General features: G+C 53.6%; 2 protein-coding genes across 3 annotated transcripts; both read right to left on the reverse strand.

Annotated features, from left to right (window-relative positions):
• Nucleotides 1-445: 445 nt before the first annotated feature.
• LOC144676754 (sarcoplasmic/endoplasmic reticulum calcium ATPase 2-like) lies at nucleotides 446-31672 on the reverse strand (the record flags this gene model as incomplete). The annotated part of the gene is made up of 6 exons (XM_078537077.1): nucleotides 31388-31672; nucleotides 18176-18193; nucleotides 11907-11989; nucleotides 3138-3242; nucleotides 1649-1787; nucleotides 446-526 (listed from the first exon to the last, which is right to left on the reverse strand). Coding segments are annotated over exons 1-6 (544 nt in total), but the record flags the coding sequence as incomplete, so codon positions are not given.
• A 15057-nt stretch (nucleotides 31673-46729) lies between these two features.
• LOC144676755 (uncharacterized) lies at nucleotides 46730-64343 on the reverse strand. Of its 2 annotated transcripts, none has more exons than XM_078537079.1 (8): nucleotides 61681-64343; nucleotides 57798-57991; nucleotides 56754-56991; nucleotides 56169-56319; nucleotides 50836-50975; nucleotides 49361-49515; nucleotides 47306-47377; nucleotides 46730-47133 (listed from the first exon to the last, which is right to left on the reverse strand). In XM_078537079.1, the coding sequence occupies exons 1-7, from the start codon at nucleotides 64192-64194 to the stop codon at nucleotides 47320-47322; spliced, it is 3450 nt and encodes a 1149-aa protein (XP_078393205.1). In that variant the 5' UTR covers nucleotides 64195-64343; the 3' UTR covers nucleotides 46730-47133; nucleotides 47306-47319. The 2 variants fall into 2 exon arrangements, with proteins under 2 accessions (XP_078393205.1, XP_078393204.1); XM_078537078.1 differs by having other exon boundaries at nucleotides 47306-47380.
• Between the last annotated feature and the right edge of the window lie 630 nt (nucleotides 64344-64973).

The following is a 64973-nucleotide window of genomic DNA, read 5'->3' on the forward strand; positions in this document are numbered from 1 at the left end:
GTTGTAGGTGTCGGGGGTGGTGACAGAGATAGGGAGGGCTGTAGGAGGTTACAGAGATAGGGAGGGTTGTAGGGGCTGTAGGAGGTTACAGAGATAGGGAGGGGTGTAGGGGCTGGAGGAGGTTACGGAGATAGGGAGGGTTGTAGGTGTCGGAGGTGGTGACAGAGATAGGGAGGGCTGTAGGAGGTTACAGAGATAGGGAGGGTTGTAGGGGCTGTAGGAGGTTACAGAGATAGGGAGGGGTGTAGGGGCTGGAGGAGGTTACGGAGATAGGGAAGGTTGTAGGTGGTGGAGCAGGTTACAGAGATAGGGAGAGAAGGATCATTCCGGAGATTTCCTGACTGATTTTCCCACTCTCTCTCTCTAACGCAGGTAGTCACCGGGCAGAGACCAGAAGCAAGAACCCTGGCCCTGAGCCAATCCGTTTCGTGTTGCCATGTCGTACCTGTGAGAATCGACTGGTCCACGCGGAGTGTTGTCGATTTGATTGAGGTGAGCCGAATATCAGCAGGTACTTTGTCTCCCACTGAGAAAGCAAAAAGGACAAAGCCCAGTTAGTGGCAGACACTCAGGTGAGCTGACCGAAAACACACAGCACTAAGTGCAGGGATGGGAAACATCTAACAGGTGCCCGACGTACCTGCAGACAGAATTGGCAACTCAGGTTGGGTTACTAGTCCTCCAGTACTCCCTCAGCACTGACCCTCCGGCAGTGCGGCGCTCCCTCAGCACTGAATCTCCGACAGCGCGGCGCTCCCTCAGCACTGACCCTCTGACAGCGTGGCGCTCCCTCAGCACTGACCCTCCGACAGAACGGCGCTCCCTCAGCACTGACCCGCCGACAGCGTGGCGCTCCCTCAGCACTGACCCTCTGACAACGCGGCGCTCCCTCAGCACTGACCCTCCGACAACGCGGCGCTCCCTCAGCACTGAGCCTCCGACAGCGCGGCGCTCCCTCAGCACTGACCTGCCGACAGCGCGGCACTCCCTCAGCACTGACCCGCCGACAGCGCGGCACTCCCTCAGCACTGACCCGCCGACAGCGCGGCACTCCCTCAGCACTGACCCGCCGACAGCGCGGCACTCCCTCAGCACTGACCCGCCGACAGCGCGGCACTCCCTCAGCAGTGACCCGCCGACAGCGCGGCGCTCCCTCAGCACTGACCCGCCGATAGCGCGGCGGCACTCCTTCAGTTTACATTTTCCTGATAGTGTGGCACTCCCTCAGTACTGGTAGTAGGGGAGGAGTCACTTTGGGTTCTGCGACTTGAGTCTCTGGTGTTGGGACCAGAAATCGGGATTTTCTGCCTCAGGAGAGGGAGAGACAGACAGTAATTGCCGCTCATCAAGCCACATCGATCTAGCAGTCCAACAGCTCAAGCCTGACCATTTCATGCTTTGAGGCACCAGATTTCAGCCAACTGGTGAGCAAAGTGCCCTCTAACAAGTTCCTGCAGGTCCGTGGCTCATGTCTCAGCTGACATTCAGTGAGACACACCTACGGGAACAGCTGGATAACAGAGCGGAATACACCCTGTCAGCAAAACCTGTCCAGCGCCACAGTCCACCCTGAACGTGGGAACAGCGCTCCTGAGCCAACCCTCACAGCCCGATCACCAGCAACGCCGTATAAATCACACAGACACACCCGCCACCTCAACGACATCCCCAGGAACAATATCCCGGGCTTTGATCCGTTGGACGCTCTTCCTATCGTGCCGGTAAACCTTCCCCATCTCAGGTTCGTACTCTTTCAGTGCCTCGATTGCATTCTCCGCATTCCTCTCCTGAATGGAAGCAAAAGGCAGAGGATCAGTGGGGGCTCACTCAACAGTGATCAGGAACAGGAACCCTGGCTGATTTCCCCCCTCTCTCTCTATCCCAGGGATCACTGGACAGTGATCAGGAGCAGGAAACCTGGCTGATTTCCCCTCTCTCTCTCTCTAACACATGGATCATCGGACAGTGATCAGGAACAGGAACCCTGGCTGATTTCTTCCCTCTCTCTAACCCAGGGATCACTGGACAGTGATCAGGAGCAGGAACCCTGGCTGATTTCCCCTCTCTCTCTCTCTCTCTCTAACCCAGGGATCACAGGACAGTGATCAGGAAGAGGAACCCTGGCTGATTTCCTCTCTCTCTCTCTCTAACCTAGGGGTCATTGGACAGTGATCAGGAGCAAGAAAACTGGCTGATTTCCCCTCTCTCTAACCCAGGGATCACTGGACAGTGATCAGGAGCAGGAACCCTGGCTGATTTCCTCTCTCTCCAACCCAGGGATCGCTGGACAGTGATCAGGAGCAGGAACCCTGGCTGATTTCCTCTCTCTCTCTAACCCTAGGATCACTGGACAGTGATCAGGAGCAGGAACCCTGGCTGATTTCCCCTCTCTCTCTCTAACCCTAGGATCACTGGACAGTGATCAGGAGCAGGAACCCTGGCTGATTTCCCCTCTCTCTCTCTAACCCAGGGATCACTGGACAGTGATCAGGAGCAGGAACCCTGGCTGATTTCCCCTCTCTCTCTCTAACCCAGGGATCACTGGACAGTGATCAGGAGCAGGAACCCTGGCTGATTTCCCCTCTCTCTAACCCAGGGATCACAGGACAGTGATCGGGAGCAGGAACCCTGGCTGATTTCCCCTCTCTCTCTCTAACCCAGGGATCACTGGACAGTGATCAGGAGCAGGAACCCTGGCTGATTTCCCCTCTCTCTCTCTAACCCAGGGATAACTGGACAGTGATCAGGAGCAGGAACCCTGGCTGATTTTCCCTCTCTCTCTCTAACCCAGGGATCACTGGACAGTGATCAGGAGCAAGAAAACTGGCTGATTTCCCCTCTCTCTCTAACCCAGGGATCACTGGACAGTGATCAGGAGCAAGAAAACTGGCTGATTTCCCCTCTCTCTCTAACCCAGGGATCACTGGACAGTGATCAGGAGATTTCCCCTCTCTCTCTAACCCAGGGGTCATTGGACAGTGATCAGGAGCAAGAAAACTGGCTGATTTCCCCTCTCTCTAACCCAGGGATCACTGGACAGTGATCGGGAGCAGGAACCCTGGCTGATACCTCCTTGGAGCCTAGCCCACTACATTAAATTCTTTGTAAAATCTTGGCGCTTGGTGTCTCATCAGTACCTGCCAAACGCCCACAATAGCGTTTGCTACGAGGATCAACAGAATGACAAATGGTTCCACAAAAGCTGTGATAGTTTGTTCTCCTTCCTCAAACCAGGCCAGTACCTGAGGGAACAGAAAATAGACTCAAATCAGGCCAGCGCAGGAACAGGTGTACAACCACAAAGAGCCCCCCACAGCGAAACATCCAGAATAAAGGAACAATAACTGTACTGATGCTGACACCCAGTGTAAAATCAGGGAACACTGTTTGGAAAATGGTGAGGGAGCTTTACTCTGTATCTAACCCCGTGCTGTACCTGTCCTGGGAGTGTTTGATGGGGACAGTGTAGAGGGAGATTTACTCTGTATCTAACCCCGTGCTGTACCTGTCCTGGGAGTGTTTGATGGGGACAGTGTAGAGGGAGCTTTACTCAGTATCTAACCCCGTGCTGTACCTGCCCTGGGAGTGTTTGATGGGGACAGTGTAGAGGGAGCTTTACTCTGTATCTAACCCCGTGCTGTACCTGCCCTGGGAGTGTTTGATGGGGACGGTGTAGAGGGAGCTTTACTCTGTATCTAACCCCGTGCTGTACCTGCCCTGGGAGTGTTTGATGGGGACAGTGTAGAGGGATCTTTACTCTGTATCTAACCCCGTGCTGTACCTGCCCTGGGAGTGTTTGATGGGGACAGTGTAGAGGGAGCTTTACTCTGTATCTAACCCCGTGCTGTACCTGTCCTGGGAGTGTTTGATGGGGACAGTGTAGAGGGAGCTTTACTCTGTATCTAACCCCGTGACCTGGGAGTGTTTGATGGGGACAGTGTAGAGGGAGCTTTACTCTGTATCTAACCCCGTGACCTGGGAGTGTTTGATGGGGACAGTGTAGAGGGAGCTTTACTCTGTATCTAACCCCGTGCTGTACCTGTCCTGGGAGTGTTTGATGGGGACAGTGTAGAGGGAGCTTTACTCTGTATCTAACCCCGTGCTGTACCTGTCCTGGGAGTGTTTGATGGGGACAGTGTAGAGGGAGCTTTACTCTGTATCTAACCCCGTGCTGTACCTGTCCTGGGAATGTTTGATGGCGACAGTGTAGAGAGAGCTTTACTCTGTATCTAACCCCGTGACCTGGGAGTGTTTGATGGGGACGGTGTAGAGGGAGCTTTACTCTGTATCTAACCCCGTGACCTGGGAGTGTTTGATGGGGACAGTGTAGCGGGAGCTTTACTCTGTATCTAACCCCGTGCTGTACCTGTCCTGGGAGTGTTTGATGGGGACAGTGTAGAGGGAGCTTTACTCTGTATCTAACCCCGTGCTGTACCTGTCCTGGGAGTGTTTGATGGGGACAGTGTAGAGGGAGCTTTACTCTGTATCTAACCCCGTGCTGTACCTGTCCTGGGAATGTTTGATGGCGACAGTGTAGAGGGAGCTTTACTCTGTATCTAACCCCGTGACCTGGGAGTGTTTGATGGGGACGGTGTAGAGGGAGCTTTACTCTGTATCTAACCCCGTGACCTGGGAGTGTTTGATGGGGACAGTGTAGCGGGAGCTTAATTCAAACGAATCGCCGTACCTGCCCTGGGAAAGCTCGCTGCTGGCGCCGGGTATAAAGCGCGTGCACAGTGGAAGGTGAGCCAGGACACGGGACATCAACAGGGAAGCCAGTTCCTTGTGAATTCACCAATGCCCACAAGAGGGCCAAGAGCACATTCCTGTCCGTTTATGTTACTTGCGAGAAAAAAAAAGGCAACTCCTGATCCAAACATTCCTGACATAAGCTCAGCACCCCGGAGAGTTGGGAATGTTTATCTCGATTGGACAGGAAGCATTCAATTTGTTGCGCCCGTTCCCAGGGATGGTATGTGAAGTAACGGAGGAGGGGGGAGGGGTGAGGTCATGGAGGTCTGGGAATTAAGACTGATCTCGGAGCGCGGCATGAAATGGTCCCGCCCCCAGGGAGGCGGCCAGGAGGGTAGGTAGGCTACGAACGGCTAGTCGCGAGTTTTTAGAAAACCAAAAGCCAGAAATAAACCGATTGACCTGTTAACCCTTCAGGAGGATTGCAGGAATGTGCCAAACAAGGAAAAAAATCCTCAGCCAGACGCTGACAAGTGAAATTTCAATCAGAGTATGCATTCATTCATCTTGATCCTCCATTTTCCCCTCAACAAAGGAGCGCCGCGCTGCCGGGGTGTCGAGGCTGAGGGAGCGCCGCGCTGTCGGAGGGTCGGTGCTGAGGGAGCGCCGCACTGTCGGAGGGTCGGTGCTGAGGGAGCGCCGCACTGTCGGAGGGTCAGTGCTGAGGGAGCGCCGCACTGTCGGAGGGTCAGTACTGAGGGAGCGCCGCACTGTCGGAGGGTCGGTGCTGAGGGAGTGCCGCACTGTCGGAGGGTCAGTACTGAGGGAGTGCTGCACTGTCGGAGGGTCAGTACTGAGGGAGCGCCGCACTGTCGGAGGGTCGGTGCTGAGGGAGTGCCGCACTGTCGGAGGGTCGGTACTGAGGGAGAGCCGCACTGTCGGAGGGTCGGTACTGAGGGAGCGCCGCACTGTCGGAGGGTCGGTACTGAGGGAGCGCCGCACTGTCGGAGGGTCGGTACTGAGGGAGCGCCGCACTGTCGGAGGGTCGGTACTGAGGGAGCGCCGCACTGTCGGAGGGTCAGTACTGAGGGAGCGCTGCACTGTCGGAGGGTCAGTACTGAGGGAGCGCCGCGCGGTTGGAGGGTCAGAAATCAGAAAAAGTAGATTTGGCCCATTTTGCGCTTGGGTGGAGCTGGTCAACTAATCCCATGATCCTACTCTTTTCCCATTGGCATGGAATCTGTTAACCTTCAATTCACTTTTGGAGCATTGTCTATGCTAATCGATGTGAGGGATGTCAGGCTTTCACCATTTACCAACAGATCTTACAATCACTGAGGGTGCGCTGCATGGATAGAGAGCCAGGGCTGCTCCGCCAATTGGGATTGTGTCCAGTGGGAGTGAACGGGAAGGGGTTTGGCTCCATTGGGATTGTGTCCAGTGGGAGTGAACGGGAAGGGGTTTGGCTCCATTGGGATTGTGGACAGTGGGAGTGAATGGGAAGGGGTTTGGGTCCATTGGGATTGTGGAGAGTGGGAGTGAACGGGAAGGGGTTTGGGTCCATTGGGATTGTGGACAGTGGGAGTGAACGGGAAGGGGGTTTGGGTCCATTGGGATTGTGGACAGTGGGAGTGAACGGGGAGGGGTTTGGGTCCATTGGGATTGTGGACAGTGGGAGTGAACGGGAAGGGGTTTGGGTCCATTGGGATTGTGGACAGTGGGAATGAACGGGAAGGGGTTTGGATCCATTGGGATTGTGGACAGTGGGAGTGAATGGGAAGGGATTTGGGTCCATTGGGATTGTGTACAATAGGAGTGAATGGGAAGGGGTTTGGGTCCATTGGGATTGTGGACAGTGGGAGTGAACGGGAAGGGATTTGGGTCCAGTGGGATTGTGTACAATAGGAGTGAATTGGAAGGGGTTTGGGTCCATTGGGATTGTGTACAGTGGGAGTGAATGGGAAGGGGTTTGGGTCCATTGGGATTGTGGACAGTGGGAGTGAACGGGAAGGGGTTTGGGTCCATTGGGATTGTGGACAGTGGGAGTGAACGGGAAGGGGTTTGGGTCCATTGGGATTGTGGACAGTGGGAGTGAACGGGAAGGGGTTTGGGTCCATTGGGATTGTGGACAGTGGGAGTGAACGGGAAGGGGTTTGGGTCCATTGGGATTGTGGACAGTGGGAGTGAACGGGAAGGGGTTTGGGTCCATTGGGATTGTGGACAGTGGGAGTGAACGGGAAGGGGTTTGGGTCCATTGGGATTGTGGACAGTGGGAGTGAACGGGAAGGGGTTTGGGTCCATTGGGATTGTGTACAGTGGGAGTGAACGGGAAGGGGTTTGGGTCCATTGGGATTGTGGACAGTGGGAGTGAACGGGAAGGGGCTTGGGTCCATTGGGATTGTGGACAGTGGGAGTGAACGGGAAGGGCTTTGGGATTGTGGACAGTGGGAGTGAACGGGAAGGGCTTTGGGATTGTGGACAGTGGGAGTGAACGGGAAGGGCTTTGGGATTGTGGACAGTGGGAGTGAACGGGAAGGGCTTTGGGATTGTGTACAGTGGGAGTGAACGGGAAGGGCTTTGGGATTGTGTACAGTGGGAGTGAACGGGAAGGGCTTTGGGATTGTGTACAGTGGGAGTGAACGGGAAGGGCTTTGGGATTGTGTACAGTGGGAGTGAACGGGAAGGGCTTTGGGATTGTGTACAGTGGGAGTGAACGGGAAGGGCTTTGGGATTGTGTACAGTGGGAGTGAACGGGAAGGGCTTTGGGATTGTGGACAGTGGGAGTGAACGGGAAGGGCTTTGGGATTGTGGACAGTGGGAGTGAACGGGAAGGGCTTTGGGATTGTGGACAGTGGGAGTGAACGGGAAGGGCTTTGGGATTGTATACAGTGGGAGTGAACGGGAAGGGCTTTGGGATTGTGTACAGTGGGAGTGAACGGGAAGGGCTTTGGGATTGTGTACAGTGGGAGTGAACGGGAAGGGGTTTGGGATTGTGTACAGTGGGAGTGAACGGGAAGGGGTTTGGGATTGTGTACAGTGGGAGTGAACGGGAAGGGGTTTGGGATTGTGTACAGTGGGAGTGAACGGGAAGGGGTTTGGGATTGTGTACAGTGGGAGTGAACGGGAAGGGGTTTGGGATTGTGTACAGTGGGAGTGAACAGGAAAGCGTTTCATTGTTTGGCCTGCACAGCCAGATGGTATTGGGTCTGAGAGCTGCCCTGTGAACGTTCCCAATTCCCCAGTGGGGTTGTGCTAACCAGAAGGAGGTTGGGAATGTTTGAAATGAGGCTTCATGTTGTGCCCCTCCCCCAATGCCTCGTCGACAACTCAGTGGTGGGTAGAGAGTTCACTGATTCACATCTACCGCCCCATTCCCACCCGGAATCTGGTGTATTTATAAAAGCACATTCCAGTGCAGAAAGACTCGAACTTCACGATGCCCTTAAACCTTTTTCGGCCGTGTGCAAGCTGGGCTCTCGTTGTGTCACCCTCATGGGTGGAGAGCCGGAACTGCTGCGAGTTTGACGGGGCCTCCCCTGGAGTGCCAGAGCAGCGCGGCTGCGTCCCGGTATCACTGGCAGACCACCAGCTCGGAGAGACCATAGATTGCGGTGTCCCCAGATGACCCTTTAACAAAACCACGTCGCAGTCTGGAATGTCTGACGGCAAACGTACCCGGGAGACTGCCGGGGCTTCAACACCAGTTGCTAACCCAGCCCAGCTATCCAAGTGACCCCCCCCCCCCCACTAGGCCTCTGGCTGCCTCTGTTCCAAGTATTGCTCTCAACACAGTTCCTCACAACAAGCTAACGCCTGAGCTTCAAGAAACCAGCTGTAGTGGGAAATCAGAGCCAAATTGAGGCAAAGCCCATTTCCTCACAGTAAAAGCCAAACCATTTCCATTTAAGGTCAGAAGTGTCAGCTTCTAGCATTCCGAGTTACAGGATGTTATGGCGTAAAGCTCCCTCTACACCATCCCCGTCAAACACTCCCAGGACAGGTACAGCACGGGGTTAGATACAGAGTAAAGCTCCCTCTACACCGTCCCCGTCAAACACTCCCAGGACAGGTACAGCACGGGGTTAGATACAGAGTAAAGCTCCCTCTACACCGTCCCCATCAAACACTCCCAGGACACGTACAGCACGGGGTTAGATACAGGGTAATGCTCCCTCTACACCGTCCCCATCAAACACTCCCAGGACAGGTGTAGCACGGGGTTAGATACAGAGTAAAGCTCCCTCTACACTGTCCCCATCAAACACTCCCAGGACAGGTACAGCACGGGGTTAGATACAGAGTAAAGCTCCCTCTACACCGTCCCCATCAAACACTCCCAGGACAGGTACAGCACGGGGTTAGATACAGAGTAAAGCTCCCTCTACACTGTCCCCATCAAACACTCCCAGGACAGGTACAGCACGGGTTAGATACAGAGTAAAGCTCCCTCTACACCGTCCCCATCAAACACTCCCAGGGCAGGTACAGCACGGGGTTAGATACAGAGTAAAGCTCCCTCTATACTGTCCCCATCAAACACTCCCAGGACAGGTACAGCACTGGATGCACATGCAATTCCACCATCAGAGTCAAATGCTCTTCACCCCCTCCATCTGGGGCAGCATTTGTTACCCTAGGTCATGACAGAATGAGAGGATAGTGCCAGACCCTGCGGATAAGGAAAATGCTCCGTGGAAAAGCAGGGAAGTTCTGCTCAGCTTTGGCCACAACCCGAGCGTTGGGTCCAGTTTTGTAAGCACATGTCAGGGAGGATGTGGGGATTCTTAAGATAGAATCATAACGGTTATGGTAGAGGAGGCCATTCAGCCCATCGTATCTGCCCTGACTCTCTGAAGGAACAACTCAACGAGTGCCAGTCCCCCCAGCTTCTCCCCCTAACCCTGCACGTTCTTCTTTTTCAGACAATGATTCAATTCCCTTTCGAAAGCCTCGATTGACCCTGTCTCCCCCACACTCTCAGACGGTGCGTTCCAGATCCTAACCACTCGATTGACCGTCTCTGTCTCACACTCAGACAGTGCGTTCCAGATCCTAACCACTCGATTGACCGTCTCTGTCTCACACTCAGACAGTGCGTTCCAGATCCTAACCACTCGATTGACCGTCTCTGTCTCCACCACACTCTCAGACAGTGCGTTCCAGATCCTAACCACTCAATTGACCCTGTCACCACCACACTCTCAGACAGTGCATTCCAGATCCTAACCACTCGATTGACCCTGTCTCCCCCACTCTCAGAAAGTGCGTTCCAGATCCTAACCACTCGATTGACCCTGTCTCCCCCACTCTCAGAAAGTGCGTTCCAGATCCTAATCACTCGATTGACCCTGTCTCCACCACACTCTCAGACAGTGCGTTCCAGATCCTAACCACTCAATTGACCCTGTCACCACCACACTCTCAGACAGTGCGTTCCAGATCCTAACCACTCGATTGGCCCTGTCTCCACCACACTTTCAGACAGTGCGTTCCAGATCCTAACCACTCGATTGACCCTGTCTCCCCTACACTCTCAGACAGTCAAATCTGAGTCCCTCTGGTTCTCGATCCTTCCGCCAATGGGAACAGTTTCTCCCTATCGACTCTGTCCGGACTCCTCATGATCTTGAACGCCTCTATCAAATCTCCTCTCGGACTGCTCTTCTCCAAGGAGAACAGCCCAATCCGTCCGCTGTTGCTGAAGTGCGGAGGGCATTTACCATCATGGTTCCAGCCTGAGGGATTTTAGCTACAAGGTGAGTTTAGAGAGGTTGGAGCTGTTCTTCTCGGAGCAATGTAGATTGAGGAGAGATTCGGAGATGACGATGACAGGTTTGGATCAGGTAGACAAGGGGAAGCTGTTCCCATTAACTGATGGTTCAAGGACTAGGGGAGAAAGATTGAAGATTTTGGGCAAGAAATCCAGTGTGTGGGGGTGGGGGGGAAGAATGTGAGGATGAGCTCTCCTCCTCACAGTGCGTGGTAATGAGCGGGAACTCACTGCCCACATTGGATGGGTTGGGGGTGGGGGGCGGATGCGAAGGCAGTAAACATGGAGACGATGCAGGATTTTAAAAGCAAATTAGACGGACAATTGTCTCATGAAAAACCAACTTATTCTTTTGTGATATTACTGTGATTTATTGTAAAGTAGGTTCATGGGTGTGAGTGTAGATTGTTCTGTCTGTGTGATTTAATTGAATTGGAGTCAGATAGACTACAAGCTTGAAATTATCAAAAGTAGTTAGGGGGTAAAAGGCATTTGACATGCTAATGATGTGGGCTTAGCATGTAGGGCGTGATGGAAATTTGCACTTTTCGATAAGCAAAAGGGGTTGTTTGGGCTTCAAAGGGATGATAGGATGTTAACAACCAACAAAGATAAGCAAGGCCAAGCAGTATGTTGATCCTTCCCAATCGATACTGACCATATTGGCAACATGAAAGATTTTTATATTATGGGAGAAGTAAATTTCCAAAGGCGTACAAAAAAATGTAGTTGACAGATTAAAGAGAGAGAAACATATATAAAGAAGGATGGAAGGTTATGTTGGGGGGGGAGGGGGGCATGTAAAATCCTGAAAAGGTACGGTGTGACAGACTTGGGAGAAGCCTTTAGCCACTTTTGCACAAGTCTACTGCGTCCAGTAACTAAAGTTGTGTTAAAAAGCCTTTGGAATTCCACTGTTGAGCGGGTGCTGTGGTAACCTTGCTGGTTTGCCTATCTAGATTTAAAATCTATTTTGGACTGTTGCCTTAAAGAGGGTGTGTAGTTTGGAGTCAGGTTAATTGGGAGTTTTGGGGTTTATTATAGTATTAAGTCTTATGAAAGTGCATGGAATCTTTGGTTAATAAATATTTTAATCTCTAAAGGTGCTAGTGGGCTTATTATTTCTGAATTCAGTGCACAAATTTTCTCGTAATGAATAAAAAACCGTTGTGATAGGATGGCCAAGTTTCCCTCGTGGATTCGGTCCACCCAGCTCACATCACCTGCCACGTCATAGCACTTCTGAGATACACAGTTGCAGGGCTACGGGGAGAGAGCAGGGTAATGGGGCTGACTGGGGTGCTCTACAAGGAGCCAGCATGAACTCAATGGGCTGAATGGCCTCCTGTGCCTTACTGGCACTATGACGAGCAGTGTTTGGGCCGTGCGAGTTTGCTACATGCAGCGCCCAAAGGAGCTGAGCTAAAATGATTAATGTACTTACAAATGAGATGCAGGCCGCAAGCAGTAATATCCGCACCAGTAAATCTTCAAACTGATCGAGCACCAGAGACCAGAGTGACTTTCCTGGAGAGGGAGTGAGGGAGAGAGACGGGGAGTGGTGGGGCAAGTGAGAGGGTGGGGGTGGGGGAGAGAGGCAAGGGGGTGGGGGGGGCAGAGAGAGTGGAGGGTGAGAGGGGGGAGAGAAAGAGAAAGAGATCAATCCATTACCACATAGAAGCAAAGCTTTTGATACTCATCAACTGAAGGATTCAGAACCAGAACCACAGAAGCAAATGGCCAGGCGAAAGGGCTGGTCAGACTGCACAGAAATACATATTACCCCAGAGAGAGGAAATCAGCCAGGGTTCCTGCTCCTGATCACTGTCCAGTGATCCCTGGGTTAGAGAGAGAGGGGGGTAATCAGTCAGGGCTCCTGCTCCTGATCACTGTCCAGTGATCCCTGGGTTAGAGAGAGAGAGGAGAAATCAGTCAGGGCTCCTGCTCCTGATCACTGTCCAGTGATCCCTGGGTTAGAGAGAGAGAGAGAGGGGAAATCAGCCAGGGTTCCTGCTCCTGATCACTGTCCAGTGATCCCTGGGTTAGAGAGAGAGAGGGGAAATCAGCCAGGGTTCCTGCTCTTGATCACGGTCCAGTGATCCCTGGGTTAGAGAGAGAGAGGGGAAATCAGCCAGGTTTCCTGCTCCTGATCACTGCCCAGTGATCCCAGGGCTAGAGAGAGAGGGGAAATCAGCCAGGGTTCCTGCTCCTGATCACTGCCCAGTGATCGAAGCAGAATACTGCGGATGCTGGAAATCTGAAATAAAAACAGGAAGTGCTCGAAAAACTCAGCAGATCCGACATCTGTGGGGAAAGAAACAGAGTTAACATTTCGAGTCCGTGTGACCCTTCTTCACAGCTAAAGGGAAGTAGAAATGTGATGAATTTTATTCTGTTTAAGATGGGGGGTGGAGCAGGTGAAGCTGGATAGAAGGCCAGCGATAGGTGGAGGCTAAGGAGAGATTGAAGACGTCATGGACATAAGGACAGAGGGGGTGTTAATGGTGGTGGTAAGGACTAGAGGAGGTGCTGATAGTGGCATCAAGGTAAGAAAGCAGAATGTGGTCATAGCAGGACAAGGGTAAGCACCGTGTGAAAGAACGACATGAACCAGTGACAGGAGGCCCTTGTGGGGGGTGGGGTGGGGTGGGGGGGGGAGAAAGGAGGGAAAAAGGGGGATAAAACAATGAATAAAAATAAAACTAAGTGGATAAAAAAATGAATAAATTTGAAAAAAAGGGGGTTAAAAAGGGGGGTGAGGAGGATGGAGGAGAGTTAGTTGGACTCAATGTTAAGCCCGGAAGGCTGAAAAGGGCCGAATTGGAAGATGAGGACCTGAGCACTACCATTAACACTCCCTTTGTCCTATAATCCATGACGTCTTTGCCAATCTCTCCTTAGCCCCCACCTATCGCTGGCCTTGTGTCCAGTTACATCTGCTCCACCCACGGCAAACAGGATAAATTTCATCACGTTCTACTTCTCTTCAGCTCTGTCGAAGGGTCCTACAGACTCTAAACTTTAACTCTGTCTCTCTCTCCACAGATGCTGGTGAGTTCTTCCTGCATTTTCCGTTTTTATTAATGTCCAGTGATCCCGGGGTGAGAGGGAGGAAGGGGAAAATCAGCCAGGGCTCCTGCTCCTGATCACTGCCCAGTGACCCCTGGGTTAGAGAGAGAGGGGAAATCAGACAGGGTTCCTGCTCCTGATCACTGCCCAGTGACCCCTGGGTTAGAGAGAGAGAGGCGGAGAGAGAGAGAGAGGCGGAGAGAGAGAGAGAGAGAGAGAGAGGCGGAGAGAGAGAGAGGGAGGGGGAGAGGCGGAGAGAGAGGGAGGGGGAGAGGCGGAGAGAGAGGGAGGGGGAGAGGCGGAGAGAGAGGGAGGGGGAGAGGCGGAGAGAGAGGGAGGGGGAGAGGCGGAGAGAGAGGGAGGGGGAGAGGCGGAGAGAGGGGGAGGGGGAGAGGCGGAGAGAGGGGGAGGGGGAGAGGCGGAGAGAGAGGGAGGGGGAGAGGCGGAGAGAGAGGGAGGGGGAGAGGCGGAGAGAGAGGGAGGGGGAGAGGCGGAGAGAGAGGGAGGGGGAGAGGCGGAGAGAGAGGGAGGGGGAGAGGCGGAGAGAGAGGGAGGGGGAGAGGCGGAGAGAGAGGGAGGGGGAGAGGCGGAGAGAGAGGGAGGGGGAGAGGCGGAGAGAGAGGGAGGGGGAGAGGCGGAGAGAGAGGGAGGGGGAGAGGCGGAGAGAGAGGGAGGGGGAGAGGCGGAGAGAGAGGGAGGGGGAGAGGCGGAGAGAGAGGGAGGGGGAGAGGCGGAGAGAGAGGGAGGGGGAGAGGCGGAGAGAGAGGGAGGGGGAGAGGCGGAGAGAGAGGGAGGGGGAGAGGCGGAGAGAGAGGGAGGGGGAGAGGCGGAGAGAGAGGGAGGGGGAGAGGCGGAGAGAGAGGGAGGGGGAGAGGCGGAGAGAGAGGGAGGGGGAGAGGCGGAGAGAGAGGGAGGGGGAGAGGCGGAGAGAGAGGGAGGGGGAGAGGCGGAGAGAGAGGGAGGGGGAGAGGCGGGAGAGAGGGAGGGGGAGAGGCGGAGAGAGAGGGAGGGGGAGAGGCGGAGAGAGAGGGAGGGGGAGAGGCGGAGAGAGAGGGAGGGGGAGAGGCGGAGAGAGAGGGAGGGGGAGAGGCGGAGAGAGAGGGAGGGGGAGAGGCGGAGAGAGAGGGAGGGGGAGAGGCGGAGAGAGAGGGAGGGGGAGAGGCGGAGAGAGAGGGAGGGGGAGAGGCGGAGAGAGAGGGAGGGGGAGAGGCGGAGAGAGAGGGAGGGGGAGAGGCGGAGAGAGAGGGAGGGGGAGAGGCGGAGAGAGAGGGAGGGGGAGAGGCGGAGAGAGAGGGAGGGGGAGAGGCGGAGAGAGAGGGAGGGGGAGAGGCGGAGAGAGAGGGAGGGGGAGAGGCGGAGAGAGAGGGAGGGGGAGAGGCGGAGAGAGAGGGAGGGGGAGAGGCGGAGAGAGAGGGAGGGGGAGAGGCGGAGAGAGAGGGAGGGGGAGAGGCGGAGAGAGAGGGAGGGGGAGAGGCGGAGAGAGAGGGAGGGGGAGAGGCGGAGAGAGAGGGAGGGGGAGAGGCGGAGAGAGAGGGAGGGGGAGAGGCGGAGAGAGAGGGAGGGGGAGAGGCGGAGAGAGAGGGAGGGGGAGAGGCGGAGAGAGAGGGAGGGGGAGAGGCGGAGAGAGAGGGAGGGGGAGAGGCGGAGAGAGAGGGAGGGGGAGAGGCGGAGAGAGAGGGAGGGGGAGAGGCGGAGAGAGAGGGAGGGGGAGAGGCGGAGAGAGAGGGAGGGGGAGAGGCGGAGAGAGAGGGAGGGGGAGAGGCGGAGAGAGAGGGAGGGGGAGAGGCGGAGAGAGAGGGAGGGGGAGAGGCGGAGAGAGAGGGAGGGGGAGAGGCGGAGAGAGAGGGAGGGGGAGAGGCGGAGAGAGAGGGAGGGGGAGAGGCGGAGAGAGAGGGAGGGGGAGAGGCGGAGAGAGAGGGAGGGGGAGAGGCGGAGAGAGAGGGAGGGGGAGAGGCGGAGAGAGAGGGAGGGGGAGAGGCGGAGAGAGAGGGAGGGGGAGAGGCGGAGAGAGAGGGAGGGGGAGAGGCGGAGAGAGAGGGAGGGGGAGAGGCGGAGAGAGAGGGAGGGGGAGAGGCGGAGAGAGAGGGAGGGGGAGAGGCGGAGAGAGAGGGAGGGGGAGAGGCGGAGAGAGAGGGAGGGGAGAGGCGGAGAGAGAGGGAGGGGGAGAGGCGGAGAGAGAGGGAGGGGGAGAGGCGGAGAGAGAGGGAGGGGGAGAGGCGGAGAGAGAGGGAGGGGGAGAGGCGGAGAGAGAGGGAGGGGGAGAGGCGGAGAGAGAGGGAGGGGGAGAGGCGGAGAGAGAGGGAGGGGGAGAGGCGGAGAGAGAGGGAGGGGGAGAGGCGAGAGAGGGAGGGGGAGAGGCGGAGAGAGAGGGAGGGGAGAGGCGGAGAGAGAGGGAGGGGGAGAGGCGGAGAGAGAGGGAGGGAGAGAGGCGGAGAGAGAGGGAGGGGGAGAGGCGGAGAGAGAGGGAGGGGGAGAGGCGGAGAGAGAGGGAGGGGGAGAGGCGGAGAGAGAGGGAGGGGGAGAGGCGGAGAGAGAGGGAGGGAGAGGCGGAGAGAGAGGGAGGGAGAGGCGGAGAGAGAGGGAGGGAGAGGCGGAGAGAGAGGGAGGGAGAGGCGGAGAGAGAGGGAGGGAGAGGCGGAGAGAGAGGGAGGGAGAGGCGGAGAGAGAGGGAGGGAGAGGCGGAGAGAGAGGGAGGGAGAGGCGGAGAGAGAGGGAGGGAGAGGCGGAGAGAGAGGGAGGGAGAGGCGGAGAGAGAGGGAGGGAGAGGCGGAGAGAGAGAGAGAGATAGAAAGAGAGAGAGAGATAGAGAGAAAGAGTGAGAGAATCAGCCAGGGTTCCTGCTCCTGATCACTGTCCACCGAGCCTCTGTTGGAAGGAGCGTTATCTGATTTGTGCAAATGTGGGACTGGGATTCAGGGCATTTGACGTTCGGGTTGGTGAGAACTTGTGACTGTGCCCCTCTCTCTCGGGGATGGGTGGTCAGCGTGGACGAGAATGAGGAGGAGACGACAAACGGAGATCTCTGCCTCGCCGCAAAACAAGCTGGGGAGGCGGCTACGAGTAACCCAGAGGCCCTGGTGAAGGCTCTGGGACACGGTTTCAAACCCTCCCTCAGCAGCTGGCTGCCACTCCAATTCAATTCATGAAATATGGGATTACGAAGTTAAGTCTCAGTCATGGTCACCGCGATACTGCCAACGACTGCTTTGAAAACCATCTGCTTCGCGAACGCCCCTTTAGGAGGGGGGGGGGGGAGGGGGGAGATTGGCCGTCCTTACCCGGTCCGGCCTACACGTGACTCCAGACCCACAACAATAACTTGCCCCTCTGAAGTGGCCGAGCTAGCCACCCAGTTCAAGGGCAATTAGGGGTGAGCAAACCAGCGATGGCCCGCATCCCGCCAAAGGATAAATAAAAGCAGACATCCCTCCCCTGCCTTCCCGGGGCCACATCTGAAAGCGGAGGTGAGGTGAGGTGAGGGTGAGAGGGGTGCACTCCCCGCTCCCTCCAAGGGGTTTCGATGGGGGGGTCCACTTGGCGATCGAGGAGCTGGAGGCCTGGGAGAGCTGCCCTCGCTCCCTGGCGAGATGAATTTGGGTGGGGGGGTGGTGGAGGGTGGTCACTGGCCAGTGACTGCAGAGGGGGCAAAGGTGGGGTTGGGGTTAGGGTTGGGGAAGTGTTGGCGACGCTCAGCACCGCACAGGGGGAAGCTGCTCAGGTCACTGCCATCCAGCATGGCGGGCACCTTGGCAGGTGGCAGGGGTCTGATGGCCACACCCCGGGCAGCGACCCAGGTGGCCCAAAGGTCTTGGGAGCAAGGAAGGCAAACAGGAAGGGGCAGCCAAAGGCTAGTGTGAAGCCATCAGGTCAAAAGGGGTGGTTGTGGGTGGGTGGGTGGGGGGGGCATTCAGCCCCTCAAGCCTGCTGCGCCATTCAACAAGATAGCACCTGACCTTCTACCTGAACCCCGCTCACCCCATCGCCCTTAAACCCCTCAGGGTCCCAAAATATCTCGATCTCAGTCCGAAACGTCTCAACGTAACCGAGCAACTGCAGCTGTCTGGGGTAGAGAATCGCAAAGATTCACAGCCCCCCGAGTGAAGACATTTCTCCTCATCTCAGTCCGGAATGGCCAACCCCTCCCATGTTGAGGGTGGGGATGAATGGGGCCTCCTCCTGTCGCTGTCTAGTCTCCAGGGAGGGGCTGAATTGCTTGTAGGGATTAATGAGAGGCAATCTCCTTCAAACCTACAAAATTCTGAGGGGGGTTGGATAGGGTGGACGCTGGGAGATTGTTCCCGCTGGCCGGGGGAATCTAAGACACGGGGTTGGGCGGGGGCAGAGTCTCAGGATAAAGGGGCCGATCGCTTAGGACTGAAACGAGGAGAAATTTCTTCACTCAAAGGGTTGGGAATCTTCGGAAATCCCTACCCCAGAGGGTTGCGGACGCTCCATCGCTGAATACATTTAAGGCTGGGACAGACAGATTTTTGGTGTCTCGGGGCATCTAGAGGGATGGGGAGCAGGCCGGAAAATGGAGAATGGAGCCCAAGGTCAGCTACTGAATGGAGGGGCAGACTCAGTGTGGTCGATTATGTCTCACTTATAATCGATATCACCGCTCAAGGTTCAAATCTTTCATACCTTCTTCCGCTGGGAGTTCTGAGTACGCAGGAAATGCAGCCACATGGAAGAGAAGAGAGACAAGGTGTTAGAAACTGCAGCACGCAGGTGATAAAACACTGGAGACCACACAGCCATCCTGGTCAGGGAAGGCTGCTCTCCCGCACCACCAGCAACCAGGCGTGTTAAGAGTTACCGACCGGACAACACACAGCTCTAGTTAACATTTGCACTGAGTTCGGAATCAATCCGCCCAGTTTCAGAACTCCGAGGCGCCCAGGGCAATCACAGCAGCTCGACTAACATGCAATCCCCGGTGAGACTGGAGGATGGAAAGGAGTCGGTGTAGTCCTATTCCTGACGTGATTCGGGTCCTCAATGGAGCACTTAACCGCTGAAGTTCAGATGTCATGTAGGAATGGTGTACTGGTTTGCAATGTTAATTTCGTTTTAATTCAAACATTACCCTTCTTTTAAAACCCTGCTGTTATTGTCTGTCTGTTTTTTGCTGCTCCACGATTGTGACATGTCCTGGGGTTTCTAACCCAATTGCCTCACCGATATGTGAATTTTTCGATATATGTCACACTGCAGTTCAACCTCCGAGCTGCAAACGTGTTTTTTTGATTAAAAGGCTGTTATTATTAGTGAGAATCGTGGTTAGATAATCCATACCACAGACAGACACACGCACACCACAAACATACAAACACGGCAACACGCTGTAACACGTGGACAAATATACAAACACACCAACACGCTACAACACATGCGTGTTTGCACGTTTGTATATTTCTGCATGTGTTGTAGCGTGTTTGCGTGTTTGTATATTTCTGCAAGAACACATGCAAAAATTACAAACATGCCAACACGTTAAAACACATGCACATATACAAACATGTCAACATGCTACAACCCATGCACACATATACAAACATGCCAACACACAACACATGCAGAAATATACAAACAAGCAAACATGCAAGAACACATGCACAAATTACAAACATGCTAACACGTTCCAACACATGCATACATACAGATGCTCCTACACACGCACGCATACAGGCACACTCCTACACACGCACACATATACAGGCACACTCCTACACATGCACACAATACAAACGCGCTCCTACACATGTACACATATACAGACACGCTACAAATGCACAAATACACAGACACGCTCCTACACATGCACATATTTACAGACACGCTACAACTCATGCACACACAAAAACAACCGACAACGCAGACAAATATACAAAAATGTCAACACGCGTGGGTGCACCAGTGCCCACATATGGGCGCCCATGTTAACATGCACATATGCCAAAAGCTCATAAATACACACAGATGTGCGGTTTTCACAAACATACACACTCGCTACTTCACACGCCAATACGCAACTACATAGACATTTACACACATTTACACCGAGTTTAACCCTATCCGCGTGCGCATGCACACACAAACGCTAGCTAACGCTTTTTCAATCACACATGCAGCTCAGCAACGCTGCGAATTACCCAGAGACACGCATACAAACAGCTCCCTCCGAGAACACCTGGGAAAACCAGAAAGCAAATCAACATCGGTGATGGACACAGTGACAGCCTCCCTGTCAAAGCTCTTTGTGCCGATTATCTGCACACTGGGAATTAACACCCTGCTCAAAACACAGGGCCAGAGAGACTGGGATCAGCACAACAAGGAAAGTGAGTTGGAAACGCAAGGCTCATGGGGGAACAGATCGCCACATCAACGTGACAGGGTAACCTGCCCCACTCCCCGTCACCCCTGCCATACCACATTTAATACCCAGTGCCTAAAATCAAGTGATCCCAGAGCAGGTACAGCACGGGGTTAGATACAGAGTAAAGCTCCCTCTACACTGTCCCCATCAAACACTCCCAGGACAGGTACAGCACGGGGTTAGATACAGAGTAAAGCTCCCTCTACACTGTCCCCATCAAACACTCCCAGGACAGGTACAGCACGGGGTTAGATACAGAGTAAAGCTCCCTCTACACTGTCCCCATCAAACACTCCCAGGACAGGTACAGCACGGGGTTAGATACAGAGTAAAGCTCCCTCTACACTGTCCCCATCAAACACTCCCAGGACAGGTACTACACGGGGTTAGATACAGAGTAAAGCTCCCTCTACACTGTCCCCATCAAACACTCCTAGGACAGGTACAGCACGGGGTTAGATACAGAGTAAAGCTCCCTCTGCACTGTCCCCATCAAACACTCCCAGGACAGGTACCTCGAACAGGAGTGCTGTCGAAAAGCTCGGTCTTTAAGTGATCATCACAGTGATTCACAGCATGGAGACCAATTGGCCCATTGTATCCATGCTGGCCCTTTGAGGTTATGGCATTTTATGCTCATATCTGAGTACTTTTTCAACATTACCAGGGCTCCTGCCTCTAGCCCTATTAGACAGCAAGTTCCAGATCCCCACAACCCTCTGAGTCATAGAGGTCGACAGCACAGAAAAAAGACCTTCAGCCCATCGAGTCTGTGCCGGTCAAACAAGTACCTAACTATTCTATTCCTATTTTCCAGCACTAGGCCCATAGCCTTGTATGCCATGTGGCATCACAAGTGCACATCCAAATACTTCTTAAATGTCATGAGGGTTTCTGCCTCTACCCACCCTTTCAGGCAGCGAGTTCCAGATTCCCACCACCCTCTGGGTGAAAAAATTCTTCCTCACATCCCCTCTAAACCTCCTGTCCTTACCTTAAATCTATGCCTCCTGGTTATTGATCCCTCCACCAAGGGGAAAAGTTCCCTCCTTTCTACCCTATCTATGCTCCTCATAATTTTATACACCTCAACCATGTCCCCCCCTCAATCTCCTCTGCTCCAGGGAAAATAACCTCAGTCTATCCAATCTCTCCTCACAACTAAAACTCTCCAGCCCAGGCAACATCCTGATAAATCTCCTCTGCACTCTCTCTAGTGCAATCACATCCTTCCTATAATGCGGATTCCAGAACTGCACACAATACTCTAGCTGTGGCCTAACCAGCGTTTTATACAGTTCCAGCATAACCTCCCTGCTCTTATATTCTGTGCCTCAGCTAATAAAGGCAAGTATCCCATATGCCTTCTTAACCACCTTATCTACCTGTTCCACAACCTTAAGGGACTGGTGGACATGCACACCAAGGTCCCCCTGATCCTCGGTACTTCCCAGGGTCCTACCATTCATCGTGTATTCCCGTGCCTTGTTTGTCCTGCCCAAGTGCATCACCTCACACTTATCCGGATTAAGTTCCATTTGCCACTGATCAGCCCATCTGACCAGCCCGTCTATATCCTCCTGTAATCTAAGGCTATCCTTCTCACTATTTACCACCCCACCAATTTTCGTATCAACCGTGAACTTAATGATCAACCCTCCTACATTCAAGTCTAAATCGTTTATATTTACCACAAACAGCAAGGGACCCAACACCGATCCCTGTGGAACCCCACTGGACACAGGCATCCAGTCACAAAAACACCCCTCGACCATCACCCTCTGCTTCCTGCCGCTCAGCCAATCCTGGATCCAATTTACCTTGGATCCCATGGGCTCTTACCTTCGTTATCAGTCTCCCATGCGGGACCTTATCAAAAGCCTTGCTGAAGTCCAAGTAGACTACGTCAAATGCATTGCCCTCATCTACACACCTGGTCACCTCTTCAAAAAATTCAATCAAATTGGTCAGACATGACCTCCCCTTAACAAAACCATGCTGACTGTCCTTGATTAATCCCTGACTCTCCAAGTGTAGATTAATTCTGTCCCTCACAATTGCTTCCAATAGTTTCCCCACCACTGGATCCCTGGTTTATCCCTTCCTCCCTTCTTGAATAACGGTACCACATTGGCTGTCCTCCAGTCCTCTGGCACCTCTCCTGTGGCCAGAGAGGTATTGAAAATTATTGCCAGCGCCCCTTCTATCTCCTCTCTTGCCTCACTCAACATCCTGGGATACATTTCATCCGGGCCTGGAGATTTATCTACTTTTAAGCCTGCCAGACCACTTAGAACCTCCTCTCTTTCTATGCTAATTTATTTAATTATATCAGAGTCCTTCTGCCTGATTTCCATACCCACGTCGTCCCTCTCACTTGTGAACACTGACACAAAGTATTCAGTTAGAATCCTACCCATGTCTTCTGGCTCCACATACAAATTACTACTATGGTCCTTAATGGGCCCTTCTCTTTCCCTAGCTTCCCTCTTACTCTTAATGTACTTTTCCTTTATTTTACCTGCCAATGTTTTTTCATGCCCCCTTTCTTCTCTCCTAATTTCCTTTTTAAGTTCCCCCTACACATTCTACACTCCTCTAGGGCTTCTGCTGTTCTGAGCCCTCGATATCTGCCATAAGCATCCCTTTTTCGCTTTATCCAAACCTGTATATCCCTCGACATCCAGGGTTCCCTGGATTTGTTGGTCTCACCTTCTATCTTTACTGGAATACATTGGCCCTGTACTCTCCCTATTTCCTTCTTGAATGAGTGCCACTGCTCTGACGCAAACTTACTTTAAAGTAACTGCTCCCAGACCACTCTAGTCAAATCATACCTGATCTTATTAAAACCGGCCTTCCCCCAATTTCGAACTCTGATTTCTGGCCCATCCTTGTCCTTTTCTATCACAACCTTGAATCTAACTGAGTTATGATCACTATCTGCAAAATGCTCCCCCATTGATACCTCTACCACTTGCCCGGCTTCATTCCCTAAAATTAAGTCCAGGACCACCCCCTCTCTTGTAGGAACTTCTCCATACTGGCTTAAAAAGCTTTCCTGGATGCGTTTTAAGAATTCCGCTCCCTTTAAACCTATCACACTATGACGAACCCAGCTAATGTTGGGGAAGTTGAAATTCCCCCACTATTACTACCCTGTTATTTTCACACTTCTCTGAAATTTGCCTACATATCTACTCTCCTCCTTCTCTCTGACTGTTTGGGGGCCCGTAGTACACTCCCAGCAAAGCGATTGCTCCTTTTCGGTTTTTAACATTCCCAGAATTTCCCCTTGACACCCTTCTAAGCCCCTCAGCACCGACTCTAAATCAAGGGCAATAGGCCTGGATAGTTTAATGCACTCTCCCCTCTCGGCCTCCTCTGTTCCCAAGAACCCAGCTCGTCCAATCTACCCCAGTCGCTAAAGATGTCCAGTCCGGGGGACCATCCTCCGTAAATCTCTGTCGCGCAATCACATCTGTCCTCCAGTAGAATGAGCAGAGCGCTACCTCAGGCAGTGACCTCTTTTCCTTTTTTTTTAAAATATAAAGTTCCAGCCTAACCTCGCAGCTCTCGCGTTCTGTGCCTCGGGCTGATCGTTGTCCTTCTCTCAACCTGTCCACCCACCTAAGGGAGGGGGGCGATCTGTTTGAGAAGCGTGCCTGTTCCCCTGCACTTCTCAGCATCCTCCCTCTGGTTGGGAATACCCCTTGCCTTTTGAGGCCTTGCCCAAATGCAAAGCCTCACACTCCTCCTGCCCGCCCAGGAAACCTCCCGGCGGCCCACCGTTCCCTTCCTCGCCGCCAAAGCCGTGCGCCAGCCGCAAATTTCTCAACTACGTGCGAGACCGCGCCATCGACGCGTGCCGGGGAAAGGCGAGCAACTTGGCGCCGAGCCCTGCGGAAGGCCCACCGGAAACAGCCAGCCCTCCCGGTGACCGAAACGCCCGCCCACAATCACCCTCCTCCTCCTCGATTTGGAATCCAGCCTGCCCACCTTCACCTCCCCCCACCCTGGGCATCCGGTGGGGTGGGCTTTTCCGGGTCGTGCCCCGTCCACCCTCGTGGGGCCTCCTCCAATAAGATTCAGCGGCGGCGGTCAGGCATGGACCCGCCCCTGGCAACTCCCTGCCGACGGCAGCGGGTCAAGAAAGGAGTCGGCCCGTCCCTCACGCCCTTTCCCCAATCGTCTCCCCATCGGCGAGTTGAAGCCAATTGGCTCACCCCCCCTCCCCGTTAGTTGGTCTCCGGACCTCCGGAGGGGGGCTGGCAAATGACGGCCAGAGCCTCTGGCGTTTGCTCCCCTCCACTGCTTGGGGATACTTTCCATCCGGGCCCGGGAGCGCTGATCCACTCTCCAAAGGTGTTTGCCCGCGGCAAATTGCCTCTCTCTCTCCAACTGAAGCTCATCCAAATATTCCACACTGCCCCCTCCCTGATTGCAATATCTGCATTGATCCCCCCCCGACAACTTTCCCCGGAAACAGAAGCAAAGCATTCATGAAGGGCCAGACCCCTGTCCACATTACTCCCCAAGCTCCCCCAATAAGCCCAACCCCCTCCTTATCGCAATTCGCTTGCTCTTTATCAAAAATCATTGGGTTTTCCTCGTCAAATTTTTTCGTGCCCTCTCTTGACAGCCCCGAGTTCTCTTTTTAATTTCACTGCTTACGCTTTTTAAAAAAAATATATTCCCCTCAGGCTTTTAACAGTATTGAGCCCGGCGTATCTGTCAAAGTGTCCGCCCATCATCCTCCCCGTTCTCAGCCCGACATCCAGGGGCCATGGGAATCAGGGAACGCTCAAGGAGCCAGGATTAGAGGAGCGCAGAGGTCTCGGAGGGGAGTAGGGGCCGGAGGAGGTTACAGAGATAGGGAGGGTTTGTAGGGGTTGGAGGAGGTGACAGAGATAGGGAGGGTTGTAGGGTCTGGAGGAGGTTACAGAGATAGGGAAGGTTGTAGGGGCTGGAGGAGGTTACAGAGATAGGGAGGGTCGTAGGGGCTGGAGGAGGTGACAGAGATAGGGAGGGGTGTAGGGGCTGGAGGAGGTTACAGAAATAGGGAGGGTTTGCAGGGGCTGGAGGAGGTTACAGAGATAGGGAGGGTTGTAGGGGCTGAAGGAGGTTACAGAGATAGGGAGGGTTGTAGGGGCTGCGGAAGGTTACAGAGATAGGGAGGGTTGTAGGGGCTGGAGGAGGTTACAGAGATAGGGAGGGTTGTAGGGGCTGGAGGAGGTTTCAGAGATAGGGAGGGGTGTAGGGGCTGGAGGAGGTTACAGAGATAGGGAGGGTTGTAGGGGCCGGAGGAGGTTACGGAGATAGGGAGGGTTGTCGGGACTGGAGGAGGTGACAGAGATAGGGAGGGTTGTAGGGGCTGGAGGAGGTTGCAGAGATAGGGAGGGTCGTAGGGGCTGGAGGAGGTTTCAGAGATAGGGAGGGTTTGTAGGGGCTGGAGGAGGTTACAGAGATAGGGAGGGTCGTAGGGGCTGGAGGAAGTGACAGAGATAGGGAGGGTTGTCGGGGCTGGAGGAGGTGACAGAGATAGGGAGGGTTGTAGGGGCTGGAGGAGGTTGCAGAGATAGGGAGGGTCGTAGGGGCTGGAGGAGGTTTCGGAGATAGGGAGGGTTTGTAGGGGCTGGAGGAGGTTACAGAGATGGGAGGGGTGTAGGGGCTGGAGGAGGCTACAGAGATAGGGAGGGCTGTAGAGGCTGGAGCAGGGTACAGAATGGAATAGTTGAGTTTGGGCGTAACAAAGGCCCAGTGTCAGCAGCAGACGATCTTATTGAATGGTAGAACAGACTCGATGGATCAAATACGAACATACGAATCAGGAGCAGGGTGAGGCCATTCGGCCCCTCGAGCCTGCTCCACCACTCAATCAGATCATGAGTTGATCTGATTGTGGCCTCAACTCCACCATCCTGCCCACACCCCAATACTCTGATTCATCAGAGTTCATCAAGAATCTACCTGCCTCTGTTTTATAAGGGCCGACTCCTGTTCCTATCTCTACTGTTCTTATGGAGCTGAGACAGGGTGAAGTCAGGCGCTGTTACTGAGGTGGGAATCGGCGGTCTTAGCGATGGCTCATCCTGAGGTCAAACATGACACCAAGGTTGTGAACAGACTGGCTTAATCCCAGACTGTTACCAGGGAGAAGCATGGAATCCGTATCAAGGAAACAGAGTTTGAAGTGGGGGCTGAAAACAATGGATTTGATCTTCCCAATATTTAATTGAGATATAATATAAAGAGTACAGTTCTAAAGAGGATGCAAGAGAGGGACCTGTGGGTATATGTGGAGAAATCATTGAAGGTGGTAGGACAGGTTGAGAGAGTGGGTAATAAAGCAGACAGTATCCTGGGCTTTATTAATAGGGGCATAGAGTACAAGAGCAGGGAGGTGATGTTAAACGTGTATAAAACACTGGTTCAGCCTCAACTGGAGTATTGTGCCCAGTTCTGGGCTCCGCACTTTAGGAAGGATGTGAAGGCTTTAGAGAGAATGCGGAAAAGATTGACGAGAATGGTTCCAGGGATGAGGGACTTCAGTGACGTGGAGAGATTGGAGAAGCTGGGACTGTTCTCCTTGGAGAAGAGAAGGTTGAGAGGAGATTGGATCGAGGTGTTCAAAAGCATGAGGGGTCTGGGCAGAGTCGATGGGGAGAAACTGTTCCTGTTGGTGGAAGGATCGAGAACCAGAGGGACACAGATTTAAGGCGATTGGTGAAAGAAGCAACGGCGACATGAGGAGAAGCTTCTTCACGCAGCGAGTGGTTAGGATCTGGAACGCGCTGTCTGAGAGTGTGGGGGAGACAGGGTCAATCGAGTGGTTAGGATCTGGAACGCACTGTCTGAGAGTGTGGGGGAGACGGTCAATCGAGTGGTTAGGATCTGGAACGCACTGTCTGAGAGTGTGGTGGGGACAGGGTCAATCGAGTGGTTAGGGTCTGGAACGCACTGTCTGAGAGTGTGGTGGGGACAGGGTCAATCGAGTGGTTAGGATCTGGAATGCACTGTCTGAGAGTGTGGGGGAGACGGTCAATCGAGTGGTTAGGATCTGGAACGCACTGTCTGAGAGTGTGGTGTAGACAGGGTCAATCGAGTGGTTAGGATCCGGAATGCACTGTCTGAGAGTGTGGGGGAGACGGTCAATCGAGTGGTTAGAATCTGGAACGTACTGTCTGAGAGTGTGGCGGAGACAGGGTCAATCGAGTGGTTAGAATCTGGAACCTACTGTCTGAGAGTGTGGGGGAGACAGGGTCAATCGAGTGGTTAGGATCTGGAACGCACTGTCTGAGAGTGTGGTGGAGACAGGGTCAATCGAGTGGTTAGGGTCTGGAACGCACTGTCTGAGAGTGTGGTGGTGACAGCGTCAATCGAGTGGTTAGGATCTGGAACGCACTGTCTGAGAGTGTGGGGGAGACAGGGTCAATCGAGTGGTTAGGATCTGGAACGCACTGTCTGAGAGTGTGGGGGAGACGGTCAATCGAGTGGTTAGGATCTGGAATGCACTGTCTGAGAGTGTGGGGGAGACGGTCAATCGAGTGGTTAGAATCTGGAACGTACTGTCTGAGAGTGTGGCGGAGACAGGGTCAATCGAGTGGTTAGAATCTGGAACCTACTGTCTGAGAGTGTGGGGGAGACAGGGTCAATCGAGTGGTTAGGATCTGGAACGCACTGTCTGAGAGTGTGGTGGAGACAGGGTCAATCGAGTGGTTAGGGTCTGGAACGCACTGTCTGAGAGTGTGGTGGTGACAGCGTCAATCGAGTGGTTAGGATCTGGAACGCACTGTCTGAGAGTGTGGGGGAGACAGGGTCAATCGAGTGGTTAGGATCTGGAACGCACTGTCTGAGAGTGTGGGGGAGACAGCGTCAATCGAGTGGTTAGGATCTGGAACGCACTGTCTGAGAGTGTGGTGGAGGCAGGGTCAATCGAGGCTTTCAGAAGGGAATTGTTTCATTATCATGAAAAGGGAGAACGTGCAGGGTTACGGGGAGAAGTCAGGGTGGGGGGCACTGGCACGAGGTGAGCTGCTCCTTCAGAAGTTCGGCACAGACTCCTTCTGTGCTGTGGCCATGCTATGATTCTGCGGAGGAAATCTCCGCTCATCCAGCACTGGGCGTCGGATAGGCTTCCTGATAATGTAGCGGCCTTGGAGGAGTCAAGAGAGAGAGGGAGAGGCGGCGCCGTGGTGGAGCTGGGTAATGTCATTGTTCCTGTGAAATCTAACGCCCGGCCTCAGGAAGATGTCGCCAAGGGGCAGCGTGTTGGCGAGAAACAGGAGGGCAGCCAAGGATGGATCCTCAGGGAGGGACGCCAGAGGTAACCGATAATTGCGTCGCAGCTCCATTTTGAATAGGTCTACTCACTTACCGGGGCTAAGCCTCCCCCTGGAAGTGGCCCCATCGCAAATTTATAACACCAGAGGGAAGGTTGAGGAAGAGGCAGATCCCTCATCGAGGCTCGTGGGACACACGGGCACAGCTTTAGGGGGGGGATTGCAATTAACGTCAGAACAAAGAGATGTTAATAAAGAGCGCGACCCTGTTAGTATAAATAGGTACAGCAAACGAGGCCAGCGTTTGAGGGAAAAGCAATCTGATCTAGCCTAGAAATGAATGAATATATATATATATATATATATAGGTATTAACTTATCTCATATCCTCTCCATCATCAGACTGTACAGAACTGCCCTCTTTCACTTCATTCCTACCACAGCCCATCAGCTGTTGAACCCCTCGACCTCTCCAGACTCGACTCTCCTGGCTGGCCTCCCATCTTCACCCCCCACTCCAAAAATGTCAGCTGCCACCTCACCCTGTATCTGAATTCACACTCAGCGCCGTTCACCCATCATTCATCCCCATCTCTGGAATCTCCTCCAGCCCTTACCACCCTCCCTATCTCTGTAACATCCTCCAGCCCCTATAACCCTCCCTATCTCCGAAACCTCCTCCAGCCCCTACAACCCTCCCTATCTCTGTAACCTCCTCCAGCCCTTCAACCCTCCCTATCTCTGTAACCCTCCTGCAATCCTCCGAGATCTCTGCGCTCCTCCAATTCCTGCTTCTTGACCATCCCCCGATTTTAATCGCTCCACCATTGGCGGCCGTGCCTTCAGATGCCTGGGGACCTAACCTCTGGAATTCCCTCCCTAAACCTCTCCACTGCTCTTGCTCCCTCACCCCTCCTTCAAGACATTACCTAAAACCTAAATCAGCGGCCCAACACAGCCACTTCTCTTCTCCCTCCACCAAGCAAGACCTGCCCCACCTCCCACACCCAGGCCCCTCCCCCACATACACACTCAGGACATTCACCCCCACTCTCAGGTCATTTTCCCACGTGCCCCTCCTCCCTCACACACGTGTCCCTCCTCCCCCCACCACCACCCACCCCTCCCCACACCGACCTCTCCTCCTCCCCCCTGCCACACAATCTGACCCCTCCACCTCCCCCCACCACACAATCTGACCCCTCCTCCTCCCCCCTGCCACACAATCTGACGCCTCCTCCTCCCGCCACACAATCTGACGCCTCCTCCTCCCGCCACACAATCTGACCCCTCCTCCTCCCCCCTGCCACACAATCTGACCCCTCCTCCTCCCCCCTGCCACACAATCTGACCCCTCCTCCCCCCGCCACACAATCTGACCCCTCCTCCCCCCGCCACACAATCTGACCCCTCCTCCTCCCCCGCCACACAATCTGACCCCTCCTCCTCCGCCCGCCACACAATCTGACCCCTCCTCCTCCCCCGCCACACAATCTGACCCCTCCTCCTCCGCCCGCCACACAATCTGACCCCTCCTCCTCCCCCGCCACACAATCTGACCCCTCCTACTCCCCCGCCACACAATCCGACCCCTCCTACTCCCCCGCCCCCCGCCCCAGGCTCCTCCTCCACCCCCCTCAGGCCCCTCCTCCTCCTCCTCCACCCCCCTCAGGCCCCTCCTCCTCCTCCTCCACGCCCCTCCTCCTCCTCCACCCCCCCTCAGGCCCCTCCTCCTCCTCCACCCCCCCTCAGGCCCCTCCTCCTCCTCCACCCCCCCTCAGTCCCCTCCTCCTCCTCCACCCCCCCTCAGGCCCCTCCTCCTCCTCCACCCCCCCCTCAGGCCCCTCCTCCTCCTCCACCCCCCCTCAGGCCCCTCCTCCTCTTCCACCCCCCCCCCTCAGGCCCCTCCTCCTCCTCCTCCACCCCCCCCCAGGCCCCTCCTCCTCCTCCTCCACCCCCCACCAGGCCCCTCCTCCTCCTCCTCCACCCCCCACCAGGCCCCTCCTCCTCCTCCTCCACCCCCCCCCAGGCCCCTCCTCCTCCTCCTCCACCCACCCCCCCCCTCAGGCCCCTCCTCCTCCTCCTCCACCCCCCACCAGGCCCCTCCTCCTCCTCCTCCACCCCCCCTCAGGCCCCTCCTCCTCCTCTACCCCCCCCTCAGGCCCCTCCTCCTCCTCCACCCCCCCCCTCAGGCTCCTCCACCCCCCCCCTCAGGCCCCTCCACCCCCCACCACACAGGCCCCTCCCCTCCACCCCCCCACCACACAGGCCCCTCCCCTCCACCCCCCCACCACACAGGCCCCTCCCCTCCACCCCCCCACCACACAGGCCCCTCCCCTCCACCCCCCACCACACAGGCCCCTCCCCTCCACCCAGGCCCCTCCCCCTCCACCCCCCCACCACACAGGCCCCTCCCCCTTCACCCCCCACCACACAGGCCCCTCCCCCTTCACCCCTCACCACACAGACCCCTCCCCCTTCACCACACAGGCCCCTCCCCCTTCACCCCCCCATCACACAGGCCCCTCCCCCTTCACCCCTCACCACACAGGCCCCTCCCCCTTCACCCCCCCACCACACAGGCCCCTCCCCCTTCACCCCCCACCACACAGGCCCCTCCCCCTTCACCCCCCACCACACAGGCCCCTCCCCTCCACCTCCCACCACACAGGCCCCTCCCCTCCACCCCCCCACCACACAGGCCCCTCCCCTCCACCCCCCCACCACACAGGCCCCTCCCTTCCACCCCCCCACCACACAGGCCCCTCCCCTCCACCCCCCCACCACACAGGCCCCTCCCCTCCACCCCCCCACCACACAGGCCCCTCCCCTCCACCCCCCCACCACACAGGCCCCTCCCCTCCACCCCCCCACCACACAGGCCCCTCCCCTCCACCCCCCCACCACACAGGCCCCTCCCCTCCACCCCCCCACCACACAGGCCCCTCCCCTCCACCCCCCCACCACACAGGCCCCTCCCCTCCACCCCCCCACCACACAGGCCCCTCCCCTCCACCCCCCCACCACACAGGCCCCTCCCCTCCACCCCTCACCACACAGGCCCCTCCCCCTTCACCCCCCACCACACAGGCCCCTCCCCCTTCACCCCCCACCACACAAGCCCCTCCCCCTTCACCCCCCACCACACAAGCCCCTCCCCCTCACGCCCCTCTCCATCAATCTCTCCCTCACCGTTCGGCCCCCACTTGTCCCTCCCCTTGCGGAGTTGTTCGGGCCCCAGGCCGGTTGTCTCGTTGACCCCGAAATGCCGGAGAACCTCGTCCACGGTGCGGGTGTGAGCGGCCTCCATGGCGCCGGCGGCCGGAGCTCCGCGTCTCTTTCTCTCTCTCTCTCGCTCGGTCGGTCAGTAAGAAGCGATTGTCCCGGGGCGAGAGGTTTCCGTCTCCGTCTGTCTCTCTTCCCCACCACACAACTCTCAAGGCGACGCCATGACACCGAAACCCGGCTTCGCTGGCCCGGGGGTAGCCGGGACCTCGCTGATCGACGGCGGCTCAGCCAATCGGCGGCGGCTCCCTCCCGGAGGACCGAGAGCATCGACCAATGGCAGGGCGGGAATCCCTGCTCGGGGGCGGGGCCGGATGACCACCCGCCCCAACCTCCCGCTCAGGCGCATGCGCCCTTACGAAACGGCCTCCGTCCGCGCAACAGACGCGCACGGGGTAGCGGGGCGGGGCGGTGGAGGGGAGGGGGTGGTCTAGCCGCGTGATTGACGCCCAGGGCCACCCAATCGCGCGGAGGCACAGCACGCTCTCGGCCAATCGGGCGGGGCGACCCCGCCTTCGCAGCCCAGACGGCTCGGCCAATGGCGCTCCGTCCTGCAGCGAAGCCCTTCCAGGAGAGGCGGGCTGGCTGTCGCCCCGCTCCCCCGCCGGATATGTGTAACGCTCCTATTGGACCGCCGTTTCCGAGGTAACGTCGCCCCGCCCCTCCTCCTCACCACGGGGTGGGGTGGTGGTGCGCATGCACTAGCTGCTGGCCGGTTGCGCAGGCGATTGGGCAGCCAACAAGGAGCCAGGGGTGGCAAGAGGAAACTCGGTCCACTTTCGGGGGACCCCAGGATAGTTCCTCCAACACTGCCCCCTATTTCTTCCTGGGCCAGCTGGTGGCCAATGCAGGTCAAGCATTATGGCTTATTCTCCTCACTTATTTTTTTTCCAGGTTTTTTTTAGGAAATTGAATCTTTCTAATTGTATATATTTTTTATCAGTGTCTTACATAGAAACCAGGAGTAGGAGGAGGCCATTCGGCCCTTCGAGCCTGCTCTGCCATTCATTATGCTCATGGTTGATCATCCAACTCAATAGCCTGTTCCCGCTTTCTCCCCATATCCTTTCATCCCTTTCGCCCCCAAGAGCTATATCCAACTCCTTCTTGGAAACATACAATGTTGTGGCCTCAACTACTTTCTGTGGTAGCGAATTCCACAGGCTCACTACTCTCTGGGTGAAGAAATTTCTCCTCATCTCAGTCCTAAATGGTCTACCCCGTATCCTCAGACTGTGACCCCTGGTTCTGGACTCCCCCCCACCATCGGGAATGTCCTTCCTGCATCTACCCTGTCTAGTCCTGTTAGAATTTTATAGGTTTCTATGAGATCCTCCCCCCTCATTCTTCTGAACTCCAGCGTATATAATCCTAACCGACTCAATCTCTCCTCCTACGTCAGTCCCGCCATCCCAGGAAACAGTCTGGTAAACCTTCGCTGCACTCCCTCTATAGCAAGTACATCCTTCCTCAGATAAGGAGACCAAAGCTGCACACACAATATTCGCCCCCACACCTCAACCCCCTCCCACGGCACCTTCCCATGCAACCGCAGAAGGTGCAACACCTGCCCCTTTACTTCCCCCCTCCTCACAGCCCAAGGGCCCAAACACTCCTTTCAAGGGAAGCAGCATTTCACTTGCACTTCCCTCAATTTAGTCTACTGCATTCGCTGCTCCCAATGCGTTCTCCTCTACATTGGAGAGACCAAACGCAGACTGGGTGACCGCTTTGTGGAACACCTTCGGTCTGTCCGCAAGCATTACCCAGACCTCCCTGTCGCTTGCCATTTCAACACTCCACCCTGCTCTCATGCCCACATGTCCTTCCTTGGCCTGCTGCATTGTTCCAGTGAAGCTCAACGCAAACTGGAGGAACAGCACCTCATCTTCCGACTAGGCACTTTACAGCCTTCCGGACTGTATATTGAGTTCAACAGCTTCAGATCATGAACTCTCTCCCCCATCTTCACCGCTTTTTTATCCCCTTTTTTCTAATAATTATGATATATATTTTTTAAAGATATTTTTTCCTTTTCTCACCTATTTCTATTATTTTTACAATTTATTTCCATTTTGTTTTATCTCCACCTTTTAGCCCATTTCGATCCCCTCCCCCCACCCCACCCCCACTAGGGCCACTTGCTTATCCTGCTTTCTACCCTTAATGTCACCATTAGCACATCCTTTAGCTAGTATCACCACCGTCAACACCCCTTTGACCTTTTGTCTATGACATCTTTGGCAATCTCTCCTTTGCCTCCACCTATCACTGGCCCTCTATCCAGCTCCACCTGTCCCACCCCCCCTTAAACAGCTTATATTTCACCTCATTTCTATTTCTCTTTAGTTCTGATGAAGTCAAACGGACTCGAAACGTTAACTCTGTCTTCCTCCCCACAGATGCTGTCAGACCTGCTGAGCTATTCCAGCAATTTTTGTGTTTGTTTCACAATATTCCAGATGTGGTCTCACCAAGGCCCTGTATAATTGCAGCAAGTCATCCCTGCTCCTGTACTCGAATCCTCTGGCTATGAAGGCCAACATACCATTTGCCTTCTTTACCTGCACCTGCATGCTTACCTTCAGCGACTGGTGTACGAGGACACCCAGGTCTTGTTGCACATTCCCCTCTCTCAATTTATAGCCATTCAGATAATTATCTGCCTTCCTGTTCTTGCTACCAAAGTGGATAACCTCACATTTATCCACATGATACTGCATCTGCCATGCATTTGCCCACTCACTCAGCTTGTCCAAATCACACTGAAGCATCTCTGCATCCACCTCACAGCCCACCCTCCCACCCAGCTTTGTGTCATCTGCATCCCACCCACCCCCACCACAGCATCTTACCTGCATCTCCCCTGTCCATTCCTTTAAAGTATTTTGAAGGTTTCAATGAGATCACCTCTCATTCTTCGAAACTCTAGAGAACACAAGCCCAGTTTCCTCAATCTGTCTTCTCAGACGGTGCGTTCCAGATCCTAACCACTCGATTGACCCTGATGGTGAGTGGCTCGGAGGGGAACTTCCAGGTGGTGGTGTTCCCCATGTGTCTGCTGCCCTTGTCCTTCTAGATAGTAGTGGTCGTGGGTTTGGAAGGTGCTGTCGAAGGTGCCTTGGTGAGTTACTGCATCTTGTAGATGGCACACACACTGCTGCTACTGTGCGTCGGTGGTGGAGGGAGTGAATGTTTGTGGATGGGGTGCCGATCAAGCGGGGCTGCTTTGTCCTGGACGGTGTCGAGCTTCTTGAGTGTTGTGGGAGCTGCACTCACCCAGGCAAGTGGGGAGTATCCCATCACACTCCTGACTTGTGCCTTGTAGATGGTGGACAGGCTTTGGGGAGTCAGGAGGTGAGTTACTCACCGCTAGATTCCCACCCTCTGACCTGCTCTTGTAGCCACGGTATTATTGTTGTGGGGGGTGGGGTCTGCAGGAATGTGGGGTTGAGGTTACCATCAGTTGAGCCATGATCTTATTGGTTGGTGGAACAGGCTCGAGGGGCCGAGTGGCCTACTCCTGCTCCAAATTCGTATGTTCGTATGTGTGTTTGTGTGTGATGACCCTAAGCAGCCTCTGGGCTTCCCACGCTGTTACCAACAGCTTCAGCTCACCAATAATTAGATGAAAATCCTTCACCACTTGAACACATGACCAAAGAATTTGATTCCACTTTCACTGAACAAGCACTTGGCTTTGTTCAAAGTGAGGTTACATTCTTTGAGGTGTTGCAGACATGCAAGTAGGCGTGACTTTGAGTTGGCTTTCAATGCCCAGCACTCCCCTGTCACACAGCCAAATCTGTATCCACAGCGCGGCTGTCCCTTCTATTCCGCGGATGTTAATGACAAGCCGGCTGTCTGCCTCTGTCCCAAATGCCTTTTGGAAATCCATGCGCCCACATCAATGGCGTTGCCCTCACCCAGCCGTTCTGCTCCCTCTTCAAAAAAACTCACACGTCAACATGATTTTCCCTGGAGGGATAGGTGCTGGGTGGAGATGCAAAATGCACTCGAATGGAGGGGTTGAGGGTGGGTCAGATATAGAATAACAGATACCCGGGTGTGAGTTACAGACTGGAATCTAATCGAGGGGTTCGGGGTGGTTTATATATAGAATAACAGACACCGGGAGTGAGTTACAGACTGGAATCTAATCGAGGGGTACGGGGTGGTTTATATATAGAATAACTTTACCCGGGAGTGAGGTACAGACTGGAATCTAATCGAGGGGTTCCGGGTGGTTTATATATAGATTAACAGATACCCGGGAATGAGTCACAGACTGGAATCTAATCGAAAGGGTTCGGGGAGTTTATATATAGAATAACAGATACCCGGGAGTGAGTAACAGACTGGAATCTAATCGAGGGGTTCGGGGTGGTTTATATATAGAATAACAGATACCCGGGAGTGAGTTACAGACTGGAATCTAATCGGGGGGTTCGGGTGGTTTATATATAGAATAACAGATACCCGGGAGTGAGTTACAGACTGGAATCTAATCGAGGGGTTCAGGGTGGTTTATATATAGAATAACAGATACCCAGGAGTGAGTTACAGACTGGAATCTGGTTGAGGTGTGTGGTTGGTTTGTATAGAGAATAACAGATACCCAGGAGTGAGTTACAGACTGGAATCTAATTGAGGGGTTCGGGTGGTTTATATATAGAATAACAGATACCCGGGAGTGAGTTACAGACTGGAATCTAATTGAGGGGTTCGGGTGGTTTATATATAGAATAACAGATACCCGGGAGTGAGTTACAGACTGGAATCTAATCGAGGGGTTCAGGGTGGTTTATAAATAGAGTAACAGATACCTGGGAGTGAGTTACAGACTGGAATCTAATCGAGGGGTTCGGGGTGGTTTATATATAGAATAACAGATAACCGGGAGTGAGTTACAGACTGGAATCTAATCGAGGGGTTCAGGATGGTTTATATATAGAATAACAGATACCCGGGAGTGAGTTACAGACTGGAATCTAATAGCAGATACCCGGTAGTGAGATACACACTGGAATCTAATCGAGGGGTTCGGGGTGGTTTATATATAGGATAAGATACCCGGGAGTGAGTTACAGACTGGAATCTAATCGAGGGGCTCAGGATGGTTCATATATAGAATAACAGATATCCGGGAGTGAGTAACAGACTGGAATCTAATCGAGGGGTTCAGGGTGGTTTATATACAGGATAACAGATACCTGGCATGAGTTACATACTGGAATCTCATCGAGGGGTTCAGGGTGGTTTATATATAGGATAAGATACCCGGAAGTGAGTTACAGACTGGAATCGAATCGAGGGGCTCAGGATGGTTTATATATAGAATAACAGATACCCGGGAGTGAGTTACAGACTGGAATCTAATCGAGGGGCTCGGGGTGGTTTATATATATAATAACAGATACCCGGGAGTGAGTTACAGACTGGAATCTAGTCGAGGGGTTCAGGGTGGTTTATATATAGAATAACAGATACCCGGGAGTGAGTTACAGACTGAAATCTGATCGAGGGGTTCGGGGTGGTTTATATATCGAATAACAGATACCCGGGAGTGAGTTACAGACTGGAATCTAATCGAGGGGGTCGGGGTGGTTTATATATCGAATAACAGATACCCGGGAGTGAGTTACAGACTGGAATCTAATCGAGGGGTTCGGGGTGGTTTATATATCGAATAACAGATACCCGGGAGTGAGTTAGATACTGGAATCTAATCGAGGGATTCGGGTGGTTTATAAATAGAATAACAGATACCTGCGAGTGAGTTACAGGCTGGAATCTAATCGAAGGGCTTAGCGTGGTTTATATCAAGAATAATAGTTACCTGGGAGTGAGTTACAATCCGGAATCTAATCGAGGGATTCAGGTGATTTAGATATAGAATAACAGATACCAGGGAGTCACTTACAGATTGGAATCTAATCGAGAGTTGTGGGTGGTTAATATATAGAATAACAGATACCCGGGAATGAGTTAAAGACTGGAATCTAATCGAGAGGTTCAGTGTGGTTTATATATAGAATAACAGTTACCTGGGAGTGTGTAACAGACTGGAATCTAATCGAATGGTTGGGGATGGTTTATATATAGAATAACAGATAGCCGGGAGTGAGTTACAGGCTGGAATCTAATCGAGGGGTTCGGGGTGGTTTACATATAGAATAACAGATACCCAGGAGTGAGTTACAGACTGGAATCTAGTCGAGGGGTTCGGGGGGTTTAAATATAGATTAACAGATACACGGGAGTGAGTTACAGATTGGAATCTGGTCGAGGGGTGTGGTTGGTTTAAATAGAGAATAACAGATCCCAGGAGTGAGTTACAGACTGGAATCTAATCAAAAGGGTTCGGGGTGTTTATATATAGAATAACAGATACCCAGGAGTTAGTTACAGACTGCAATCTAATCGACGATTTCATGGGGTTTATAGATAGAATAACAGACACCTGGGAGTGAGTTACAGACGGGAATCTAATCGAGGGGTTTGGCGTGTTTTATATATAGAACAACAGAAACCCGAAGTGAGTTACAGACTGGAATCTAATCGAGGATTTCGGGGTGATTTATTTGTAGAATAACAGATACCCAGGAGTACGTTACAGGCTGGAATCTAATCGAGGCATTCGGGGTAGTTTATGTATAAAATAACAGAAACCCAGGTGTGAGTTACAGATTGGAAGCAAATCGAGGGGTTCAGGAGGTTTATATATAGATTAACAGATACATGGGAGTGAGTTACAGACTGGAATCTAATCGAGGCGTTCGGGATGGTTTATACACAGAACAACAGATAACTTTGTAGTGAGTTACAGACTGGAATCTAATCGAGGGGTTTGGGGTGGTTTATATATAGAATAACAGATACCCGGGAGTGAGTTACAGACTGGAATCTAATCTAGGGGTTCAGTGGGGTTTATATAGTGAGTAACAGATACCCGGGAGTGAGTTACAGACTGGAATCTAATCGAGGGTTTCGGCTTTGTTTATGTATAGAATAACAGATACCCGGAAATGAGTAACAGACTGGAATCTCATCGAGGGGTTCGGGGTTTGTTCATAAAAAGAATATCAGATACCCGGAAGTGAGGTACGGACTGGAATATATTCGAAGGGTTCGCGGTGGTTTAAATATAGAATAACAGATACCCGGGAGTGAGTTACAGACTGGAATCTAATCGAGTGTTTTGGGGTGGTTTATATATAGAATAACATTTACCCGGGAGTGAGTTACACACTGGAATGTAATCGAGGGGTTCAGGGGGGTTTATATATAGAATAACAGATACCTGGGAATAAGTTACAGACTGGAATCAAATCGAGGGGCTCGGGGTGTTTTATATATAGAACAACAGATACCCGGAAGTGAGTTACAGAGTGGAATCTAATCGATGGTTTCGGGGTGATTTATTTATAGACTAACAGATACCCGGGAGTAAGTTACAGGCTGGAATCTAATTGAGGCATTTGGGGTAGTTTAAAGATCAAATAACAGATACCCAGGTATGAGTTACAGATTGGAATCAAATCGAGGGGTTCAGGAGGTTTACATATAGAATAACAAATACCAAGGAGTGAGGTACAGACTGGAATCTAATCGAGGGGTTCAGGATGGTTTATATACAGGATAACAGATACCAGGGAGTGAGTTACAGACTAGAATCTAATCCAGGGGTTCAGGATGGTTTATATATAGAATGACAGATACCCGGGAGTGAGTTACAGGCTGGAATCTAATCGAGGGGTTCGGGGTGGTTTATATATAGAATAACAGATACCCGGGAGTGAGTTACAGACTGGAATCTAATCGAGGGGTTCGGGGTGGTTTATATATAGAATAACAGATACCCGGGAGTGAGTTACAGACTGGAATCTAATCGAGGGGTTCAGGGTGGTTTAGAGACAGGATAACAGATACCCGGGAGTGAGTTACAGACTGGAATCTAATCGAGGGGTTCAGGGTGGTTTATATATAGAATAACAGATACCCGGGAGTGAGTTACAGACTGGAATCTAATCGAGGGGTTCAGGGTGGTTTAGAGACAGGATAACAGATATCCGGCAGTGAGTTACAGACTGGAATCTAATCGAGGGGTTCAGGGTGGTTTATATATAGAGTAACAGATACCCGGGAGCGAGTTACAGACTGGAATCTAATCGAGGGGTTCAGGGTGGTTTATATATAGAATAACAGATACCCGGGAGCGAGTTACAGACTGGAATCTAATCGAGGGGTTCGGGTGGTTTATATATAGAATAACAGATACCCGGGAGTGAGTTACAGACTGGAATCTAATCGAGGGGTTCGGGTGGTTTATATATAGAATAACAGATACCTGGGAGTAAATTACAGACTGGAATCTAATCGGGGGTTGTAGGAGGTTTATATAGAGAATAACAGATACCCAGGAGCAAGTTACAGACTGGAATCTAATCGAGGGGTTCGGGGAGTTTATATATAGAATAACAGATACCCGGGAGTGAGTTACAGACTGCAATCTAATCGAGGGGTTCGGGTGGTTTATATATAGAATAACAGATACCCGGGAGTGAGTTACAGACTGGAATCTAATCGAGGGGTTCGGGTGGTTTATATATAGAATAACAGATACCTGGGAGTAAATTACAGACTGGAATCTAATCGGGGGTTGTAGGAGGTTTATATAGAGAATAACAGATACCCAGGAGCAAGTTACAGACTGGAATCTAATCGAGGGGTTCGGGGAGTTTATATATAGAATAACAGATACCCGGGAGTAAGTTAAATACTGGAATCTAATCGAGGGGTTCGGGGAGTATATCTATAGAATAACAGTTACCTGGGAGTGTGTGACAGACTGGAATCTAATCGAATGGTTCGGGATGGTTTATATGTAGAATAACAGATACCCAGGAGCGAGTTACAGACTGGAATCTAATCGACGGGTTCGGTGTGGTTTATATATAGAATAACAGATACCCGGGAATGAGTTAAAGACTGGAATCTAATCGAGGGGTTCGGGGAGTATATCTATAGAATAACAGTTACCTGGGAGTGTGTGACAGACTGGAATCTAATCGAATGGTTCGGGATGGTTTACATATAGAATAACAGATACCCAGGAGTGAGTTACAGACTGGAATCTAATCGAGGGTTTCGGCTTTGTTTATGTATAGAATAACAGATACCCAGAAATGAGTAACAGACTGGAATCTCATCGAGGGGTTCGGGGTTTGTTTATAAAAAGAATATCAGATACCCGGAAGTGAGTTACGGACTGGAATATATTCGAAGGGTTCGCGGTGGTTTAAATAAAGAATAACAGATACCCGGGAGGGAGTTACAGACTGGAATCTAATCGAGTGTTTCGGGGTGGTTTATATATAGAATAACATTTACCCGGGAGTGAGTTACACACTGGAATGTAATCGAGGTGTTCGGGGGGGTTTATATATAGAATAACAGATACCCGGAAGTGAGTTACAGACTGGAATCTAATCGAGGGGTTCGGGGAGTATATCTATAGAATAACAGTTACCTGGGAGTGTGTGACAGACTGGAATCTAATCGAATGGTTCGGGATGGTTTATATATAGAATAACAGATACCCAGGAGTGAGTTACAGGCTGGAATCTAATCGAGGGGTTCGGGGTGGTTTATATATAGAATAACAGATACCCGGGAGTGAATTACAGACTGGAATCTAGTCGAAGGGTTCGGGGGGTTTAAATATAGATTAACAGATACACGGGAGTGAGTTACAAATTGGAATCTGGTTGAGGGGTGTGGTTGGTTTAAATAGAGAATAACAGATCCCAGGAGTGAGTTACAGACTGGAATCTAATCGAGGAGTTCACGGGGTTTATAGATAGAATAACAGACACCTGGGAGTGAGTTACAGACGGGAATCTAATAGAGGGGTTTGGCGTGTTTTATATATAGAACAACAGAAACCCGAAGTGAGTTACAGACTGGAATCTAATCGAGGGTTTCGGGGTGGTTTATATATAGAATAACAGATACCCAGGAGTAAGTTACAGGCTGGAATCTAATCGAGGCATTCGGGGTAGTTTATGTATAAAATAACAGAAACCCAGGTGTGAGTTACAGATTGAGGCAAATCGAGGGGTTCAGGAGGTTTATATATAGATTAACAGATACATGGGAGTGAGTTACAGACTGGAATCTAATCGAGGGGTTCGGGATGGTTTATACACAGAACAACAGATAACTTGTAGTGAGTTACAGACTGGAATCTAATCTAGGGGTTCAGTGGGGTTTATATAGAGAGTAACAGATACCTGGGAGTGAGTTACAGACTGGAATCTAATCGAGGGTTTCGGCTTTGTTTATGTATAGAATAACAGATACCCGGAAATGAGTAACAGACTGGAATCTCATCGAGGGGTTCGGGGTTTGTTCATAAAAAGAATATCAGATACCCGGGAGTGAGTTACAGACTGGAATATATTCGAAGGGTTCGCGGTGGTTTAAAAATGGAATAACAGATACCCGGGAGTGAGTTACAGACTGGAATCTAATCGAGGGGTTCGGGATGGTTTATATATAGGATAACAGATACCCGGGAGTGAGTTACAGACTGGAATCTAATCGAGGGGTTCGGGATGGTTTATATATAGAATAACAGATACCCGGGAGTGAGTTACAGACTGGAATCTAATCGAGGGGTTCGGGGTGGTTTATATATAGAATAACATTTACCCGGGAGTGAGTTACACACTGGAATCTAATCGAGGGGTTCGGGGGGGTTTATATATAGAATAACAGATACCCAGAAGTGAGTTACAGACTGGAATCTAATCGAGGAGTTCATGGGGTTTATAGATAGAATAACAGATACCCAGGAGTGAGTTACAGACTGGAATCTAATTGAGGGGTGTGGTTGGTTTATCCATAAAATAACAGACACCCGGGAGTGAGTCACAGATTGGAATCTGGTTGAGGGGTGTGGTTGGTTTAAATAGAGAATAACAGATACCCGGGAGTGGTTACAGACTGGAATCTAATCGAGGAGTTCATGGGGTTTATAGATAGAATAACAGACACCTGGGAGTGAGTTACAGACGGGAATCTAATCGAGGGGTTTGGCGTGTTTTATATATAGAACAACAGAAACCCGAAGTGAGTTACAGACTGGAATCTAATCGAGGGTTTCGGGGTAATTTATTTATAGAATAACAGATACCCAGGAGTAAGTTACAGGCTGGAATCTAATCGAGGCATTCGAGGTAGTTTATGTATAAAATAACAGAAACCCAGGTGTGAGTTACAGATTGGAATCAAATCGAGGGGTTCAGGAGGTTTATATATAGATTAACAGATACCCGGGAGTGAGTTACAGACTGGAATCTAATCGAGGGTTTCGGCTTTGTTTATGTATAGAATAACAGATACCCGGAAATGAGTAACAGACTGGAATCTCATCGAGGGGTTCGGGGTTTGTTCATAAAAAGAATATCAGATACCCGGAAGTGAGTTACGGACTGGAATATATTCGAAGGGTTCGCGGTGGTTTAAATAAAGAATAACAGATACCCAGGAGGGAGTTACAGACTGGAATCTAATCGAGTGTTTCGGGGTGGTTTATATATAGAATAACATTTACCCGGGAGTGAGTTACACACTGGAATGTAATCGAGGTGTTCGGGGGGGTTTATATATAGAATAACAGATACCCGGAAGTGAGTTACAGACTGGAATCTAATCGAGGGGTTCGGGGGGTTTATATATAGAATAACAGATACTCGGGAATAAGTTACAGACTGGAATCAAATCGAGGGGCTCGGGGTGTTTTATATATAGAACAACAGATACCCGAAAGTGAGTTACAGACTGGAATCTAATCGATGGTTTCGGGGTGATTTATTTATAGACTAACATATACCCGGGAGTAAGTTACAGGCTGGAATCTAATCGAGGCATTTGGGGTAGTTTATATATAAAATAACAGATACCCAGGTATGAGTTACAGACTGGAATCGAATCGAGGGGTTCGGGATGGTTTATACACAGAACAACATAACGTGTAGTGAGTTACAGACTGGAATCTAATATAGGGGTTCAGGGGGGTTTATATATAGACTAACAGATACCCGGAAATGAGTTACAGACTGGAATCTAATAGAACGGTTCGGGTTGGTTTATATGCAGAATAACAGATACCCGGGAGTGAGTTACAGGCTGAAACCTAATCGAGGGATTCAGGATGGTTTAAATATAGAATAACAGATACCCGGGAGTAAGTTATAGACTGGAATCTAATCGAGGAGTTCAGGGGGTTTATAGGTAGAATATCAGATACCTGGGAGTGAGTTACAGACGGGAATCTAATCGAGGGGTTCGGGGTGATTTATTTATAGAATAACAGATACCCGGGAGTAAGTTACAGGTTGGAATCTAATCGAGGCATTTGGGGTAGTTTATATATAGAATAGCAGATACCCAGGTGTGAGTTACAGATTGGAATCAAATCGAGGGGTTCAGGAGGTTTACATATAGAATAACAGATACATGGGAGTGAGTTACACACTGGAATCTAATCGAGGGGTTCGGGATTGTTTATACACAGAACAACAAATAATTTATAGTGAGTTACAGACTGGAATCTAATGGAGGGGTTTGGGGGGGTTTATATATAGAATAACAGATACCCGGGAGTGAGTTACAGACTGGAATCTAATCGAGGGGTTCAGGGTGGTTTATAAAAAGAATAACAGATAAACGGGAGTGAGTTACAGACTGGAATCTAATCGAGGGGTTCAGGGTGGTTTATATACAGAATAACAGATACCCGGAAGTGAGTTGCAGGCAGGAATCTAATCGAGAGGTTTGGGGTGGTTTCTATTTGGAATAACAGATACCCGGGAGTGAGTTACAGACTGGAATCTAATCGAGGGGTTCGGGGTAGTTTATAAATAGAATAACAGATACACAGGAGTGAGTTACAGACTGGAATCTAATCGAGGGGTTCAGGGTGGTTTATATACAGAATAACAGATACCCGGGAGTGAGTTACAGACTGGAATCTAATCGAGGGGTTCAGGGTGGTCTATTTATACAATAACAGATACCTGGGAGTGAGTTGCAGACTGGAATCTAATCCAAGTGTTCAGGGTGGTCTATTTATACAATAACAGATACCTGGGAGTGAGTTGCAGCCTGGAATCTAATCGAGGATTTCGAGGTGATTTATTTATAGAATAACAGATACCGGGGAGTAAGTTACAGGCTGGAATCTAATCGAGGCATTTGGGGTAGTTTATATATAGAATAACAGATACCCGGGAGTGAGTAACAGGCTGGAAACTAATCGAGACGTTCAGTGGGGCTTTTATATAGAATAACAGATACCCGGGAGTGAGTTACAGTCCGGAATCTAATCAAGGGGTTCGGGTGGTTTATAAATAGAATAACAGATACCCGGGAGTAAGTTACAGGCTGGAATCTAATCGAGGCATTTGGGGTAGTTTATATATAAAATAACAGATACCCAGGTGTGAGTTACAGATTGGAATCAAATCGAGGGGTTCAGGAGGTTTACATATACAATAACAGATACACGGGAGTGAGTTACAGACTGGAATCTAATCGAGGTGTTCGGGGTAGTTTATATAGAGAATAACAGATACCCGGGAGTGAGTTACAGACTGGAATCTAATCGAGGGGTTCAGTGTGGTTTATATACAGAATAACAGATACCCGGGAGTGAGTTACAGACTGGAATCTAATCGAGGGGTTCAGGGTGGTTTATATACAGAATAACAGATACCTGGGAGTGAGTTACAGACTGGAATCTAATCCAAGTGTTCAGGGTGGTCTATTTATAGAATAACAGATACCTGAGATTAAGTTACCGACTGGAATCTAATCGAATCATATGGGGTAGTTTATATATAGAATAACAGATACCTGGGAGTGAGTTACAGCCTGGAATCTTATCGAGGATTTCAGGGTGATTTATTTATAGAATAACAGATATCCGGGAGTGAGTTACAGACGGGAATCTAATCGAAGGGTTCGGGATGGTTTATATATAGAATAACAGATACCCGGGAGTGAGTTACAGGCTGAAATCTAATCGAGGGATTCAGGATGGTTTAAATATAGAATAACAGATACCCGGGAGTGAGTAACAGATTGGAATCTAATCGAGACGTTCAGGGGGTTTATATATAGAATAACAGATACCCGGGTGAGAGTTACAGACTGGAATCTAGTCAAGGTGTTCAGGGGGTTTATAGATAGAATAACAGATACCTGGGAGTGAATTGCAGCCTGGAATTTAATCTAGGGGTTCAGGGTGTTTTATATATAGAACAACAGATACCCGGAAGTGAGTTACAGACTGGAATCTAATCGAGGGGTTCGGGGGGGGTTTATATATAGAATAACAGATACCCGGGAGTGAGTTACATACTGGAATCTAATCGAGGGGTTCGGGGGTGGATTTTTATATAGAATAACAGATACCCGGGAGTGAGTTACAGACTGGAATCTAATCGAAGGGTTCGGGGGGTGGTTTATATATAGAATAACAGATACCCGGGAGTGAGTTACAGACTGGAATCTAATCGAGGGGTTCAAGGGGGGGGTTTATATATAGAATAATAGATACCCGGGAGTGAGTTACAGACTGGAATCTAATCGAGGGGTTCGGGGTGGTTTATATATAGAGTAACAGATACCCGGGAGTGAGTTACAGACTGGAATCTAATCGAGGGGTTCGGGTGGTTTATATATAGAATAACAGATACCCGGGAGTGAGTTACAGACTGGAATCTAATCGAGGGGCTCGGGTGGTTTATATATAGAATAACAGATACCCGGGAGTGAGTTACAGACTGGAATCTAATCGAGGGGCTCGGGTGGTTTATATATAGAATAACAGATACCCGGGAGTGAGTTACAGACTGGAATCTAATCGAGGGGGTACGGGGTGGTTTATATATAGAATAACAGATACCCGGGAGTGAGTTGCAGACTGGAATCTAATCGAGGGGTTTGGGGGGGCTTTATATATAGAATAACAGATAGCCGGGAGTGAGTTGCAGACCGGAATCTAATCGAGGGGTTCGGGGGGGCTTTATATATAGAATAACAGATACCCGGGAGTGAGCTGCAGACCGGAATCTAATCGAGGGGTTCGGGGTGAATGCACACACATGTGAGCCAATGTCCGAGTTCTCTGAGGCCGGGTTTTAGCACAGGAGCACAGACGAATACTATGACACCGAGGCCAGTGGTGAAGTGAGTATTTATTATAAAATGGAGCAAAGTGTGCTTTGGTTTTTCGAGATTGATGAAAACCCACCCAGCAGTAGATTATAGTCGCACCCGAATCAGGCTGATTTTTGTCTTTAAAAATGGCTTTTAAAAGGCACAGAAACCATTTCTGGATAAAATAAATCTTTGCGACTAAGAGGAAGTCCTTGGCGAACATATTTAGACAAAGTGCATAGAATTCATTCAGTCCTAGGCACTGAATAGATTATTAAAAAACGCAATTAACCCGGATTCCACTCTCATTACACTCAGATTGTCGTGAGTTCTCCAAAGCCCGCGCAGAGCTGGCTGTACAATCTTCCATCTCTGACCACTCGCCTGACGCTCCGATGGACGGTTGTGAGTAAAGACGGCATCTGAGGAGCGAGAGCAAGATCACACTGTTACTGACCCTCCGACAGTGCGGCGCTCCCTCAGCACTGACCCTCCGACTGTGAAGCACTCCCTCAATGTTTTTCACACTATCGCTCTCTCGCCTTGTCCCTCCCCTGCACCATCCCCTGCACCGTCTGCTTACCGTCTGCTTACTGTCTGGGACGGGCTCACTTCTTTTTCTTTGGTTTCAGCGCCTGCAGCCAGTTTGGCGTCGAATTCTCGGACCTGCTGAGGGGACAGTGGGCAAAGGTCAAAGGTGAAGGAGAACCAAATAGCCAAGAACTAGAGACAGGGTCAGTATTGAGCGTGGCAACAGGATCTGAGCAAGAGAGAGAGACAGAGAGAGAGGGACAGAGACAGCGGGACAGAGAGTGACAGAGAGAGAGAGAGAGAGCGTGAGGGAGGGACACAGAACGAGGGAGGGACAGAGAGTGAGAGAGGGACAGAGAGAGCGAGAGAGGGACAGAGAGAGCGAGAGAGGGACAGAGAGAGCGAGAGAAGGACAGACAGAGCGAGAGAGAGAGACAGACAGAGCGAGAGAGACAGAGAGCGAGAGGGACACAGAGCGAGGGAGGGACACAGAGCGAGGGAGGGACACAGAGCGAGGGAGGGACAGAGAGAGGGAAAGACAGAGCGAGAGAGAGAGAGACAGAGAGAGACAGAACGAGGGAGGGACACAGAACGAGGGAGGGACAGAGAGTGAGAGAGGGACAGACAGAGCGAGAGAGGGCCAGACAGACCGAGAGAGGGACAGAACGAGAGCGAGAGACAGAGAGACAGAGTGAGAGAGGGAGAGAGACAGAGCGAGAGAGGGACAAATAGCAAAAGAGGTACAGAGCATGAAAGAGCGGCAGACAAAGTGAGAAAGAGACAGAGAGCGAGAGAGGGACAGAGCGAGAGACAGAGAGAGAGTGAGAGAGAGACAGAGAGAGAAGAGAGGAGCAGACAGAGCGATAGAGATAGACAGAGCAAGAGGGACAGGCAGAGCGAGAGAGAGAACCAGACTAGGCGAGAGAGGGAGAAAGAGAGAGAGAGGGAGATGGAAAGGGAAAGACAGAGAGAAATGGGGTCACCACAGGAGCTTTAGGCAGAGACTCAGCAACTCCTGTGGACTGACACCCAGTCCCCAGTCACCAGTCCCCAACCCCCAGTTCCCAGTCCCCAGCCCCCAGTCACCAGCCCCCAGCCCCCAGTCACCAGCCCCCAACCCCCAGTCCCCAACCCCCAGTCCCCAGTCTCCAACCCCCAGCCCCCAGTCCCCAGTCCCCAGTCACCAGACACCCAGCCCCCAGCCCCCAGTCCCCAACCCCCAACCCCCAGTCCCCAGGCCCCAGCCCCCAGTCACCAGACACCCAGCCCCCAGCCCCCAGTCCCCAACCCCCAGTCCCCAGCACCCCCCAGCCCCCAGTCCCCAGCCCCCAGCCCCCAGCCCCCAGTCCCCAACCCCCAGCCCCCAGCCCCCAGTCCCCAGCCTCCAGTCCCCAACCCCCAGCCCCCAGTCCCCAGCCCCCAACCCCCAGTCCCCAGGCCCCAACCCCAGTCCCCAGGCCCCAGTCCCCAACCCCCAGTCCCCAACCCCCAGTCCCCAGCCCCCAGTCCCCAGCCCCCAGTCCCCAGCCCCCAGTCGCCAGTCCCCAGCCCCCAGTCCCCAACCCCCAGTCCCCAGTCGCCAGTCCCCAGCCCCCAGTCCCCAACCCCCAGTCGCCAGTCCCCAGCCCCCAGTCCCCAACCCCCAGTCGCCAGTCCCCAGTCCCCAACCCCCAGTCGCCAGTCCCCAGTCCCCAACCCCCAGTCCCCAACCCCCAGTCGCCAGTCCCCAACCCCCACCCCCCAGTCCCCAACCCCCAACCCCCAGTTCCCAACCCCCAGTCGCCAGTCCCCAACCCCCACCCCCCAGTCCCCAGCCCCCAGCCCCCAGTCCCCAGCCCCCAGTCCCCACCCCCCAGGCCCCAGTCCCCAACCCCCAGTCCCCAGCCCCCAGTCCCCAGCCCCCAGTCCCCAACCCCCAGTCGCCAGTCCCCAGTCCCCAACCCCCAGTCGCCAGTCCCCAACCCCCACCCCCCAGTCCCCAGTCCCCAACACCCAGTCCCCAACCCCCAGTCCCCAGTCCCCAACCCCCAGCCTCCAGCCCCCAGCCCTCTGGCACCCAGCACCCACAATTCCCGCACCCAGCACCCATCTGCATGGTACCCAGGTCCCTGTACTCACCCTTCAGTTTTGTCTGCTTTACCCGGCAGCACCTTCCTGAAGGCGTGTCCGAGCTGTGCCGGGAATCGCAGGGATTTGGAACGCTGCATTGGTGCTGCAGCAGCATCTGGATCCTCACTCTCATTGGCTGATTTATTCCGGGACTTTATCCGCTTCTAAAAGAGAGACAGAGAGAGAGAGTGAGAGAGAGGGAGAGAGAGAGAGAAATGGGGAGAGAGGGAGACACAGAGAGAGAGAGAGAGACACAGAGAGAGAGAGCGAGGAAGAGGGAGAAAGACAGAGAGAGAGTGAGAGGGAGAGAGGGAGACACAGAGACACAGAGAGAGAGACAGAGAGAGGGAGAGAGACAGAGAGAGAGAGGGAGAGAGGGAGACACAGAGAGGGAGAGAGAGACACAGAGAGAGGGAGAGAGAGAGACACAGAGAGAGAGAGAGAGACACAGAGAGAGAGAGAGAGGGAGAGAGACACACACACAAAGAGAGGGGGGGAGAGAGAGAGAGAGGGAGATAAGAGAAAGATATAGAGAGGGAGCGACAGATAGGGAAAGATAGAGAGGGAGACAGCGAGAAAAACAGAGAGAGGAACAGAGGGAGACAGAGGGGGAAAGATAGAAAATAAGAATATAAAAGATGGAACAAATGTGAAAAAGAGAGAAGATGGAGAGAGGGCAATGAGATGCAGCGGGAGAATGAGAGAATGAGAAACGGAGATGTAGAAGAATTGGAGACTCAGATGGAGAGAAGGTGGAGGTAGAGAAATGGAGTAGAGGAGAGATAGAGGGATGGAGAGGCAATGGAGGGATGGAGAGGAGAAATGGGGAGGCAATGGAGAGATAAATAGGGGTTGAGATGATGGATAGGTGATGGAGAGGAAGAATGGAGAGATGGAGAGGGGGAATGGAGAGATGGAGAGGGGGAATAGAGAGATGGAGAGGTGATGGAGAGATGGAGAGGTGATGGAGAGATGGAGGAGAGATGGAGAGATGGAGAGGTGATGGAGAGGAGGAATAGAGAGATGGAGAGGTGATGGAGAGATGGAGAGGAGGAATAGAGAGATGGAGAGGTGATGGAGAGGAGGAGAGGAGAGATGGGAGGAGGAATGGAGAGATGGAGAGGAGGAGAGATGGGAGGTGGAATGGAGAGATGGAGAGGTGATGGAGAGGAGGACAGATGGGAGGAGGAATGGAGAGATGGAGAGGAGTAATGGAGAGATGAGAGGTAATGGAGAGATGGAGAGGAGGAATAGAGAGATGGAGAGGTGATGGAGAGATGGAGAGGTGATGGAGAGATGGAGAGGAGGAGAGGAGAGATGGAGAGGTGATGGAGAGATGGAGAGGAGGAGAGGAGAGATGGGAGGAGGAATGGAGAGATGGAGAGGAGGAGAGATGGGAGGAGGAATGGAGAGATGAAGTGAGGATATTAAACAGATGAAGCACTCTATCAGATAATGACTATGTTTAATGATCATTCACTGACCTTGAAGGATGAGTCTATCCCAGGGAAGAGTTGAACCCTCCGGCCAGAGGATGCTCCCTTTGGATTCGCTGCCTCCATCCTCGGAGACTTTGAAGTTTCCTGTTCCTCGTCCGAGTTTTGAGCTGGGCTCAGTCTCGGCTCTGTAAACAACACACCAGCTGGTGGGAGAGGAGCACTTACCCCACCACCCCATAAACCCTCCAACACCCCCATACAGAGACAGAGAGAGAGAGAGAGAGCGAGAGAGATGGAGAAAGAGACAGAGAAAGACAGAGACAGAGAGAAACAGAGAGAGGAATAGAGAGAAAGAGACGGAGAAAGACAGACAGAGAGAACCAGAGAGAGAGAGGGAGAGAAAGAGATAGAGAGGCAGAGAGAGAGAGATATAGAGAGAGACAGAGGGAGAGAGAGAGACAGAGATAGAGAGAGAGAGACAGAGAAAGAGAGATGGGGAGACAGAGAAACAGAGAGAGGGAGAGAGACAGTGAGAGGGAGAGAGACAGAGAGAAATAGATGGAGAAAGACAGAGGCAGAGAGAACCAGAGAGAGAGAAAGATAGAGAGGCAGAGTGAGGGAGAGCGACAGAAAAAGAGAGCGAGAGACAGAGAGAAAGAGACAGAGAAAGACAGAGACAGAGACAGAAATATAGAGACAGACAGAGAAAGAGACAGGGAGAGAGACAGACACAGAGAGACAGAGCGAGAGAGGGAGAGAGACAGAGCGAGAGAGGGAGAGAGAAGGAGCGAGAGAGACAGAGAGAGAGACAAGAAAGGCAGAGGCAGAGAGAGACAAAGACAGAGAGAAACAGTGAGACAGAGAAAGAAAGAAAGAGACAGGAGAGCAAGAAAGAGAGAGAGAAAGAAACAGAGAGAGACAAAGAGAGAGAGATAGAGGTAGAGACAGAAAGACATAGAGAGGGAGACAGAAAGAGACAGAGAGAAACAGAGAGACAGAGAAAGAGAGACAGGCAGAGAGATGGGGAGACCGAGAAAGAAAGAGAGAGAGAGAGAGAGAGACAAAGAAAGAGACAGACAGGGAGTCCGAGAAAGAGAGAGACAGACAGAGAGAGACAGAGGCAGAAAGAGAGAGTGAGAGGGAGAGACAAAGAGAGAAGATAGAGAGAGAGAGACAGAGAGAGACATAGAGAGACAGAGAGAGGGGGAGAGAGAGAGAGAGACCGAGAGAGAGACAGAGAGAGAGAGAGAGAGAGGCGATGGTGCAGTGGTATTGTCACTGGGCTAGTAATCCAGAGACCCGGGGTAATGCTCTGGGGACCCGGGTTCGAATCCCGCCGCGGGCAGATGGTGAAAATCTGGAATTAAAAGTCTGATGGCGACCATGAAAACCATTGTCGATTGTTGTATAAAACCCACTGGGGTCACTAACGCCCCCTTTAGGGGGAGGGAAGTCTGCCGTCCTTACCCGGTCTGGCCTACATGTGACTCCAGACCCCACAGCGATCCGGCTGCCTCTGAAATGGCCGAGCAAGCGACTCAGTTGCTACAAAGCCAGAGAAAGGGGAATGAACCCGGACGGACCACCCGGCATCGACCTAGGCACCGGAAACGACGATGGCAATCGCAGCCCTGTCAACCCTGCAAAGTCTGGGGGCCTAGTGCCCAAAATTGGGAGAGCCGCCTCACGGACTAGTCAAGCAACTGCCTGACATGCCCCCCCACAGAATCGTACCTTACAGATAATGTCCCGGGCTCCACCATCACCACCCCTGGGTATGTCCTGTCCCACCAGCAGGACAGGCCCAGCAGAGGTGGCTGCACAGTGGGGTACAGTCGGGAGGGCGTTACCCTGGGAGCCCTCAACATCGACTCCCCGACCCCATGACGTCTCATGGCATCGGATCAAACACAGGCAAGGAAACCTCCTGCAGATGACCACGTACCGCCCTCCCTCAGCTGATGGATCAGTGCTCCCTCCATGTCGAACACCACTTGGAGGGAGCACTGAGGGTGGTAAGGGTGCAGAATGTACTCTGGGTGGGGGGGGACTTCAATGTCCATCACCAAGAGTGGCTCGGTAGCACCACTACTGACCGAGCTGGCCGAGTCCTAAAGGACAGAGCGGCTAGACTGGGTCTGCGGCAGGTGGTGAGGGAACCAACAAGAGGGAAAAACATACTTGACCTCATCCTCACCAACCTGTCTGCTGCAGATACATCTGCCCATGACAGTATCGGTAGGAGTGACCACCACACATTGTGGAAACGCAGTCCCACCTTCACATTGAGGATACCCTCCATCGTGTTGTGTGGCACTACTACCGTGCTAAATGGGATAGGTTTCGAATAGGTCTAGCAACTCAAGACTGGGCATCCATGAGGCACTGTGGGCCATCAGCAGCAGCAGAATTGTACTCGAACACAATCTGTAACCTCATGGCCCAGCTCTACCATTACCATCAAGCCAGGGGATCAACCCTGGTTCAATGAAGAGTGCAGGGGGGCATGCCAGGAGCAGCACCAGGCATACCTCAAAATAAGGTGTCAACCTGGTGAAGCTATAACACAGGACTACTTGTGTGCCAAACAGCATAAGCAGCAAGTGATAGACAGCGCCAAGCGATCTCACAACCAACGGATCAGATCTGCAGTCCTGCCACATCCAGTTGTGAATGGTGGTGGAGAATTAAACAACTCACTGGAGGAGGAGGCTCCACAAATACCCCCATCCTCAATGATGGAGGAGCCCAGCACATCAGTGCAATAGATAAGGCTGAAGTATTTGCTACAATCTTCAGCCAGAAGTGCCGAGTGGATGATCCATCTCGGTCTCCTCCGGAGGTCCCCAGCATCGCAGATGCCAATCTCCAGCCAATTCGATTCACCCCACGTGATATCAAGAAACGGCTGAAGGCACTGGATACTGCAAAAGCTATGGGCCCTGACAATATTCCAGCAATAGTACTGAAGACTTGTGCTCCAGAACTTGCCGCGCCCCTAGCCAAGCTGTTCCAGTACAGCTCCAACACTGGCATCTACCCAGCTATGTGCAAAATTGCCCAGGTATGTCCTGTACACAAAAAGCAGGACAAATCCAACCCGGCCAATTACCGGCCCATCAGTCTCCTCTCCATCATCAGTAAAGTAATGGAAGGGGCCATCAACAGTGCTATCAAGTGGCACTTACTTAGCAATAACCTGCTCACTGATGCCCAGTTTGGGTTCTGCCAGGGTCACTCAGCTCCTGACCTCGTTACAGCCTTGGTTCAAACATGGACAAAAGAGCTGAACTCCCGAGGTGAGGTGAGAGTGACTGCCCTTGACATCAAGGCAGCATTTGACCGAGTGTGGCATCAAGGAGCCCTAGCAAAACTGGAGTCAATGGAAATTGGGAGAAAACTCTCTGCTGGTTGGAGTCATACTGAGCACAAAGGAAGATGGTTGTGGTTGTTGGAGGTCAGTCATCTCAGCTCCAGGACATCACTGCAGGAGTTCCTCAGGGTAGTGTCCTCGGCCCAGCCATCTTCAGCTGCTTCATCAATGACCTTCCTTCCTTCATACGGTCAGAAGTGGGGATGTTCGCTGATGATTGCACAATGTTCAGCACCATTCACGACTCCTCAGATACTGAAGCAGCCCATGTCCAAATGCAGCAAGACCTGGACAATATCCAGGCTTGGGCTGACAAGTGGCAATTAACATTCACATCACACAAGTGTCAGGCAATGACCATCTCCAACAAGAGTGAATATAACCATCGCCCCTTGACATTCAATGGCATTACCATCACTGAATCCCCCACTATCAACATCCTGGGGGTTCCCATTGACCAGAAACTGAACTGGACCAGCCATATAAATACTGTGGCTACAAGAGCAGGTCAGAGGCTGGGAATCCTGCGGAGAGTCACTCACCTCCTGACTCCCCAAAGCCTGTCCACCATCTACAAGGCACAAGTCAGGAGTGTGATGGAATACTCCCCACTTGCCTGGATGAGTGCAGCTCCCACAATACTCAAGAAGCTTGACACCATCCAGGACAAAGCAGCCCCGCTTGATCGGCACCCCGTCCACAAACATTCACTCCCTCCACCACCGACGCACAGTAGCAGCAGTGTGTGTACCATCTACAAGATGCACTGCAGCAACTCACCAAGGCTCCTTCGACAGCAGCTTCCAAACCCTCTACCGTCTAGAAGGACAAGGGCAGCAGACACATGGGGAACACCACCACCTGGAAGTTCCCCTCCGAGCCACTCACATCCTGACTTGGAAATATATCAGCCGTTCCTTCACTGTCGCTGGGTCAAAATCCTGGAACTCCCTCCCTAACAGCGCTGTGGGTGTACCTACACCAAACAGGACTGCAGCGGTTCAAGAAGGCAGCTCACCCCCACCACCTTCTCAAGGGGCAATTAGGGATGGGCAATAAACGCTGGGCCCAGCCAGCGAAGCCCACATCCCGTGAATGAATTTAAAAAAATATAACATCCCCCAACACACCTGACAGAGAGACAGAGAGAGAGAGAGAAAGAGACACAGAGAGACAGACAGACAGGAAGAGAGACAGACAGACAGGGAGAGAGAGAGACAGAGACAAAGAGATACCAAGAGAAGTTCTTCACTCATATAAACCTCGCAACAACCCCACACAGGGAAACAGACACACACACAGACTCACAACCACACACTCTCACAAACATACAGGCTCATACAGACACAAACATTCTCAGTCACGCTCACAGAGACACACGCACGCTCACACATTCTCTCACACACACAAATTCTCTCACACACGCATTCTCTCTCACACTCACACAAACACACGCATTCTCACAAACACACGCACACACTTTCTCATACACACGCCTAAACTCACTCTCACACACACACACACACACACACACTTTCTCCACCACACACACACACTCTCCCCCACACACATGCACACTCTCCCCCACACACACAAACACACTCACACCCCCTCACACACACACACTCCCCCCAACAAACACACACGCACTCTCTCTCCCACACACACACTCTCTCTCACACACACACACACTCCTCCACACACACACGCACTCTCTCTCCCACACACACACACTCCCCCACACGCACACACTCTCCCCCCACACACACACACACACACACCCCCTCACACACACACACTCCCCCCAACAAACACACACGCACTCTCTCTCCCACACACACACACTCTCTCTCACACACACACACACTCCCCCACACACACACGCACTCTCTCTCCCACACACACACACTCCCCCACACGCACACACACTCCCCCACACGCACACACACTCCCCCACACGCACACACTCTCCCCCTCACACACACACACACACACACAATGTTACCTGTGGAATCTCTGAACATCCAGGACTCGCCACTGGCTCCAGCCTGACTCTGACCCCGATCTCGGTACTGGGTGACAGGCGGGCGGTGATTCCGCTTTCGGTTCAGTTCTACGCGAGTACGATGGGCAGTGCTATCCAACGTCGAGGCATCCTATCAGCAGAGAGAGACACGAGAGGAGGTTAGAGGTCACCATCAGCACTGACCCTCCGACAGTGCGGCACTCCCTCAGTACCGACCCTCCGACAGTGCGGCTCTCCCTCAGTACTGACCCTCCGACAGTGCGGCTCTCCCTCAGTACTGACCCTCCGACAGTGCGGCGCTCCCTCAGTACTGACCCTCCGACAGTGCGGCTCTCCCTCAGTACTGACCCTCCAACAGTGCGGCGCTCCCTCAGTACTGACCCTCCGACAGTGCGGCACTCCCTCAGTACTGACCCTCCGACAGTGCGGCACTCCCTCAGTACTGACCCTCCGACAGTGCGGCACTCCCTCAGTACTGACCCTCCGACCGTGCGGCACTCCCTCAGTGCTGACCCTCCGACAGTGCGGCGCTCCCTCAGTACCGACCCTCCGACGATCACTCACCTCGAGGAAGGAAAAGTCAATACTCTCAGGCTCCGTGGTCTCCTCGGACGGTCTATCTGGTCCGTCTTGCGCTCGGGCCGCTTCGGGATCCTCCTGTGCCTCAGTCCCCTCGGTTCCGCCGGTCTCCTTGGGAGCGGGCGGCCCTCCACCGTCTGTCTCGTTGGAGTCACCTGTGACCCCGCCCAGCTCCAGGTCAGAAGCCGATTGTACCCCCTCTTCCAGGGTCTCAGATTGGGCACTGAAAGAGATGGTGCCATCAGAGTCAGGAACAGTGCAAAGGAACACAAAGTGATGCCCCCATCCCACAAACAGGTGACGGAGAGACTCCCCCTTTAAATGGGGTCCCCGACGGAGAGACTCCCCCTTTAAACAGGGTCCCCGAGGGAGAGACTCCCTCTTTAAACAGGGACCCCCAAGGGAGAGACTCCCTCTTTAAACAGGGTCCCTGACGGAGAGACTCCCTCTTTAAACAGGGTCCCCGAGGGAGAGACTCCCTCTTTAAACAGGGACCCCCGAGGGAGAGACTCCCTCTTTAAACAGGGTCCCTGACGGAGAGACTCCCTCTTTAAACAGGGACCCCCGAGGGAGAGACTCCCTCTTTAAACAGGGTCCCCGAGGGAGAGACTCCCTCTTTAAACAGGGTCCCCGAGGGAGAGACTCCCTCTTTAAACAGGGTCCCCGACGGAGAGACTCCCTCTTTAAACAGGGTCCCCGACGGAGAGACTCCCTCTTTAAACAGGGTCCCCGAGGGAGAGACTCCCTCTTTAAACAGGGTCCCCGACGGAGAGACTCCCTCTTTAAACAGGGTCCCCGACAGAGAGACTCCCTCTTTAAACAGGGTCCCCGAGGGAGAGACTCCCTCTTTAAACAGGGTCCCCGAGGGAGAGACTCCCCCTTTAAACAGGGTCCCCGAGGGAGAGACTCCCTCTTTAAACAGGGACCCCCGAGGGAGAGACTCCCCCTTTAAACAGGGACCCCAATGGGGCCCTGTGCTCCGCCCTGGTCACGGTTTGAGGTTCGATGTGTCCAATGAGGAGGTTTTACCTTGGACAGGGCTCCAGAATTCCATTGGCCAGGCTCAGTTCTGCCCTCTCGCTTGAGTGACGCTGTGTGCTGCGAAGCAGGAGGTCACTGGGGCTGACCCTGACAGTCTCTTGGCCCAGCCCTTTTCCATCGACTGCGTTCCTGTAACTGTGCTGCTCAGACAGGCTCCCCTCAACCGATTCGGTGTGACTGGACTGTGCAGAGAGCAAAGCAAAGGTTAATTATTTCCTCCCATCCACACACACACACACACACACATACGCCTGAAATATCACAGACAGCACACCAGGCCTGTGCTGGAATAGGTTGCCCGGTGTGTGTATAAATGGGGAGAGGGTGGGTGAGAGGGTTAATCCCCCCTCCTCCAATAGGGGAACAGGCTGCCCGGTGTGTGTGTGTGTAAATGGGGAGAGGGTGGGTGAGAGGGTTAATCCCCCCTCCTCCAATAGGGGAACAGGCTGCCCGGTGTGTGTGTGTGTAAATGGGGAGAGGGTGGGTGAGAGGGTTAATCCCCCCCCTCCGATTGGGGAACAGGCTGCCCGGTGTGTGTGTGTGTGTGTAAATGGGGAGAGGGTGGGTGAGAGGGTTAACACCTGCTCCGATAGGGGAACAGGCAGCCCGGTGTGTGTGTGTAAATGAGGAGGGGGCGGGCGAGAGGGTTAACCCCCTGCTCCGATAGGGGAACAGGCTGCCCGGTGTGTGTGTGTGTAAATGGGGAGAGGGTGGGTGAGAGGGTTAATCCACCCCCCCCTCCGATAGGGGAACAGGCTGCCCGGTGTGTGTGTGTGTATATGGGGAGGGGGCGGGTGAGAGGGTTAATCCCCCTTCGATAGGGGAACAGGCTGCCCGGTGTGTGTGTGTGTGTGTGTAAATGGGGAGGGGGTGGGCGAGAGGGTTAACCCCTGCTCCGATAGGGGAACAGGCAGCCCGTTGTGTGTGTGTGTGTGTGTGTGTGTGTGTAAATGGGGAGGGGGCGGGCGAGAGGGTTAACCCCCTGCTCTGATAGGGGAACAGGCTGCCCGGTGTGTGTGTGTGTAAATGGGGAGGGGGTGGGTGAGAGGGTTAATCCCCCCTCTGATAGGGGAACAGGCTGCCCGGTGTGTGTGTGTGTAAATGAGGAGGGGGCGGGCGAGAGGGTTAACCCCCTGCTCCGATAGGGGAACAGGCTGCCCAGTGTGTGTGTGTGTAAATGGGGAGAGGGGCGGGCGAGGGGGTTAACCCCCTGCTCCGATAGGGGAACAGGCTGCCCAGTGTGTGTGTGTGTGTGTGTGTGTGTGTAAATGGGGAGGGGGGCGGGCGAGGGGGTTAACCCCCTGCTCCGATAGGGGAACAGGCTGCCCAGTGTGTGTGTGTGTGTGTAAATGGGGAGAGGGTGGGTGAGAGCGTAATCCCCCTCCGATAGGGGAACAGGCTGCCCGGTGTGTGTGTAAATGAGGGAGGGGGTGGGTGAGAGGGTTAACCCCTCCTCCGATAGGGGGAACAGGCTGCCCGGTGTGTATATGTGTGTGTGTGTCTGTGTGTAAATGGGGAGGGGGCGGGCGAGAGGGTTAACCCCCTGCTCCGATAGGGGAACAGGCTGCCCGGTGTGTGTGTGTGTGTGTGTGTCTGTGTGTAAATGGGGAGGGGGCGGGCGAGGGGGGTTAACCCCCTGCTCCGATAGGGGAACAGGCTGCCCGGTGTGTGTGTGTAAATGGGGAGGGGCGGGCGAGGGGGTTAACCCCCTGCTCCGATAGGGGAACAGGCTGCCCGGTGTGTGTGTGTGTGTAAATGGGGAGGGGGGGCCGGGCGAGGGGGTTAACCCCCTGCTCCGATAGGGGAACAGGCAGCCCGGTGTGTGTGTGTGTGTAAATGAGGAGGGAGCGGGCGAGAGGGTTAACCCCTGCTCCGATAGGGGAACAGGCTGCCCGGTGTGTGTGTGTGTAAATGGGGAGAGGGTGGGCGAGGGGGTTAACCCCCTGCTCCGATAGGGGAACAGGCTGCCCGGTGTGTGTGTGTGTAAATGGGGAGGGGGTGGGCGAGGGGGTTAACCCCCTGCTCCGATAGGGGAACAGGCTGCCCGGTGTGTGTGTGTGTAAATGGGGAGGGGGTGGGTGAGAGGGTTAATCCCCCCTCCGATAGGGGGAACAGGCTGCCCTGTGTGTGTGTGTGTGTGTCTGTGTGTAAATGGGGAGGGGGTGGGTGAGAGGGTTAATCCCCCCTCCGATAGGGGGAACAGGCTGCCCTGTGTGTGTGTGTGTGTGTGTGTGTCTGTGTGTAAATGGGGAGGGGGGCCGGGCGAGAGGGGTTAACCCCCTGCTCCGATCAGGCTGCCTCTACTCACCGACGCGTCGAGCTCCCTGAGGCAGCGACCGAGCGACTCGGGAGAACCGAGGTCTCTCCCGACTCCGGAATCGTCGTGTCGGGACACGGAGCCGGGCTCAAGCGTCAACTTGTCCAGCAGGGACTCGATGGTAACGTGGCTGGTCCGTGTGCCCTCCACCTCCATCCTCTCAAGTGTCCCGGAGGCCCTCTCCCTCCCTCCCTCCCTCCCTCCCTACCAGCCCCCGCTCGCCTCCCCCTCAGACCACCTCTCAGGCTCAGTCTGGTCCCTCTCCAGCCTGTTCCTCACCCAGTCTCCCCGAGCCCCTGGCTCAGTGCATCGGGAATGCCGTCTGTGACTTTTTTCGTGTGTGTGTGTCGATGGGTTGACGGAACTTGCCGGAACCTGTCCGACAGCCTCCCCGCCCGCCACCACCGTTCCTGGGTTCCCCCCGCCTCTCTCTCAGGACACACCTTGTGCTTAAAAATGCCGCACCTTCTGTTCCCAGGCACTGGCCTTAAAGGGGCAGGGCACACCAGGCGCCGGCCTTAAAGGGGCAGGACACATCGCTACAGGCCTTGGAAGGGGCCTGGACGCACAGATACAAGCCTTAAAAGGGACAGGACGCACAGGCACTGGCCTTAAAGGGGGCAGGACGCATAGCTATAGGCCTTAGAGGAACTGGACGCCCAGGCACCGGCCTTAAAGGGGCAGGACACACTCATCAGGGCAGATGAAAGGCACAAAATATCCTCATCAGCACAGTTAAAGGGGAAAGTCTCCCTTACCAGGACAATTAAATGCACAGGTACACTTCACCAAGAGAGGCCCTAAAGGGACAGGACACACTCCCCAGCACAGTTAAAGGGACAGGACACATTTTGCGGCACAGAGCACCCTCTCTAGCACAGGTAAAGAGACAGTACACCCTTTTCAGAATGGTTAAAGGGACAGGACACCATCTCCAAAACAGTTAAAGGGACAGGAGCGCAAGCTGCAACACGGTTAAAGGGACAGGGGCACAATCTCCACACAGTTAAAGGGACAGGAGCACAGGCTCCCAACACGGTTAAAGGGACAGGACACCATCTCCAAAACAGTTAAAGGGGCAGGAGCGCAAGCTGCAACACGGTTAAAGGGACAGGACACCATCTCCAAAACAGTTAAAGGGACAGGGGCACAATCTCCACACAGGTAAAGGGACAGGAGCGCAGGCTCCCAACACGGTTAAAGGGGCAGGACACACTCTCCAGCACAGTTAAAGGGACAGTATGCCCTCCGCAGCATGGTTAAAGGGACAGGACACCACACCACCCCAGCACAGTTAAAGGGACAGTACACGGGCTCCAACACGATGAAAGGGACAGTTCGGACTCTCTAACGCAGTTAAAGGGACACTTCACCCTTTCCAGCACGATTGAAGAGAGAGGACACGGGCTCCAAAGCAGTTAAAAGGGCAGTACGCTCTCCGCAGCTTGGTTAAAGGGACAGCGCACCATCTCCAGCACATTTAAAGAGACAGTGTGCCCTAATAAAAAACAGTTAAAAGGACATTATCGCCACATTCCCCGTCTGTCCCGTTACCTGGGTTCCCGCTTCGCTGGCCCCACCTCTCGCTCCGCGATCGTCTGGCTGTGAATCCATTGATCCCTCACTCCGTCTGCTGGCCGTCTCTCCCTCCTCGCTGACCGTCTCGCTGTCTGGCTGCTCCACCGTGGAGGGCTCGCTGCCCCGCTCGCTCCCGGGCCCGGCCACGGCCACCCCTCCCGAGGGCGCAGGCTGGCCCGTCTCCCCGTCCCCGGGACCCTCCGCCTCCCCGTCTCGGAGACGCCCCGTCTCCCCACGCAGCCCGGTCCCCGGCCGGGCAGCGGTGGGCGCAGAGGGCGAGCGGTCAGCTTGCTCTGCGTGGCCCCCTTCGTCCCATCCCCTGGCTCGATCCAGGGATCTGGGTGTCGACCATTCAAAGGACTCGGAGAGACCCCAGTCTGAGGACCGCGAGACGTCTGCTTCAAGACAGGAAGGCTCCTCCCTCTCCTGGGCCACCAGACACTTCTTCTCAGCTAAGTGCTCCTCATCTGTCAGACGTTCGACTACCAGATTCTGGGCTGCCAGACACTCCTCCTCAGCCAGACGCTCTTTCTCGACCAGACGCTCTTCCTCGGCCAGACGCTCTTCCTCGGCCAGACGCTCCACTTCGGCCAGACGCTTTTCCTTGGCCAGATGTTCCTCCTCGGCCAGACGCTCCTCCTTAGCCAGACGCTCTTCCTCGGCCAGACGCTCCTCCTCGGCCAGACGCTCTTCCTCGGCCAGACGCTTCTCCTCCGCCAGACGCTTTTCCTCGGCCAGACGCTTTTCCTCACCCAGACGCTTTTCCTCGGCCAGACGCTCTTCCATGGCCAGGCGCTCTCCCTCCGCCAGACGCTTTTCCTCCGCCAGACGCTCCTCCTCAACCAGACGCTCCTCCTCGGCCAGACGCTCCTCCTCGGCCAGACGCTCTCCCTCCGCCAGACGCTTTTCCTCCGCCAGACGCTTTTCCTCGGCCAGACGCTTTTCCTCCGCCAGACGCTCTTCCTCCACCAGACTCTTTTCCTCCGCCAGACGCTCTTCCTCCGCCAGACGCTCTTCCTCCGCCAGACGCTTTTCCTCCGCCAGACGCTCTTCCTCCGCCAGACGCTTCACCTCAGCCAGACGCTCTCCCTCCGTCAGACGCTTCTCCTCGGCCAGACGCTCTTCCTCGGCCAGACGCTTCACCTCAGCCAGACGCTCTTCCTCGGCCAGACGCTTCACCTCAGCCAGACGCTTCTCCTCGGCCAGACGCTTCTCCTCGGCCAGACGCTCTCCCTCCGTCAGACGCTCTTCCTCGGCCAGACGCTTCTCCTCGGCCAGACGTTCTTCCTCGGCCAGACGCTTCTCCTCGGCCAGACGTTCTTCCTCGGCCAGACGCTCTTCCTCGGCCAGACGCTTCTCCTCGGCCAGACGCTTCTCCTCGGCCAGACGCTTCTCCTCGGCCAGACGCTTCTCCTCGGCCAGACGTTCTTCCTCGGCCAGACGCTTCTCCTCGGCCAGACGCTTCTCCTCGGCCAGACGCTCTTCCTCGGCCAGACGCTCTTCCTCGGCCAGACGCTTCTCCTCGGCCAGACGCTCTTCCTCGGCCAGACGCTTCTCCTCGGCCAGACGCTTCTCCTCGGCCAGACGCTTCTCCTCGGCCAGACGCTTCTCCTCGGCCAGACGCTTTTCCTCTGCCAGACGCTCTCCCTCCGTCAGACGCTCTTCCTCGGCCAGACGCTTCTCCTCGGCCAGACGCTTCTCCTCGGCCAGACGCTTCTCCTCGGCCAGACGTTCTTCCTCGGCCAGACGCTTCTCCTTGGCCAGACGCTTCTCCTCGGCCAGACGTTCTTCCTCGGCCAGACGCTTCTCCTCGGCCAGACGCTCTTCCTCGGCCAGACGCTCTTCCTCGGCCAGACGCTTCTCCTCGGCCAGACGCTCTTCCTCGGCCAGACGCTTCTCCTCGGCCAGACGCTTCTCCTCGGCCAGATGCTTCTCCTCGGCCAGACGCTTCTCCTCGGCCAGACGTTCTTCCTCGGCCAGACGCTTCTCCTCGGCCAGACGCTCTTCCTCGGCCAGACGCTCTTCCTCGGCCAGACGCTTCTCCTCGGCCAGACGCTCTTCCTCGGCCAGACGCTTCTCCTCGGCCAGACGCTTCTCCTCGGCCAGATGCTTTTCCTTGGCCAGACGCTCCTCCTCGGCCAGACGCTCCTCGTTGGCTAGACGCTCCTTGTCGGCCAGACGCTCCTCGTCGGCCAGACTCTTCTCCTCGGCCAGACACTGGGCTGCCAGACGCTCCTGGTCTGTCAGGTGCTGGGCCTCCTCCTGCTCCTTGCCGACACTCCGGGTCCGAGCTCGCTCCATCAGTGCCCAGAGCGTTGGACCCAGGTCAGCGGTGGGAGGGGGCGAGGTCTGGATGGAACCAGGGGGCGATGAGGGTGGGACAGACGGTATAGAACCAGCGAGATCATCATTGGCAATGGGATCGGACTCTGCGGTGGGCGGTGCCAGATGGAGGAGGGGCCTGTGCCCCTGCCGTGCCCCATGGACCATCTCTCGCCAAGCTCTGACCCCAATGAGCCTTTGTCTATGACCTCTGACCCCAGCGAGCTCCTCCCTCCGGCCCGTTCCTCGGACTGGCCTTGGGGGTGGGGGGTTGAGTTTACCACGGTCGAAATCATCTCCATTTCCTGGTTTCCCAGGACCTGCCGGGGGACAGAGAGAGAGAGAGAGAGAGAGAGCGGGATCAGCGAGTGTACACAACTGCCCAGGAAGCAAGTCACAGTCACCCCTCCCCATTTCCTCACCGACCCCCCATCCCTCTCCCCATCCCCATCCCCCTCCCCATTTCCTCACTGACCCCCCATCCCTCTCCCCATCCCCATCCCCCTCCCCATTTCCTCACCGACCCCCCATCCCTCTCCCCATCCCCATCCCCCTCCCCATTCCTCACTGACCCCCATCCCTCTCCCCCTCCCCATCCCCCTCCCCTTCCCCATCCCCCTCCCCCTCCCCTTCCCCATCCCCCTCCCCCCTCCCCATCCCCATCCCCATTTCCTCACTGACCCCCATCCCTCTCCCCTTCCCCATCCCCCTCCCCATCCCCCTCCCTCTTCCCCATCCCCCTTCCCCATCCCCTCCCCATTTCCTCACTGACCCCCCATCCCCCTCCCCATCCCCCTCCCCTTCCCCATCCCCCTCCCCATTTCCTCACTGACCCCCCATCCCCCTCCCCATCCCCATTTCCTCACTGACCCCCATCCTTCTCCCCTTCCCCAACCCCCTCCCCATTTCCTCACTGACCCCCATCCCTCTCCCCTTCCCCAACCCCC

Source organism: Cetorhinus maximus, unplaced genomic scaffold (assembly GCF_964194155.1).
Source record: "Cetorhinus maximus unplaced genomic scaffold, sCetMax3.hap1.1 HAP1_SCAFFOLD_1872, whole genome shotgun sequence".
NCBI lineage: Eukaryota > Metazoa > Chordata > Chondrichthyes > Lamniformes > Cetorhinidae > Cetorhinus > Cetorhinus maximus.

Excerpts from the sequence above, each read along its gene's own strand:
- LOC144676755 (XM_078537078.1), bottom strand. The coding sequence starts at position 64,194 with ATGGTCCATGGGGCACGGCAGGGGCACAGGCCCCTCCTCCATCTGGCA. Across the intron at positions 57,992-61,680 it reads CCAGCGAAGCGGGAACCCAG|TCCAGTCACACCGAATCGGT; the intron begins GTAACGGGACAG and ends CTCTCTGCACAG. Across the intron at positions 50,976-56,168 it reads GATGTTCAGAGATTCCACAG|AGCCGAGACTGAGCCCAGCT; the intron begins GTAACATTGTGT and ends TGTTGTTTACAG.